At 36.6% G+C, this 72089-nt stretch overlaps 1 protein-coding gene and 1 long non-coding RNA gene across 4 annotated transcripts; one reads left to right on the plus strand and one right to left on the minus strand.

The window, feature by feature from the left end:
- The first annotated feature begins 200 nt into the window (after nt 1-200).
- Nucleotides 201-8530, plus strand: LOC126824362 (uncharacterized). The gene is made up of 8 exons (XM_050553572.1): nt 201-207; nt 787-891; nt 3755-3825; nt 5619-5755; nt 6143-6245; nt 6435-6515; nt 6801-6939; nt 8358-8530. The coding sequence occupies exons 1-8, from the start codon at nt 201-203 to the stop codon at nt 8528-8530; spliced, it is 816 nt and encodes a 271-aa protein (XP_050409529.1).
- A 2464-nt stretch (nt 8531-10994) lies between these two features.
- On the minus strand, nt 10995-17753 carry LOC126823628 (uncharacterized). Of its 3 annotated transcripts, none has more exons than XR_007681233.1 (5): nt 17670-17753; nt 17080-17111; nt 16618-16734; nt 11191-11234; nt 10995-11057 (listed from the first exon to the last, which is right to left on the minus strand). It is a non-coding gene; the product is annotated as an uncharacterized LOC126823628 (long non-coding RNA). The 3 variants fall into 3 exon arrangements; XR_007681235.2 differs by lacking the exon at nt 17670-17753 and adding an exon at nt 17362-17531; XR_007681234.2 differs by lacking the exon at nt 17080-17111 and having other exon boundaries at nt 17670-17734.
- Nucleotides 17754-72089: the final 54336 nt, after the last annotated feature.

Raw genomic sequence — 72089 nt, forward strand, 5'->3', positions numbered from 1 at the left:
GTGGAGTCATGGGAGCGTATCCGTTATCAACTTTTAGATACCAGAATTGAAGAATTCTCTCCCATGACTCTGGTTTGTGATTTCTGTGGACGACAAGAGGAGAACATTATAAAATGCGATGATTGTGGGCCAATGGCTCACTTTTGTAAATCCTGTGTTATCACTCAACACCAGCAAGTGGTATTCCACTCTCCACATATATGGAATGTAAGTATAATGTATTAAGTAAACATGTTATTTTGTTTCAGTCGATTTCCGAGGTATAGTTGGGTCCTATTGAGGGGGTGTAACGAGCGTATTATTTGGCCTAGAAATATGTTTTAAAAATTCTAATCCATTGATAATCCTGCCCTTTAATATAGTAGTATGTTCTATTTTTTTCAGGGCAAGTTTTTTTTACCATTTCCCCTTGATAAAACAGTTTTACGAAGAAAAGACCATGCATGTAGTAATGGTCAATATTTAACTGACATTGTAGCTGTTGACTTAATGGGTAAGAAGTTGCGATTCAACCAAGTTATCCACAAGTATTATTTAAATTTTCAAGATTAAAAATAATATTAAATGTAGCAATGTGTAAGCTTAGCCTACATGAGTATATTGATGGTTTTTGGAACACATTTAATTCTTAGAAAAGCTCCAAATATAATTCAGACAATTATAGTTCTCTATCATAGTTCAGTGATAGTGAATAATTTATGTAAACATTCTGAAATTTCACAGGTGTCTTTGATAACCATGGACAAGAAAATAAAATGATCTTTTTTGTTTATTATATCTTTATAGGTAGAAAGAGTGTGGTAGGAGTACAGTTTTGTTCGTGTGAAATGGAGGCTGTAACGCTTATCAGATACAACCTTTGGCCGGCAACCCCAACATCTCCAAAACTGGCATTTGGCCACAGATCACTAAACATTTGCCCATTGACTTTAATGTTAATTCTCGTCTCTTAGACCGGCTCTAACTTTTTCCCAAATTTTCGTTGGGTAGAACGCTTTCTACCACAGATGGAGCAACATGTGGCAACCTCTTGCCCAAAAGCACGTATGAGGTTCACCATGAAAAACTTGAGATACACAAGCTGGAAGTAGAGACAAGAAAACATGCAATTTTGGACCCTACATTTCAACCTAACCAACCTCTCAACTCTTGTATCCTTCCGCCTCAAAATCATGAATATTCACCAAAACCTGGTAGAAAATGTATTTTCAAACTCTTTTCTTCGATTCTACATTAAAAAGTCAACAAAAATCGCCATGCAAAAGGGGGAAAAAGGGAAAGGGAGAGAAAGACTAAAAATAACTTTCGCCCTACATTCGTGGGTGACGGCGTAGAAATATTTGGTGAGCTGTGTCCTATATATGGGTGAAACTTCAGGTATCACCAAAAAGTCTTTTTTATATGCTTCCCATATGTTCTGGTAACATACCGGTGAAAGGAAATCAAAATCAAAGAATAACTGCAAAAATGATGGCCCTTTAAGTATACATGCCGCTTTATGTACAGTAGTGCATCTCAGGTCCATGGGCCTTTTGTGCTAAAATTTAAAAATCTCTCTTATTAAAGGCAGTATTTGAGTTCTGTGAAAAAATTAGACAAGGTACAAACAAATTACACAGAAAACACTCATAAGCTGGATTTTTTTTCAAAAATATAATTTTTTACTGCCATGTCATGAAAAATGTACAAAATTTACATGTAGCATCTTTCAAAAAACCCAATTATTTTCCACTTTTTAGATAGCCAGGCCGAAAAGGGATATATATTTAGAAACCCTGGCCAATATACAAACAGAAAAATCACAAATCAGTTGCATTGATTGTAATATTAGAGATCTATACTCAAACATGTATCCCCACCCCCTAAATATGTCACTGACTGAATGAATCTAATCTTTGGTTGCAGAAGTAACATCATCAAAGCAATCTGTCTAATAGCTATGTTTTACCATCCCTGGCTAACATATGTACATATAAACTAAAATATGTGCAATAAATATGAATTATGGTTAAAAATAGGCCTTGGTGAAAGAAAAAAATGCCATATTTGGTCTATGGCCACCCCTCTCTAACAAAAGGGTCACAGAATACACAATTTTCACAAATTTGGGAAAATTTCAATGTTTTCAACATCTCAAGGCTCAGAGGCACCATACAAATCTTTATTGCAATTCTTGTGCTGAAGCAAGATGTCTGGACCTTTACATCAATTGCCTGAAAAAATGAAGTCCAAAAAGTAATTATGACAGAGTTGACAAGATGAAGGAGGCCTGAAAAGGAGCAATATTAACATTTAACTGTTCTATAAGTAACATAAATGCAACAATCACCACAAATCCTAGACTTTGATAAGAAAATATTGAACATTAAGCTGACATTTACACATCTACACCAGTTTTATATTAGGGTGTGGTCTCATTGGCCTGACATGTCTCTGAGTTCTAAGTTTGACTTTAAACAAAAAGGCTTAGAAATCTTTGAAATGTACAAAATAGCTATTTATTAGTGAAAAACAACATTCCTAGCTGTAATTCAACCACAAATTCCAATTACTATCATTTAATTGTCAACACAGGTGCAATTAAATCTCTCAAAACACATTAATAAAAAAGGGTGGGGTGGGGCATTTATAGCCTCTCCTAAGGAAATGGCTGAGTTAAAAATGGCTAGAAAGACTGGAATATTGCTTTCTACGTGAAGGAAATGCAAGAATTTAATGTTACAAAGAAGAAAAAAATGCTTGTTCTGGGTAAAACAGTAGCAAAATTGAGCCAACCCCTGTTTTGAACACTTTGTACAAACCCATCTGCTGTACATTATTAACTCAGTTTTACAGATTTTCAATTTTCTGTAGGAAAGCTGGGGCTATTTCTAAACCTATTAGCAATGAAAATCAGGGCATTTTAGACATTTTGACTCATTTGAGTAGTCATGAAAGGATTAATTTTTACATTGAAATGGGGGGAATCCAAAGATTTTCTTTGAATATTCCTGATTTTTAGACAAAATTTGGTGAAATTACAATACTGTTCACTGTATCTGTGCCTTCTGAGGTTGAATAAGCCAAAATTGGGCATTAAAATATTTATCTTACTATTAGAAATTAAATAAAAACTGAAAATTGAGAAATTTGCAGTAAAATCACAATTTTTCTCCAAATTTTGATTTTTTTTTTTTTAAATTTAACTTTTTTTAGTTTTTCAGTAGTCAAAATATTTTATTCATATTTTCTGAGAGTTTAATCTTCATATTTTCAAAACTAAGGCATATCAGTCTCAGCCTGTCACACATAGACAGGCCACAGATCACTAAACATTTGCCCATTGACTTTAATGTTAATTCTCGTCTCTTAGACCGGCTCTAACTATTTCCCAAATTTTCGTTGAGTAGAACGCTTTCTACCACAGATGGAGCAACATGTGGCAACCTCTTGCCCAAAAGCACGTATGAGGTTCACCATGAAAAACTTGAGATACACAAGCTGGAAGTAGAGACAAGAAAACATGCAATTTTGGACCCTACATTTCAACCTAACCAACCTCTCAACTCTTGTATCCTTCCGCCTCAAAATCATGAGTATTCACCAAAACCTGGTAGAAAATGTATTTTCAAACCCTTTTCTTCGATTCTACACCAAAAAGTCAAGAAAAATCGCCATGCAAAAGGGGGAAAAAGGGAAAGGGAGAGAAAGACTAAAAATAGCTTTCGCCCTACATTCGTGGGTGACGGCGTAGAAATATTTGGTGAGCTGTGTCCATTTGACTTCAAGCTGATGGAATTATGCACTGTCCTACAGCTTGAATGTCAAATGCCAACAAAAAGCTTTGTTGAAGCACTGAAATTTTTTAAAACCCCTCAAATTAATTCAGAATTAAGTATTGTGAGTTGGCAAAATATTGTCTTTTTTATATTTATTTGCTTATAACAATATGACAAGACAAGTGATTTCGTCATGAGGTAATGATATTCCACAGAATCAATTTGTAGTCCATTCCAATCAGTATTGATGCTGTAATCTTGCCGTAAAAATACTGGATCCTAGAATCCAATATTTAAGACACAATAAAAATGTCATAATCAGTAGGACTAAACGAGTCGTGTATCTATTAGTAAGTGCAAATTGACTGCACCACAAACAATAACACAAAACAAATCTATATACGGACAAGACACAATACGCAGACATCACAAACAAACGTACATATAAGATTAAGTGAATGGATCAGGGATGTTGCCGTAAGCGTCCACTGTGCAGTACAGTCCCGGGTCTGTAGTGATACAAACTTTACTCAAAATTGAAAAACCCAGAGAAAAACATTGTGTTATAATAGTACGAGTCATGATCTGCCATATGCCACCTGAAATACGAATGTAAGCATATTGAAGTAAAAAATTACCTATACAAGTAACCACATCGATGAAATGTATAAAAAAAAGCCAGGTAGTTTAAAGCTAAATGGTTTTGTCGTTCAATTTGACTGTTCATGTATTTCACCGAACATAATTGGTTAGAAATTACAATAAAATAAAACCAAGTACGAACAATCCAAACCATAAGACAGAATTCGAAGTCCTAAAAAACGTTATAGGCAAAATAGTGTATTCAAGCAAAATAGTGTAATCAGCAAATGGACTGCTCCTCGTGTACAAATTACACGACAAACAGTGGTAACAGGTATTTTTTTTCAAGAAAGGAATATAAATCACTAAACATACATTCATATTATTACATTTTCGTTTATTGTAAGGTTCCAAAGAATAGTCATACGCCCTTTAAACAACTTTGTTTTCAAAATTTAGCTAAATTTGCTATTTGTTTAATATTCTGTATTTCAGGATAGAGATATTTACCGTAGTTTGGTGGGAGACTGCATGATGGAATATATGTATAATAGAAGCAGTCTCAATACTCGACATGCAGTTACCCATGTGACTTTCCTAAAAGAATGTCTAGTTTGTCAGCAGGTAGGTGGGATTTTTATCTAAACCTACTAGATTTTCCCTTTTGAAAAATTCAAATCGATTTGGAGAGTACAATATTTGGATAAAGATAAACCTTACATTATTCTTCTGAATGAACTATGAATTAGAATTGTAACTCAAATTTATGCTTGTATTGTAGAATCCTAGTTGTATAACTTTGGACGCCAATTTTGGATTGGTAAGGAAAGTTTCATCGGGTAATTCGTACGATCAAGAGCCACGACACAAAGGCCCCTTCTTCAGATGTCAGAAGCGTTTTTTAGATTTTGTTGAAGATTACGCAGTTGTGCCTAAGGAATATTTAAGTTCCTTGCCCGCCACCATAGTGTAGAACTATTAAAATTGGACTGTCCTGTATGTCCGACAGTGACTGTGCTTCTAATTGGTGCACATGTTCATTAGGTTAATGTTATGTCTGAGTTCGATAACAAATTTATTTGGCATAATTATCATGAGGTGCATTAGGTTAATGTTATGTCTGAGTTCGATAACAAATTTATTTGGCATAATTATCATGAGGTGCATTACTTCAATATATTCAATAATGAGCTTCATAGCACATATTTTACACCAGTTTCTAGAGTCCTTGTCAGTGCCAAGCATAATGGCATACTACAGAATTGCCTTTGATTCCAGAATTGTTCAAACTTTAAAGCTGGCAATGCTCTACGATCTAACCAAACTAATTCCAAATTAGATATAACTGGTTTGTTTGGTTCTATTTGCAAGCATGATGTTCCCTTGCAGTTTTTAAACATGGATAGAGGGGAAAGGTAATGTGTTTACAATGTAATGTCTTTATTATTCACTCTTCTATTAGATTAATAAGTGCAAACTACAACATGACAATAAATAAACAACAAATAATATCAAATCAGTGGATTTGATGATATATGTGGACTCATAACATATTCAAACTAATTAAAACATCTTAACCACAAGCATATATCCCGTACAAAACTCTTTTAAGTAGGTATGTTCGTCACGTGACTTGACTGTCACGGAAACCGGGCAGGCTGATAATAAATGTGATCAACACAAACGAGGCACTCCGATTCTGATTGATAAATTTAAACCGTGACTTCAAAATGCTCAATACTTTTATTGGATGTAGATGACATGCAGAGATTTGTACCTTTAATATAGTTAACTTTTTTCAGCTTAGCCTATTCCAGTTTTCTAGCAATGGAATTTTCCAGTCTGTCGTCAGAGCAGATTGTTATCAGTTATGATATTGCATGCTCGCTTGAAAAACATTTGAAGGTTGGTAAGAATTAAAATATTATTTTATGACATGGTAATTGATGCATTGTTATTTCATAGATACATGTAATTTGTATCTGATATGTACAAAAACTAACGATCCAGTGGTTCAGAGTAAATCTTATAGTTAGTGTTATATTAGTCAGTATAAAAGATGATTATTAAATAATAAATTCTTCTATTTTACAGAAAAACAATAACGATTTACTTGAGAGGATCATCCTTACTGTACCAGTTTTCCATTCCTTTGCACATAATTTAACTTGCCAGGTAACAACCATAAAGATATATATGTTACTGCTACCATTAAGCTATTGGACTTTGATGTGCGTAAAAAATCTGTAGTTTTAAAAATTTATATAACATCGAAATTTCAGCGTTGGAATTCTTGTAGAGAAAATCAGGACAAGACAGACTTATATAGGGCCTGGGAAATGAGATATAAACTAATTTTTCATTTTTTTGACCTAACCTAACTTATATGTCATGAAAATAACATGCAAAATAATTAGATGTCCCCAGATTTTACAATTGACGCTTTCATCACATTTTCAGTTAAACTTTGGCCAGAGGTTTGTCAAAGAGACAGGGTTAGTGGATGGAGAGGGCATAGAAAGATTTTGGTCCTTTCTCCGACAGGATCTATTAACAGAAGCCATGTTCCACTATTCGGAAAAGGCAGCATTAAAACTAGGTAATTATTTAAACTTCTTGTATTTTTTATATACACTCACTTGCCTCTGAAAGCCAGGATCTTTCGAACCAAATACTGCTCTAGTTGTACTAACTTCCTAATAATGTGCAGAGAGGAAGACCCACGTAAGAAGTGGCATCAGGTGTTATTGAATATCTTCTGTCGGTACAAGATTCATCAATATTGTTGGAAAGACAACTATATCCAGTACCACCATTTTATTTCTTGGGTATTTAAACAATTGACCCGCTGTACAGAATTGTATTTAGCCTAATCCTTTCAAATGCAAGAGTGTTGATATCAATAAAGTACTTTGAGTTCATTTTCTGCCCAGATTAGTTTCTTATAGACGACACGGTGATGTAGGTCAGTGACAAAAGATGACAGTCCACATCAGTCTTGACATCCATTTTTCATTCATTAACAGGTATAAAATTGGATAACAAACTGGAAGAAGCGAAGAACAATGTTAACCAGTGCAAACAGAAATTAGATATTGATCTTCAGCCACTAGGTCAAGGTAGATATGATAATTTTTTGATCGACGCATTGTAGGTTGTCAGTTCTGATTCCAAATGCTGGCCCAGACCAGTGATAAATAATGTTAAATAATGTAAAAGACACATTTTCCAGTTGTATGTGCATATATCCTGACTGATAAAATTACAAGTCGTTTCCTGTACATTTTAAATTTTCCCACACCCTTCTATATGTTAACATATGGAATAATCCTTTCTTTTATAGATTATGAAGATGTAAAACAGTGGATTGAAAATTTGAAAAATCAAGTTAATAGAAGCCACCAAAAAGGTATGAAATTTAAGATAATTATATTTTTATTTTTGATGCCTTTCTCTTACTAATTATTCCACATTTTTCGCCCCTTTAACAGTACATGCCACAATTTGACATTCAGTTAAGACATGGACTTCTTAAACTAATAAAGAATTTCTACTGTGTGTTTTTATATGGCAAATTAGTTGAACTCTCTCATAAATAATTAGATCTACCGCAATGAAAACGGCTGGTATATCTATATATTTTATTTCAGGTAATCAATCTGGTACAAGAGATATGCTTCTGGGGAAATTACGACAATTGTCGATTGAACGCCAACAATTAACTATAATGTTGAAGAGATATGCAGGTAAGTTAATGTAACAAACTAACTTCATATTCTCAATATAAGGGTATTTAGTCACATTTATTCTTCCAGTACCGACTCTAATTCCAGCAATCACCAATGCCCTGCCAACAGAGTGCGTACTTTCTATTATACAAAAAAAAAGAAATACCGTTTGTAACTCCCTGGTGAGGATTAGGCACATCAAACTGAATAAATAATCAAATGGTATTTTGACTTTTTTATGTGGGGTTTTAAATTGATAAATATATGTCCCTTTATTTGTCTTTTACAGATGGTCAGCGCACATGGAAAAGAATTTCTAAGCAACTAGCTAACAACACCACATTATTAAACAAGAGAATTAAGCAGCTTGCGCCATTTAGAAAAATCGAATTTAACGATGTTATTGACATTCACTCAAATCTATTTCATACAGATCTTTATTGTGAAATCACCAAAGAATAACGTTGTATAATTGATGTTTATATACTTCTGGAAAGATCTAATCAAGAGTTAGAAAATACAGAAATGGAGAAACAAAAACTAATTGACAACATTACTTCCCAATGTGTAGAGTTAAATGAAGAAATTGATAGAATAAAAGATACGGGTAATTCGCGATTTAATAATGGAGTGTCGAACTTTCTTCATTATCATATTTTCGTTTTAGAAAATTTAATTAAAGAATGGAATCTGAATTGTGACATTCCAGATAATATAAGCTTACATAAGTTAATACAGAAAGATTTGGCAGTTGATGTCAACAATCTTATTTATGATGATGATCCCATCAATGATTCTGATGTGGAATCTGATGATGATTCTGGTGAAGATGAGGATGGTGATCCCACTGTTGTAGATGAGAGTCCTGATGAAGACTTCTAACTATTCTTGGTTTAGGGGTACTAGTGAGATACTAGGGAGTAAACACAAACGCGTAAACATCCATACAACTCCGACTGGACTAAAATAACAGTGTTAGGATGTATCCATGATGGATCTTCCTGTATCATCAAAATTATACAATACACTATAACTTGTGTGTAAATTCGATATAAGTAGAACAGGGAAAACAAATGAAATTTTAAGTTTTGTGTAGCCCTACTTCCTGGCGAAACTTGAATTCTGATAACTGTTTCTTCTTTTTGAAGGTTCTAGTCAGATGATACAGAACCAGTGTGAGTTCAGACAATAAGGCAAGCTATTGCAATAAAATAATAGACAATATTGGGTGTAGTATTTTTTAATTTAACAAAAACATGCCTATATAATCTCACAAAACATGCGGAATTAACATGCAGAGGCCTCTAGATTCTGTCCCAAATCCGTCACGTAATTTACCGCCCAGAGCATGTAAACCTACCTGTTGACTCAGACCCCCCCCCCCCCTTTCGCCTTCTTCAGGTTGCTTAGTGTTATAGTCACTGCTCTAAGATTGCCAAAAATCAATAATAAACATAATATGACATGAACTTTTTGCAATTTTGTCTTGAATCACCGCTCTGGGACTCGGGGAGGCAAAACTAGACGTTCGAAATAAAAAAACGTTCTCCAACGTAACTCCATTTTGGGATAGTCACGTGTCAGATTGTGGCCTTAGTCGACTTGATTGGGGCATATGATCCTAGATAATAATATCAAACAGTATTTAATCGAATTATCATTGTTGCTAGAATCGCAGATATTTCTCCTTTCAATAGGTATCTGTACACATTCTATTAAAATTTTAAGCCCCTATAACCACCGGAAGAGTACTTCCGTGGCCAAATGTCATTTGAGTACCCCCTAGAAAAAATGCATAACTCAGCTCCTATGTGCAGTTGGTCAATAACATTTGACAGGTCGATGGTAGGGGTCCGTAGTGAGGTACCCACCAACAATGGGCGTGATCGGTCTAGATGTTCGACCATTTTGGCATTGTTAAGTGTCAGATCAGGACCTTAGTTGACTTGGAGGGGATATATGATCGTAGTAGGTAATAATATCAAACAATATGCAAAAAAGCCGTATTTTATCGACTTAACATTGCCCATGGAATTGCAGATATTTCTCCTTTTAATAGGTATCTGTATTATACACATTCTATTAAAGTTTCAAGGCCCTATAAAATTAAGACTTTAAGATCCTACAACCAGCGAAGTAGTACCGCCGCGGCCAAATGCCATTTTTTGCCATGTTCGACTATAAGCTTAGAAAACATGGTTCCATGTGTCGAAGGATCTCCAAATTTTGAAAGAATGTGTATAATCCTAATAATACCTATTAGATAGTAAAGCGTCGATAGACTGCTGTTCCAGGAACAATAATAATATTCCGGTAAAAAATACATCTTTTAAGGAAAAAGTCTGGTGGGCGGTAGTCGGAGTTGTAGCGAAAAATCATTGTTCCTGCAATTGCATCTGCTTGAAATTTTCAGGCAACCTTGGCATCCACGTGAAAGGTTATTAGCCTAGTCATGACACCCTTGGTTCTATCATAGCATAGCGCATGCGCAAAGGGCAAAAGTCGCTAGAGGCTAAATAGGACCCTAACCTTCGGGGCATATTCGTTCCCAAGGTCAAAGGTCAGAAAAAAGGTCAAGTGTCATTTTAAAGCTAGATGAATTGTCCATAAAGGGTTGAAGATAATAATTGCTTTGTAAGTCGACATGGTTTATCCTTTCATTGTCTCAATGAATGACATCAAATATGAAGGAATAACTTTTCAAAACTGTAGTGTCTTGGTTCGACATTGGCCCTTACGTATAATTTTGAAATATGTCGTGGACTATCCCGAGGCCACATGTATTGGTCTGATTCAGATAAAACTGATGTATTGAGAACAGGGCAAATCAATTGAGCTAATCCACATCAAATACGAAAAAAAAACCTTTAAAAACTTTAGCCGCTATCAAATCCCCAAAGTTTTCGGAAATATAAACAATACTTAACAGTAGCAATAGCTTCATCTCTTTCTGGTATTATTGATAAATGTTCTTGAGCTCTTTCTTGCTCTTTGAAAGAAAAAAAGAAAACAAAGTTGAAGATAATATTTACGGTAGTAAATAAATGAATAGTCACGCCTGGGTTACGAAAACAGACACACTAGTATAGACGATTGCACATAAACAATACGAAAATTAGTACCTTCAATCTCTTTATCTGGATTTGCTTGTTCGACATTATCATCACTGAAATTAATGTATAAGCAAAGGTAAAACATTGATTGGATTTGCTAAGTAACCGATTGTACCCAAAAAAGTTATAAACAAGCCAACAGTGAGGCTGATGTCCCCCGCCGAAATCCCCAAATAAATAGATGACACATATTAATTAATCGCACATCTATTTTTTTCCAAAGTATCAAGCAATCCAACTGATTATCAACTATACACTAAGTTTCATCACTCTCTATCAGATAGAATCAAAGTTATCTTGTCCCAAAGCAGGAAATTGCTTATCTCTGCTTAGCTTTAGCTCGATATGTTAATCATTGAACTCAGTCAAAACGAACATCTACATCAAGTTTAAACATTCTACCTCAATTAGAAGAAGACTTGTTATGTTCCAATGTCTTGACCAATCAAAATGTTTATTGCTCGGTAGCCTAAGCATCATCATCGACCTTAGTCAAGGTATTGATGTAATGAAATTATACACCAAGTTTCATCACCCTCACTTAATTGGAACTAAAGTTATCGTGTCCCAAAGCATCAACCAATCAAATTGCTTATCTCTGCTTACCCTAAGCAGAAAATGCTTATCTTCACACTCCATCAAGGCATTGACCTAATAAACACCTACACCAAGTTTGAACATTCTAGCTCAATTAGAAGGAGGGTTATTGTGTTCCAAAGTCTCGGCCAATCAAATTGCTTATCGCTCTGCTTACCCTGAGCAGAAAATGCTCATCATCGAACTTAGTCAAGGTATTGATGTAATGCAACTATACACCAAGTTTCATCACTCTCACTTAATTGGAACTAAAGTAATCGTGTCCCAAAGCATCAACCAATCAAATTGCTTATATCTGCTTATCCTAAGCAGAAAATGCTTATCTTCACACTCCATCAAGGCATTGACCTAATAAACACCTACACCAAGTTTGAACATTCTAGCTCAATCAGAAGGAGGGTTATTGTGTTCCAAAGTCTCGGCCAATCAAATTGCTTATCGCTCTGCTTACCCTGAGCAGAAAATGCTCATTATCGAACTTAGTCAAGGTATTGATGTAATGAAACTATACACCAAGTTTCATCTCTCTCACTTAATTAGAACTAAAGTTATCGTGTCCCAAAGCATCTACCAATCAAATTGCTTATCTCTGCTTACCCTAAGCAGAAAATGCTCATCTTCGAACTCCATCAAGGCATTGACCTAATAAACACCTACATCAAGTTTGAACATTTTAGGTCAATTAGAAGGAGAGTTATTGTGTCCCAAAAAGTGTGACGGACAGACAGCCGGGCGGACGGACAGGCGGACAGACAGACAGACGGACGAACCCATTTTAATAGTCCCCTGCGGGGGACAAATATATTTTGTACAGCCTGAAAGATATGCTCCAGACTATTAATTATTTTAAAGAGTAATCTCTTTCCATGGAAATATGACGATAATTATTCATCTGACATTTGCCTTATTAGTAACTGACACGTAAGGGTTATCGACTGAGACAGAGGGGTTCAAGTTAGATGAACACCGAGCTGGTGTTCAATTGCGCGAGCTCGGGTGTTCATCTAACTTGACCCCGAGGGTCGAAGGTCGATAACTAGCTTACACACTGGATTCTTTGTTTGTGTAAGAAGTTGAATGAGTGAATGGAAATGGACGGATACGAGATAGACGCAAGTTTATCACAGGCCCTTTCAGAACAAAGGGTCCAGTGTGTAAATCTAGTTACCGTGAAAATCAAGATTAAATTACCGAAAACAGAATGCTTCTCAATATTTCAATACAATTTAATTATTAATGATTTAGATACCAGCAGGAAGAGCAGCTAAAGCCGAGCCGGGTAGCCCACAACCCGCCATACGTGTTTTGACGTAGGGTTTGGTAGCTCGCAGATCAGCCTCAAGAAACCGGGTCAAAATTCTTTATGTGCAGGATCAACAGTCTACGGCAAGTCTGCGAACTCCTACGGTGCCGAACACACGCAAGCGACGCGTAAGTCTTGTGCACTGGTTTAGCTCATAACCCGCCGTAGGGGCTACTAGTACTACGGATAGTCTACGGGGAAATTTGATTAAATTCGTGCGTGCCAAAACAGGATGGCGAGCCGTGAGCTAGACTTTAGTGGGCTTATCCTATCTTTAACATTGACGATTGATAAAGGGGGGGGGGCAAATCAAACTAATTTGAATTAACAATAGATCATATGTACCTGACAATTTTGATCTCATCCACACCAATTAACATTTTCAGCTTTTTGGCACCATACTGGGATGGTGGCTGTAACACCCCTATTTCTCTAGGAAGTCCACTTATCTTTAAGGTGCCATCCTTTAAACTCTTGTATGGCATATAAGACCCTTCCTTACCTATTGCTTTAGCTTCAACAAATTAAATAAGATAGAAGGTGATTAATTTTTTCATTCTTTGTTGCCGATACACTATTTTGACGGTTGTAGATATTTTATTATTCTTTTGAGAGGGCTTCTGCCAGAGAAACTACGATCTCATATCATTAGAGTCCTTTTAAACACATTTTATTCAAATTAGCAGTGCGCAATAAAACAGATTAACATACAGGCCATTTATTTATAATTTCCCTAGTCAAAATTAGACTGTCCTTTTGTTTCTCCTTTTCTAGTTGCTTTGTTCTATAAACATATTCCTAAAGACCACTAATCTAGTTACAGACAATATGTTATTGCGAAATAATTCTTTTTACCATTAAAATTCGAACATTAAAGAGAACACTAGACTTTTAAAAAATTCATTGATTATCTTTTTTAGATCCACGTATCCAGTTTTAATTTCCAAGTATATAAGATGAAATAGAAGGTAAAAAACAACAATGTAATTTTTAAAACTCACAATATAGATTATTCAGGTGGTCCTGTGCTGCTTTACGATCGGGTATTAAATGCTTATTAATATTATGGTAATCACCAGCTCCTGAAAGCAAAAGCAACAAGTACGTCAGAGATATATGCTAAGACAAAACAATATTTTTTTATTTATTTATGGTGCAAGGGAGCATATACATCTGCAGCCATTTAACAAAACATGATTAGTAATAATTGTTACATACCTATAGAACAAAAAGAATAGAAATTATCCATAACATCTGGCCTGGACGTGAAAAACTCCAGTGGTTTTCCACGTCCAAACATGATCTAGATTATTCCCGACACAAACCAGATCTACACCCACATCGAATAAATCGGTAATCTGAAGATAAAAAGATTTTATTTTATCATCGATTTTCCACAGATGTAGTACGGGGCAATTATATGTTTTAAAGATATACTTTTTATTTTCCAACATAATTATCATACTGCAGCGTGGCGCATTGACATTTTTGCACGTTCCAAACCTTGTAACAGACAAGAGACACATAAATTAAGAACCATACCTACTGCAACATATCATGTATTAAGGCACATGAGTATATAACTTTGTAACTATCTTCAAACAACAAGCGCTTGCCATGCAAGAGACCCCTACATTTTAAAGTGAAAATCATCAGAGTAGGTCCTGCCATGGTCCCTACACTTCACGTCAAATCTGATAAAAAAAATCGTTCAAAACACCTAGCCGCTCTCGATTTTATATTTACAAGAAATTGCCCGACGGACAGAAAGGCCAACGGGAATGAAATGAAATGGGGTTTAACGTTCTACTGTTCAACTCCGACTGGGCTAATGAAGACGGGCATACGCCATACAGTGTGCTATGAGGGAAATGTTGCCCGGGCAACGGAACTATGTCCTAATCCTATATCGAATTCCAACAGCCAAGGGATCTTTTACGTAAACGCCAATGTATACACGGGACCTCGGTTTTTCGTCCCATTCGATAGACAGGTGTCCTGCAACACTGACAGGGGGAATCATGCGGGAGAAAAGAGGTCAACGGAGAAGGATAAAAATGCTCAAATGGCCCAATGTTACACAATAGGTGATTTTCGTACAACCAGAGGCAATAGTAGAGTCTCTATAAAATTGAGAACGGGCGTCCTCACAGGGGTGACAACATAAAAATGTGGGCGTGTAAAAACAAATTTACCAAGGAGAAAATCTTCTGTAACGTTTTTTTTGGGTCAACAACAGTGGGAAGCTGTTGGGCTCTATCTCTGTAGTTTTGTTTTTCTACATCCCCCAACAGCTTACACTGCGCTGCCCAGTCATTGATGTTTAGTAAGTTATCTGCAAAACAAACAATAAAATGAAACAATCTAAAAGTACACCTTCCAATGATTTATATATGGGCGAAGAGGCCGATATGTTCTATCCCCTGCCAAAAATATTCTTGTTCCTAGCTGTATACAAACAACTTTCAAAGCGTTAAAAATCAGAAAGACCTGCAGAATCAAAAATATGTATCCTGCATCCGGTCTGTAACGGACTATATCGTGCTTTGGTTTGTAAATCACTAAAAACTTATATTGTGAGCATAAGCGGGTATGTAAACGGGTATGTAACTGCGCGATTTACGATCGAAAAGGTCTGAATTCCGACAGGTTTCAAAACAATCCCTGAAAATATCCGCCAATAACCTGACCATATTAAATGTTGGCGTATAAAAACAGAGAGGTTTAAGAGAGAGAGATAAATGGGGTTTAACGTCCACTTGACATAAACTAGGTCATTTCGGGACTAACATTTGGTTTCAGACATTTAACGTCTTTAGCAGTGGGAGGAAACCGGAGGACCCGGAGAAAACCCACGAGGTTGGACAGGCGACCCTCCTCCTTGTCACATACAACCAGGGATTCGAAACTATGCCAGTTGACTCAATGACAGACTTTATGATACAGCGCGCGCACGCTAACCATTCAGCCATCCAACCCCCCTCAGAGAGGTTTAAAATAAAAGAATTATTTCCCCCTTATTTTGCCTTCACTAAACCCCAATGTTGCATATTTGCAACAACATTAAAAACGATTCTAAAGTAAAAATAATTCTATGAAATACGGAACAATTTAGTATTGTAGTTACGCCCTAATATGTACCCATAAAAATAAGATATATGACAAGTTCAGCATTCACCTGGTATTTGTACAGTAAGGGTCCAAAGATGAGGCAGTGACACAGCCGCCATATTGAGAGGCCTAGTATACATAGTGACTGATAGATGGAAACACTGTATGTTGCAGCTATGCAACACTGGGTTATAAGGGTTGCAATGGATATTAGGAAAAAAATGTGTTGTCAATTTGAGTTTCTGCACTTACCAACCAGATATATGTTGTATATATGCAACATGGGGCGCTACAGGGTTAAGAGGAAAAAGGCACTCGTGCGCGCAAGTCAAGGGAATGGTAACTTCACCCCAGGCCCAGGGTGACATGTGTAAATACCATAAATCACGTTTTTAAAAGATTTTCAGGATATTTAAAGAACTTACCAATATAGTTTGGAGTGGAAGCCCGGTTCGTAGTGTGGCCTCACTATGTAGGTGACTATGGGCCTTAGCCCTTGATGTCATGCCCTTCTCATACATCTCATTCAATATTGATGCTATCTAAAAAAAAAAAAAAAAGATATTAAGACAATACATTAATGACACTGTCAGAAAACATTGTTGGGGACTTGTATTATAAAGCTTAAAACAGGAATCGGATATGAAGTATTTACGCCCGTGAACCATACTCCTGATTAGGGATAGGATTAGCGCTAGCCCTGTTTACATCTCGTGACCTTTGACCAATTTGAAGTTGGCCTTATCAAATAGATCTAAACATTCGGTATTGGTTAGCTCACCTGCAGATTTCGTCAAGGTCACGAAATGTAAACAGGGTTAGCGCGGACCCAACAACTCACTCGTTTTGAAATTAATATTTAAACATTATGCAAGAGCTACATTTACCTAGAATTGTACTTGTCGGTGTTTCTTTAGGCCTAAATGTTAGCTAAATTATTTATTAGACATTAACACTATTAATTAATAATAATATAGTGAGAACTGCCAGCTCTTTATCTAATCTCCCAATTTTCCCATACATAATGCATAACATAATTTATAAAGTATATTTAATAATATAATAATATTATAGTTTTCTTTCAAACGAGTCCCTGTAAAATTAAATAATTCAGGAGTTATAAAACGGCTCTTCAAAACCCTAACCCTGCTATTAGTGCTAATGCCTACCGAGAGAGAGAAACGGGGTTTAACGTCCACTCGACACAAACTAGGTGAACTAGGTCATTTCGGGACTAACATATGGTTTAATTTTATTTCAATAATTCGCTTGTGTGTAGGGGTCTTTAGCAGTGGGAGGAAACCGGAGGACCCGGAGAAAACCCACGAGATAGACAGGCGACCCCGTACAACCGGGGATTCGAAACCACGCCAGTTGACTCAATGACAGGCTTTAATTTATGATACCGGTACAGCGCGCGCGTGCTAATCATTCGGCCATCCAACCCCCCCGGTTTATAAATAAGCTCGGGCCTAACCCTTTCACTCGGCAAACCCCAGCAGATTCCAGTACCGGAATCCTTCGAGGTTTGCCGAGAGACCCTTTTTTTCTAGTTCAAGGTCAGTTTTTAATTCAAAACGAGGTAGAAGGGCGCACTCGATACCGTCCTGTGATCGACTAACCGGCACGGCAGTGTTGTCGATTTGATAAAATGCAAACTCGGGGTAGGCTAATATTTAAAAAATGTAACAGGCCTACGCATTCAGAATCTGGTAATCCCAGTCCAAGACTAAGAGTCTATCCAGCCCCACTATTGCTCGGCATTGTGGTAAAGGGCTGCGCTAAATCTGGAAATAAAATCAAGACTAGCCTGCCTAGCCTTTTAGTTACTAATACTTAGTAGGCCTAGATCATTCGCGACCTAGTCAAGTCTATTCCATTCTATTTTAGAATCTTGATCTGTGAAAAGTATTTAGAATCTTACCTCTGGTTGTTGTGTCGTCGACGACATCGTTAATGACAATGTAAATTCTTATAGTTCTAGAATCTGGTCCAAAATGTCGGATCGCGCCTAATACTAACAGCCTACGTCATTAGACTTTGATGACGTCATTCGTCAACACGAAATCTGATTGGCTAATGTGTATGTACATAAGGCTATGGTATTATTATTCTACCCTACTCAATAGACCAACCTCAATCATATATATTATTATATTATAATATAACGCCTATTCAACCGGGTGGAACTGAATCATAGAGGCTTATTGAATAGGGTATACCTCAGTTGCATCGGGTGGATACAGTGCGCGCGTGCTAACCATTCGGCCATCCACCCCCCTCCACATATATGAAGACATACATTACTACAATGTATAATACTATGACAAAACATAATAAAACGTTTATGAAGGTGAGTTTCAATTGACAAATCCTGACATATAATATTCAATAAACTATTGTGGGTTCTTGGGGAAATGTTGAATACTTTCCTAACCTGTTTTCTCCAGGCTACATAAAAACTCTCTAATGACTTTTGTGAGAAATCCCATAGTTGGCTCCCATACATGGGCATACAATAAGTTTTGAATAATTTATGAGAATGTAAAATTTCTTAATGTTACATTACTTTCAACAGTAAAATTATTTATACATTGACGTAAATGTTCATGTTTTGACGAACTATGAAGCAGATTTCCTAAATGGGATTCAGTTGGTGTAATATTATGATCATATTTACATTTACCACTATTACACACATGATTGATACCAAACTCAATGTCTTCCTTTAACTTAATCATATCATTTTCATTATACGATACACTGCTAAAAAGTTGCTTATATTTACAGCTAAATAATGAGGCTATATTATCGGCTCCCATCTGCCCATCGACACTTTGTGGAAGCGAGTTACTGGACCCATTAATCCTCTTAATTTCGCCCCGAAAGTCTTGCATATTGCTATTGATAAGATTTTCAGCCATTTTGTTCGAACGGGTTTGATTCTCTTGTTTTCGAGCTAATCTAATGGAATAATGATACCTTGCCCGAGTCATTCTTCTGATGACGGCGAGCAGTCCTGATTGCGTACAATTATTCTCTTTCCACAACCAGTGCTAGAACATGGCAGTATTCTTCACATTCTTGACCTGATCGTCCCACCCAGGAATAACCGCCTTTGACGAGAGTATCATCGTCGAAACGTTGCATGTTAATTGTTATTACATAAATAGTGTTGTATGTAACACAACGGAGGACATAGTTTCAAATTTGGTGGGAAGCATTATGGTCATGAGAGCATGAATCTTATTGATTTTCAGGATTTCCCTACTTTTCCGTTACGGAGTTCTTACCCTTTTCCGAAAACATTGTGGGCTCGATCGAGGCTAAAGTTTTTTTAAATCGATGTCTTTCAAATTTGGTGTGCAGCATTGGGATCATGAGAGGATGAACCGCATCGATTTGTCATAAAAGAAATGAAAGTGTCGATAAAAATTTGCTTTGCTTTGGGGTAGTTCCGATTCTTTCTGAGAAGTGGCGGAAAAAATCTTAAAATTCTAATCCGATGTAGATTGCTGATGAGTGAAAACTAAAACCGCGTGGGGGATACTTTAAATTAATCAACTAGCTGAAGATCCGGATCATGTCATTGAGTAATAATTGTCATTGATTAATGATTAGTTGATTGATAGTTGCCAATGAAATATATGAAGGTTTCCCCAAGTCATTATTTACTCCGAATAATTAATCCAAGCGGTGATTATTTGATATTTCATTTCGTCTTTAAAAAATTATATTTCGATAGTTGAATCCCTTTTGCTGTGGCTTCATATGGTATGTAAAATATACAAGCTTGCCTAATTGGATATTATTGTTTCAAATTCTATTATCACCATGGGTCGGAAACGTGAGAACAACGAAAGAGTCGAATAGTGACGGTTTTCGAGTGAGAAAACGGTCCGTAATTTGTTCCATTATACCACCGCCAAAATGCTCTAAGTCAGATTCTAATACTATTACGGTACCTAAAAATAACAGTAGACCTATTGTACACGCAAAGCCTTGATTTATTTCAGTCGTGTGACGAAGATAACAGAACACACGTTTATCTGTGGCGGCTTCTTTGATTATCAAGAAACTAAACTTGGTTACCAAATCAACAATCTTAATCGCCTGTGCTAAGTAATTGGTTAACAGAAGTTATAATATCGGGGGAAATGTTAAACGAAAAAATAATAAATTTGTGGCGTGGTTGCTATGTAGGATGCCTCGTGGCCGAAACTTTTCCCTACTAAAAGTTGTACTCGACACGTTGGTAAGGTTTTCGTTGTTCACCCGAGTCACTCGAGTCGACACCAGACCGTTCGCGTTTTGAATCGAGTTGGTCACATGACTGACTCGAGTCGCATCACGTGACTAACCCGTTTACTCCCCGTTGAGCGGAGAGTAAAAGGGTTTGTCACGACACAAAATGGCGTCCTATACGCAAAAAAGCCTGTCTCTCGATCACATACTGACGTCGTAACTGTTTTGATGTCATGTGACTACTCGGACCGTTCGGGATGATTCACCCGGGTAAACTCGGCAATGGAGTCGACTCGAGTGACGCGAGTAAATGACGAAAACCTTACCGTTGAATGTGCACGCTTCGGTGACGTAACTCTAATTGATTTCAGACGAGTGTCGGGCTCTCTTTGTGTCTATAAATAGCCACAGCACGTAAAATTCTCAACACTTGTAATAACTATTACAGACGTAGAAAATCTATTGTTGATGATTCTGAATAGCAGTAATATTTAGTTTTGTGGTTATTACTGCAGCTTTAGAAATTACGCTCGTTTTATTTTTTAAATTGCTTTATCATTAACTAGACCGTAAGGAGTGGCATCTTTTGGTTTAGTACAAATAATATCTCTGAATAACGCGGGTTGGGCAGGAAAATGATACTAGCAGTAGTTTCATTTTACTTTTACAAGGTTCTTAAAACAATTGTTGTGTCGCCCACCGGGCGTTATTTGTAAATTCAATTTCTTGTTCTAGCTTTCTGTCATGTTTCGTAAAAAAGTAGTCTTGATTATCCCGGCCTGTCAATCAGACGGAGAATGGTCGGTAGACTGGTTAAGTGAGACTAATTTCAAAACAAGGGCACGTAACCTATTTTTTGCTCAAAAGTGTCTGGATGTCATGGACGACACTCCGAACCATTTTTCAGTGTATTATTTATAAATGGTTAAATGGTCATATCTTATTAAGTACAACATAACCGTTTATTTAGTGACTATAATTGTGCGAAACTGATTTAAAGCTTAGTATATATATATATACAAGTATTGTGGTGTAATTGTCGAGATATTTATTTATGGTGGGGCATGAGATTTTGTTTTAGAACATACCGACATCTTTAACTTGCTTTTTCTCAACTACCTTTTCTGACTTGTGCAACTTCAACACCAAAATTATGAAGTTAAACAAACTAATAAAGACCTGATCATACCATAACAATCCCAACACATATTTAGTGCTTTAAGCGACATTAATTTTGACAGACAAATTAATGTGTCAGTATCCATTTTATAGTATCCCAAGAAAAATAGATAAGTTTCACTTTTGAAACACCATCTAATCATGTCATCAACCCCCAGGTTAAATATGCTAATAGTTTTATACGCGGATTATCCTTGTAGAAATTTCAAATAGGAACTGGAATACTAATAGAATACTACTGTATATAGAAAAGACGAATCTTGCAAATTATTTAATCATTTAAAAAATACTTCCTCAACAAGAATATACCACAAATGACGCCAGTTACATTTGTATTATTATTACGGCATATGTATAGTGCGCCCTTTCCTATAACGTGTTCAGGTACACTTTATAAAGTGACAATGTACCCCCCTCCCCCTAAAAAAACAAACAAACAAAAAAACCCCAGAAAAACAACAAGGTCATGCACATGTTAAAAGTTGTATACTGAGTCAGTGTAGATTATTCCATATAACAGACGCTTGAAAGCTAAAAGAGCGCTGACCATAAAAAAACTAGTAGTCCATGGGCTGGAGGAGCTCACCTTGCACCCCCCCCCCCCCTTAGAATCTACAAAGTGATGTTTTTCTGGAAGGTTATTATGTATATTTAAATATATTCTATATGTTACCACGCGAAAAATTGGGTCTCACTAACTTTTCTAGGTAGTTTATATGTAACTGTCACCACAAAGCCTGCGAAAAAAAAAAATTGGGGTAGGGGAAATTAAAATGACCATAGCTCCAAGTAGAATAGGTGTATAATAATGGTTGACCCCTCAAAATGTGTCTGTGGGTTTTATGCAAATGAGATTACTTAGGTCAACAGGTCACCGATTTCGGAGGTTGCTTGAAATTGGGCACTACTTTGTGAATCCCACTAAAAACAAATGATAACATGCAATTTTCTTATTATAATACTTGGAATTCTTTATTATAGATAGGATTGACAATTACAAATCACCCATGTTTAATTATTTTAGTACAAAATCATTTTGAGACAAAGAGAAAAAGGGCTTATTTACGAAGTCACCAAAACGACTGCATATCAGTACAATATTCTCTAAAACTGCCCCAACAAAGTTTTTGTTCACCGATTCTGAAGTTTTGTACTCATGCTGCTAAATAGGTCAAGAAAGGGCAAATATCTTTCAGACTTAGTAATATACCCGATGATACAATGTTATCTACATGACAACACCAAATCAAAATTGCGTTTATCAATATTTACAACTGAATTAACCATGATTTGCCGGAGTATACATAGAAAAGACCCATGATATCTTTGTGTATCTTAGTCATCATCACTGTCACTACTTGAAATCTCTTCGTTTTCACTATCATCTGAGTCAGTCTCGCTATCATCCTGACCTTCATCATCATCATCGCATTCCATTTTCTCAAGTATATCTGCCAATTTGGGTGGGATTACATCCCCGGCGCTCCATTTCGGTTCGATTTGGCCATTACGCTTCACCCACCCATGTTCATCTGTTGCCCCGGGAATTATTGGCTTCGGGATGTGTGCTCTCTTCCAAATGCCGACCTGGTAGTGAACTCTTCTGATGTGTTTGTTGAGGCATGATCTTGGGGGTGGAAGAGATGACAGGTCTACTTTTCTTTCAAGCTTTATTTCCACTCCTGTTTGTCCCCCGCACTTCGAAGCAAGCATTTCATATCGGACCTCGTTCACTGCTGATGCTTTAGTCGTTTTATTGTACATCTTGCATTTGAGGGGTCAACCATTATTATACACCTATTCTACTTGGAGCTATGGTCATTTTAATTTCCCCTACCCCAATTTTTTTTCGCACGCTTTGTGGTGACAGTTACATATAAACCACCTAGAAAAGTTAGTGAGACCCAATTTTTCGCGTGGTAACATATAGAATATTTAAATATACATAATAACCTTCCAGAAAAACATCAATTTGTAGATTCTAAGGGGGGGGGGGTGCAAGGTGAGCCCCTCCAGCCCATGGACTATAGTTGAACAGTTTTGGTTTTTGAAAGTAGTTTATTTGATGTACGTAATGTTCGGTATCAAAGTGGCGTCAACAGGTTACCACACTGGAAAAGCTTTTATCAGATTCCTGGGACATTCCGCTTATTCGTAAAGAAAGAGACACTTTAGAAAGTCATCGGTGAAATTTCTTACATTTTATCAGAGTTAAGTGAATTATGCGAGGCGGAAGTGAAATCGAAACGTATTAAGAACGATATGACATTGTTGAAGAATATCATTGTAATATTTTGAAATGAAAATGAAATGAAATGGGGTTTAACGTCCTACTGTTCTGTTCCTATACTGGGCTAATGAAGACGGGAAGTCTCATCATATTTACATGACTTTCTATCGGATCGTGGTTCTCAATCATCTTCTAAAAGTAAAAATCCTCTAAATCATCTGTCTCAAGAAAAGCCTATCTATATTGGTAGAAGCTGCAGAATGTAAAGCTAAGTTGAAATACGTTCAGATTGAGTCTCGCAGGAAAGCGGGACTCAAAAAGCTGCGAATAGAAAAATAATTATATGTCAATGAAGCTAAAGTAAATGCAATCGTCAAACACAGATATGGATTACCAGGTCATATCCTCGACTGATCATTACAATCTACAGAAGCACCATATATTAACCTTTTAATTCCCGCTTCGACTTTATTTTGAAGCTGTAGACAAATCGTCATTATCACACACTACACATGTTTCACCTTCTCACTTTAATACTCAACCAATCGCATCATCGTCAACAAACATGGTTCCGGATAACCCTCCTCCGGTCAATTATCCGTACAGATCTAATGTTAACGATTCGCAAAGTGACTTATTAGCTTTATCGAAATTACTGAACAGTCGCATTTAAACCGTTTGCCACCCCGTGCCCAGTGTGTTCAATGGAGTTCCATTGAAGTATCTGGGTTGGAAATGTGCGTTCAAAACATTGATAGAAAACAGAAATATTCCAGTCTCGCAACGAATGCGTTATCGTTGGAAATATTTAAATGGACCAGCCAGAGATGCAGTTGGAAGTCACTTCTTATTAAACACCGACGGTGCTTTTCAAGATGCGAAAAATCTCATTGAAAAAAGATTTGGTCATTCATTCGTTATAGCAAACGGCTTTCTTAACAAGTTAGATTCATGGCCCAAAATTCCGCCTAGGGATTTACTAATTTTTTAAAGACAACGTGAAATTGCCATGTCAACCATTGATAGCTTGCAAATATTAAATGACATTCACGAAAATAAGAAACTATTGAGTAAAATTCCTGAATGGTTAGTTTCGCGTTGGGCCTGAATTGTTTATGACTGGCAAGAAGAAAAGAATTTGTTTCCTTCTTTCCGTTAGATTTATTGCCAAAGAAGCAGATATAGCGTGTGATCCACATAACTCATATATTTAAAGGTTGCTGAAGTTGGGCTATTAATCGGATTGGATTGCACACGGGCATTACCACCGCTCGAAGTAATTCCACCAGTTGTCCCTTTGCATAGCGTACAGGCTTAGGTTGGGGGAATAGTTGGTGCCATTGATCCCAGTCTGTCCGATATTGATTCTATTGGTGTTAGTCACAGGACACTTGCATACCCTGTACCTTATGCTACGACTAATTTTCCTACATCGTATCATGTTCACATTTCACTACGTTCAGAAGTGAATGAAATCATTGACCTAAACAATCTTCAGAAAATGTTTGAGATAGACTTCGTAGAAAACAAATCTGACCAGACTGTGTATTCGCGAGAAGAGGAGAAGTTTCTTGATTTGCTGTCAGATAAGATTCACGTGACGGCCGATGGACATTGCGAAATGCCGTTACCCTTTAAAAATAATGAGCCTGTGTTACCGAACAATAAAGCTTTCGCTTTAAATCGCTTAAGTTAGCTTTAGAATCGCCCGAAGAATAATCCACAACACTTACAGGACTACGTCAGTTTTATGACAAATCTTATTGATAAAGGATACGCAGAATTTGTCCCGGATACAAAAGAGCCAGACGACCGTTTGAATATTTGGTATATTCCCTACCTTGCTGTGTACATCCCTAATAAGCATGGACAGGTCCGAGTTGTGTTTGGATGGAACGCTGACTTTCGAGGTCACTCATTAATGACTATTTAATGAAAGGCCCGGATCTTACTCGTTTCAGACTGAGGGTATAGTTTTTATGTGCGACATTGAAAAAAATGTTCTACAAGTTTCGAGTTAATGTAGAACATCGTGACTATATATGATTTTTGTGGAGGAATAATGGGGATTATGATACTGTGCCTTTGGAATTCCGCATGACTGTCCATTTGTTTGGCGCCGGTTCCGATCCCTCCCCAGGATGTTTCAATTTCGGACTGGAACAATCGGCGAATGATCATCAGTTGGAGTTCGGTGTTGCCATTTCAGATTTTATTCGCCACGATTTATACGTCAGTAGATTCGGAGAAGGAAGCGATAGATTCAATCGATAATAGTCGGATGTTGTTATCTAAAATGTGGGTTACGGTTACACAAGTTCATTTCAAACTATAAAACAGTAATAGAATCTATACCACTTGAAGATCGAGCTAAAGGCATCAAGCACCTTGACCTTTTTGTTGAAGAACTTTCGATAGAACGTGCCCTCGGCGTTCAGTGGTGCGTCGAATCGGATGTTTCAGTTACATATACGCCGTGGCATCCTTTCGACGGTTAGTTCCATTTACGATCCGTTAGGGTTTGTCGCTCCTTTCCTATTAATTGGAAAACAGATTCTGCAGGAAATGTGTCGCAGTAATGTTTGTGTGTGTGTGTGTGTGTGTGTGTGGGGGGGGGGGGGGGTGATAGGCCAAATACCCAACTCTTCCCAGGTATAACTAAAATTTCCAACAAAGCTATTGGATTATTCCATTAAAGGTGTATTATGTAAGATTTAGATAAAGAGCTGGCCGTTCCTGTTATAATATTTCGAAAATAGACAATGAAAACTAATTATATTGAAAATTTCAGCCCATTTACTTTATCCTGAGTGAAGGTATGGGTGTTGGAAGATGTAGCGCAGATTGTTTATTATCGTAGCAACGTTACTTGTTAATAGACACTGTTTATATCTCCGACATCAATTTTAAATGTCATGGTCTATAACAGCTTCTTGACCATTGCGATGATCTTAATCTGAACAAGATGACCAGTCATCACCATCCCGATCCCTTGCACTTGTTTGGAAGGCATAAGGAAAAACAACTTCATGGAATATCAATGAGGCTAGTCAGAAGATTCATACTCTGATCACTGTAGCTCGGCAAGGCAGGGTGGCTACCCTCTCAAGGTTTGTACAACAATCTTTGCCTACCTCAATCAGCTTCTGTATGTTAAACAGTAAGCTTATATGTCAGAAAATAAAATACTATAATGGGTTGATGTTTAAACAAAGTTTCAAAAAGATTTTTGAATGGATGATGAAATATGCCCCGGAAACGAAATCGAGACGGGAGGACGGTCATCAGAAAATAAAATAATAGGTTGATAAATGTAAACGTGTTTGAACAGTTTCTGAGATACAGGTATGTTCTAGAATATTAATTCAAATGTGTAGTAAAAATTCAAAAAATATTCAACAAAGAACTTTATGTCCATCGACAGACAAAAATGATTAAATCCGAGATCACCTTTTTTTTAAAACCATATTTTTATTCAGGTTGACTGAATGGGATTGGGAAACAGGCTTAGCCTATGTAAAACCCCTTTCCCTAAATAATTTGTATATACATATATATTATTAATACAAAAAGGGTGTATATACATAGTTAAAATGGCAAACACATACATATTATATAGATATAATAAAATGGGTGAAAATGTACAGTATATATAGTAGTTAATAATTATACAAGAATCTTTTAATAATAATCATCATTAGAGAGACTATACATACATAAAAGAGAAGATAAAATATTATTTGATCGAGATGAGATTAGAATCTGTTTGATATATCTATAAATTTATGGACCTGATTAAAAATATTAGAATTAACATCAAGACTCTAGGCTCTGGAGCCGAATAAAAGACAGTTTATATTTTTAAAATCCTGTTGTAATTTGTCTATGGTTTCTGTTCGTGCAATTGAATGTAAGGAACATCGCAGGAGGTAATGATCGGGATCTTCAAATATATGACCGCAGAGGCACGCGGGACTGTCGGCAATATGTCGTAGGAATTTGTGACCCTGCAGGTCAGAGCATCGAAGTCGTAATTTACAATGGATTATTTGAGGTTTCCGCTGACCGTTATAATAAAACTAAGGAACTTTGATATCAGATTTCTATAGATGATCGGAGAAAATTTTCAGAGATCTAGAATTCCTCGCAGGGGTACTGAGTTTATTCCACTCCCTTATACTGGATGGGATAAATGATTTAGCAAAAATTTCAGTACGACAGCGAGTTTCTTTTAATTTGTCTTCGTTACGAAGGGAATATTTGTTTGCAGGTTCTAGATTTATGAGATTCTTAAAATAAGGAGGGGTTAGGTTATTGATGATTTTGTAAAGTAGTTTTAATTTATGTCGATTTCGTCTTTCTTTGAGTGAAATAAACCCAGTTTCTGCGTAGAGGGAAGCATGGCTAGTACCCAATCGATCAGCTGAGGAATACGTGTTGCATCTATACGGTTGCTGTGCTGATTTAATAGTCGCTAATGTTTGATTAATTATGGTGGCGACAGCGAATCTGAACACATTTAATATACTTTTATCTTTATTAATAATGCTTGATGGACAATCTAATCTGCAGGTTGATTATATGTTTTTGATGCAGAAAAGAAGTTAAGCCCCTTTTAATTTCAGTTAAAGTATGGGCTTTGCTAATTCTAAAGAAAGGACAGAAGATCAGTTCGCATATTAAAAAAGAAATCCTGAATTGAGTAAAATGTATCCGTCTAACATGTTACATTGCTAATTTTTATTATTCTGTTTACACAGTTTGCACTAATTGAAAAAAGATTTTTCAATTTAATTGTAAGTAGTGGTAAGCCGAACATTTTTTTATATGTTGTGCTGGGATGTTCTCGCTGTGCTGTACGCCTTTGATGTTGTGTTTTGCCCAGACTAAAATTGAGAATAATTGTGCTAAAACCCATAGTCTATTTTTTTTTATAGAAGAGGAAGAGTTGTTTTATTTATGTATTACATATATAACAATAACATCTAAAAAAAACCAAATTGCATGATAAATTGTTTAAATTGTATGCATTAAAATATACTAAATCGTTTAAAATCGAAAATAAGAAAACAATAAGTAGTTAAAAACATATATTAAATAACTTATTAAATATTAACCATTGAATGGCACTGGATAAAAACAAAACACATACATTTATGCCAACACAGTATTTTGCGCAGTTTGATCAAAGGGATAGTCTGGGGATTGGCTTCGGGAGCGCTTTGCTGACCATCTCATCAGTAGAAGGTGTGATCCTGAATGGGCCTCACAGATTTTTATCTGTGGGGCTATCTCAAAGATAGTGTGTAAACGATGCACGCGTCATTCAGCCAATGATTGACGCCGCGTGCGTCAGACCGGGGTGGCGTCCCTACTGTGCTGCTACGGCGACGGAAAATAATCTCCGATCGTATCAAGATCGCAATAAGCGTGATAAAAGCATGGTGGAAACACCAGAAACTGTGCTGTGGTCTCCATCGTCGCCAATGACCGCCGAGTCACGGCGTTTGTTTTGAGCATGTACAAAACAAACGCCAAGGTTCTGCGATCATACCTGGAAGGTTGTGAGAAAGCGACTTTTTTCAAGTTTGTAATTTTTGGGGACATTTTCTCGCGTTGGATTCACGTTTTCCGGCGACCCTGTGCATTTTCTGGTCGTCGTACGGTCGCAGCAGTGTAGTAAGGACGCCAACTCGGTCTGACGGGGGCATTAAAGGCAGTCATCTTTTACACAGATATTAGAGAAGACTCGTAATTCTCTGTGAAACAGATTGGTATAATGCAACTGCGCAGTAAATGAATTGAAAATGGCCATTTATTAATATATTCTATTAATAAATGACAAGGTACAAAAATGTATAAATATGACTAATGATTATTGAACAATTTCTAATACAATTTGAATAAAAACAATATAAATTATCTTATACTGTAACGATCAAAGATGGGGATCAAAAAACCGCCACAACATTGCTGTAACTTTGCTCAAATATCGTTACAAACAATATCCCACACCCAAGATAATATCATATGGAAAACAGCTACAAGGAGGGGTGATAATTTTACTTTCGATCGAGGACCCCTTAGAAACATGAGGCCTACTGTACTGATTATTGAACCCAAAAATTTTTGGATTCGGAGACACCCAACCCCCCTGTACATGCCCCCTGAAAGTTCCTACCCCTATTTTCGCACCCAGAATGCTGTTTTGGGCGTAAAGGTTCTCAGAAATATGTCAAAGGTGGCTTGTATGTTGTCATTTTGTAGATTTTTAATGATGCCGAGTCAGATTTTTCACTTCAAAATTATTTTCAACCATTCAATATGGCGGAAATTCAAAATGGCGGCCAATATGGCCCCCATTTTTTTTATGAGCTCTAGGCATATACCATATATATGGCTTGTGCATGTCTTTTAATAAATTTTCGATGCTACAAAGTCTGAATGGGAACTTCTTTATTTTTAACTTTAACATAACTTCTAATTATAACTTCTGAATAGGAAATACTTTTGACCGTCCAATATGGCGAAAATTCAAGATGGTGCATACAAACATGGTCGTCGCCATTTTGTGCAGTGTGAAGACACACCGGAATAAATGTCTTGTGAAACAGACTTAAGAAATGCGGAACGGCACTGAAACAACAAATGCCCGGTAAAAGGATATAAAATCATCTGGTTTTATTCAACCTATGATTCATTGAACTTTCTGAAAACATCATAGCAGTTTTCTAATTGCCTCATTGAAATCATCCATGCTGACATCCGCTTTACAGCTCACATTATTTAGGTATATTTTCAGATTTTTCACATAAGTGTCTGTAGCTAGAGTTTTGTAATCTTTTTTAAGGCGGAAAATGTCACTTGTCTTTGGCACAAAAGCGCGGTATCTCTTGCATATCGCACCTCCAGATACATCCGTTTATTCTTATCATTAGAATCTATACTACCGTCGCTCACGTACTCATCACGTGCTTCCATGTTGCTAGTATTTCCGGGATCTTTCCACCTTTAGCAACCAGCTTTTTATATTCCACAAATGAACCACTGGGCCGTTTTTCAATAAGATCTGCTGACTTCGCTTTGACCTGGCAGGCAGAAGCACTTGCTAGCTGCTTAGTTCCTCTCCTTCCAAGTTCGTAGTTTATGAAGCCTACACTTCTTTCAGCGTTCAGATTATGTATAGGAGCATTCTCTAGTTTCACTGCATCCATGCGTGCAAGGGCATGCGGCGATGTTTCATCGTAGTTGCCAAATCCGAAAATGTCTCCTTTCTGTTTCTCGAATGCTTCTGCTAATTTCGGTAATAACATACCAATTACATTTTCAACTTGAGAAATGTCTGCAAGGCAAGATTCGATGGCTTGACAAACATCATTGTCATATTTCGAGGCGTTGAATCTTTCTTCCGATACAAACTTGAAAGCTGATACATTTACATTCAACAGGGCAATTGGTTCAGTTGTAGCTAAATCCACATGTAGTTGTTTGAATGCAGGAATGAGTTTCGTGTAAGTAGTTGATGTTGTTAGTGACAAAAATGGCTCCACCAAATGTAATCCAAGAAGAGCACCCGTGACGTACAGTATCTTCAGGAAATCTAACTCCATAAAGCATCGCACTATGCACGCTAACTGATTAGTTACATGTTCAAATTTCTCTTAAAAAGTCTGATACATCATCGAGATAATAATAATAATATAATAATAATCCTCTATTTATATAGCGCGATAATACTAAAAACTAAAGTTTCTATTGCGCTCTTCAAGTTTTCTCGCTTGAACTACGGAAACGCTTCTGTAAACAGAAACATCTTTAGCTGAGATTTAAATACATCTAGGGAGTCAATGGTTCTAATGTTGTAAGGTAGCGAATTCCATAAGAGAGGAGCAGAGAACGAGAAAGATCTTTTTGCTATTTCAAGATTCACTGATGGTTGATAGAGAAATTGTTTATCTGCGGATCTAAGGGTTCTTGTGGATTTATATGGGGTAATCAGATCTTTGATATATTTTGGTGATTGATCATGTAACGCCTTGAAAGTCAACAGTAATATTTTGAACTTGATTCGTTGTTGAACTGGGAGCCAATGTAGATTTTTCAGAATCGGGGTGATGTGGTCTGATTTTTTTGTACTTGTCAAAACTCTGGCGGCAGCGTTTTGAATTCGTTGAAGGTGTTGAATTTGATAATTCGGAAGATGATAGACGGCAACGGCGCAGGTGAGTGTAAGTCGGTTGAATCTCTCATCCTTGAGGCTTACTGACTTGTTCTTCTTCGGGGCTATGTGTGAGTCAAATTCATTGGACTTGTTCCATGGCTTATGGTCGAAATCATGGTTAATAAGCCTGGTTATACAATCTAAAGCCTGTTCAGTCACACTAGTTAAGTTTGTAGTAGCATTTACCAAGAAGCTGGAGTATATTTTATCACGTCCTATGGTATCCTCGATATCCGCCCACTGTTTAGTGACGACGCGATTAAACATAAGGGACGGGTGAACGTTACAAAACAGGTGAGCTGGATTATGTTTGGAATCCACTTTCTCTGCTACAATTTCCTCGACATTAAAATTGTGAGACGTCTGGTCTGTTACAATGAAGTCAATTTTCTCAAACAGCACTTTGGTTTCAACTCCACTAGCTGCTGAAAGTATGTCTAGCACAGCAATTTTGAGATCGGCTAAATTAGCTCTCGTCTCACTAGCAATTGTAAAAGTAGGCAGTGGTCTGTAATTCTGGTTTATGGTGAAGCCCTGAACAGAGAAAGAACCCGCTCCCTGCTTCTTGGATCCATCGTCACAGTAGGTGACAACCGCCTTGCCATCGGAGTCCATGATTTCTCTGACTATTTCATCCAATGGCAAGGCCTCGATGCTTTTACCAACTTGCCGTACGTTACTCGACTGTGGTAATGTATCAAGATCTATAGTCTCTTCAGACTCTTGTGTGCATTTTCCAATGCCGACCGAAGAGCATATTGGCTACTGCAACGACTGATGCTTCCGCTTGTGTTTGACATATGGTATGAGCTTTTGAGCTTGTCCATAGTTTCATACACTTCAGGGCGGATCTTTCTGATGCTAAGTCTGATATGTTGGTATCGTCTGGGCATATTATCACCTTTAAAGCGAATCTGTCTCGGATCCAATTTGCGTCGTTTTTTATTAGAAGATGTAGGCTCATCTTGATTTAGTGGCTCATAATTGATATCACTTTGGGATAATTCCACATCATCTTCATCTGGAAGAGTACTAAAGTCTACTGCTAACTCAGATTGTTTTTCTGCTTCTACTTTAGCTCTCATTTTCTCCAAGGACTGCATATCATGATGTCGTCTTTCCATTGTCTTCGCCCATTGTTTGTCGACGAAACTTTCGCAAAACATTTTTCGCTGATCTTGTAGGAATTCCCATTCGTTTTCGGTCATCCTGACACCATACACTACTTCTAAACGCTTTCTAACATCCTCATCCTCACAAAATATATCAAATAGACTTTCATTGTCTCTGTTAAATCGTTCAGCTCGCTCAACATACTTCTGATTTCGCCTTTCCTTCCTAGTCTGGATCAACTTTGTAAACTCATTATACAGTTTTAAGATATTTTTCTTAATCGACTTGGTTGTCACCGTGTAGATGTTACAGAAAATCCAATGTTCTTGTAAAATTTATGATAGAATAGATGCGGCAGAGTCCTTACTTCTCTGATCTTGTCCAGCTCTAGTCGGTCTAAGTAGGTACATCATATTCTCGATGACCATCGATTTGGTTGGCAATATTCCACTTGAAAAGCCTGCAGTTTCCACATACTGGATGTCTGCCAGATCTTTCCTGGCTAAAGATCGAGTTGATGTTTTTGATAAGCTATACATGTCGGAGGTTACACATAGGACGACCTCACTAGTACACTACGATAACATCTGAAAGTACACAAATGTTACGTGAATCGTGCATGGGATGGCACAACTGCGGTGCGTACAGCTAGTTAATCTAATTACATGATAGACACAGAGACACAAACATACAGACATTACATGGACATCATATTAGCATTTTAAGCACTAAATTTGAGGGTTTTTTCAAGTTATCATCTGATTATGTATGAGTTTGTACAAAATGACGGTCATGTTTGTATCCACCATCTTGAATTTCCGCAAAATTGGATGGTCGAAACTATTTTGCAAGATCCGATTCAGACTTTGCAGCAACGAAAACCTTTAAAAAGACATATTACAAGCCATATATACGACATAAGCAAAGAGCTCGAGCAAAATGGAGGCCATTTTGGACGCCATTTTGAATTTCCGCCATTTTGGATTATCGAAAATAATTATAAAGTCAATAATCAGACTCAGCATCATTAAAAACCTGTAAAAAGACACCATAAAAGCCACCTTTGACATATTTCTGAAGACAGTCAAGCCCAAAACAGCATTCTGGGGGCAAAAATAGGGGGATGAACTTTCAGGGGGGTTAGAGGGGTCCGATCTCCCAATTTTTTTTACACATGACGAGTACATCATACCACACAATTTGAATGGGTCCTCGTGTAGCAGGTCGAAAATTTTTGATTTAACACCCCCCCCCCCCAATACAACGTCATAGTTTTAATCACCCTAAAATTAAATGGACTCTTCCATTAAAAGTCAACAATGATTGGATAATTGCTCGATAGTTTCCGCTGCTAGTCAAAGGCTGAAGAAAATTTGGATCAAAAGACAAGTCTTTTCCGATAATTCTGACAGTGAACCGTGAAGGTTTTCGGTATGTTCTGAGAAGGATTTGACAGACTGTTAGGTGGACTGTGTACCCAAAAATACTTTACAAAGGAACTCTTGGGCTATAAATTATTTCAAGTCTTAGAGTGTGTGGAGAAATAATCGAAATGTGGGCGAAAAGAAAGATATCTTTGACATGGATAACCAATCTAAGTATGCCGATCCGTACGCCGTCTACTTCGGTGCTAAATGCTACAAACGGTCAATAAAAAATTTACTTGTAAAAAGAATAAGAATTTATTTCTGTGTTCTTTGTATTATTTCCATCATCAACGTCATCAGCGGTTGATATGAATCGAATACATGATGACAGGTTGATATTTCAAAGCGCTGTTTTGGTTTGGCTATACCCCGTCAAATATTTTACAAATGACACCTCCATAATCATTCGAGTAATTAACATACCTTTTCCTATTCTTGGGTATAAAACATAGATGTGGAGAGTACAAGAATAGGTTGAGAATATCCATGACGAACTGACGAAGAATGGCTGTCATAAGAAGCGACAAGTGAATACACGGTAAGACGAGTAGATAATATGCTCAGTAGACTGTCCACATTGACCATCAGTTTTACCTTGAGATTCTATTTGGCCCATGTATAGCCTCTCCCTCGGTACATGATAGACATATAGACAGAGCAAAATGTATCACATCGCTACACCCCTGTTCGAATATAGTGCTAGTGTTCCATCAATTATGTTAGCTATTTTACGTTCTAGAAGGTAACCAATCTTTCTGAATCGCTCCCGACAATAAGCCGTAAAACTTAATCTTATAGGTTGTACAGGTCAAGAAAGAAATCATACAATTCAGCTCATTTCATTTTATGTTCAAGTTATCCACGAGCGTCAAAACATAATACCCGACTGCTTGGGTCACATGTTGAACCGACTGAATGAGACAATTAATTTGAGCCTGCGTTAGTCTGTGCAGGCTGGTTTTACAATTTCCCAACAATTGTTGTTCAAAGCTTCGCTCATCACTTCTTGTTAAATTTGTGCAATGGCTAATACCACTTACACCTGATATTTGGCCTTCTTGGACATAATCAAGCTGTATGAAGAGTTGTCATTATTTGAGATAGAAACATCCGTTGAATTCTTCATTTGTTAGGCATATTATAATGGGCTGATTACGGTGTTTGGGTTTATCAAGTAAATCGTCATGTTTTCTAACACTGTTCTTTCAAATGTTCCTGAAGATTTTGCATTAGATCCTACCACCTCCGAAATTATTTTAAATATATAGCGATTGGTACCATGGCGGCACCACAATTAAGTAATTTAACAATGGGATTTCTTGAGCGAAAATTATACTCAATTGTAGAAATTGAACATGGCGTGGATTACCGATTATAATTAGAAAATCAGTTGAAACGATTCCTAGACGATGTATTTGGAATGAACGAATTGGCAACACTGCAGATTTGCACCACATAATGAATGATTTAGACCTAAATATCAAATTCACAATTGAAACGAACGATCTGCAAATCGCATTCTTGGACGTTCTAGTGAAACGAGGGGGAGAGCTCCTCATAACGGATATGTATTCTAAAGAAACAGATACCAAAAAACTATTTCTCTTATAAACCATGTCATCCACGCCATACAAAAAATAATATACCCTTTTCCTTGGCTACAAAAAAATGCACAATTGTGATAAATGAAGACCTGCGGATTGTCAGATTAGGTGAGCTAAGAGGAAATTTATTGAAGCAGCATTACCCCCTCGAGGTATTAGAAGTTGGGATAAATAAGGCTTTGGCAATTGATATCCAAATATTGAGGACTACTAAAGTAAAATACAGTTCGGATAATATTATTACCTTTGTCTCTACCCATAACCCCCAACATCCCAACTTCTTTAAAGCAATACATGTTAGCAGAGCAATCCTTGCATCAAACGACAACCTCAGAATGAAATTTGACAATGTACAATTCATTAAATCACAAAGACAGCCACCGAATCTGAAACGTCTCTTAACCAAAGCAAAATTCAATTCATCTATCACAAGGACCGGTTTTTATGTATCTAAATGCTCGGATCTTCGATGTAAATGTTGCGACCATATAACGCCAAATAACAAATGAAGAGCCCCGGGGAAGAACGATCTAAGTCACTTTTTCAACGAACCTCAGTTAATGGCGCCATTTGATAGCAAATTGTATAAGCTTTCGGTGGAACAATCAATTTCAGGTAAAAACGATCGGAGTCACATCGAACCAAGGCCCTTCTGAAATGGCCTCCCGGACAAATGCAAGTCCATCGTATTTATTTGACCTTGATTTGACTAAAAAGTGGAAGTCAGTTGTTGTACTGTTAATTATGATTGATAATTAAACCCACTCGTTCTGTTCCCATCAAGCATTCTCGTCCAAAAGTCTGTTTTGCCTTTTATACCAAAAGACAAAAATGCGACTTAGATCGTTCTTCCCCTGGACCCTTCAAATATAATTTTCATAAATTTACTTTTAGCGTCAACGACAATATGAATTGTGACACAAAAAATGTCATATATGTCTTGCAAGGGTGTCAAAATTTCTACATCGGGGAAACGGGCACACATCTACGGGATAGAATATGGGCCCGCAACCATCGACGGGATTGCAATATTGAATATGGGCCCTTAATTGTAAATAGACACATCTTTAGATGTGGGAAACACCTACAAGTTAATTTTATAATAATGTTTCCTTTATATAAAATGAAAGTCGATGACATGGCGAAAAGAACATTAATGGAGAACCATTTTATTAAAAAAATACGTTCCTCGACATAATGGCCAATAAGCAAAAATTGACCATTAATTTCATTAATTGATTTTCATAATCTATCCCTTTATTATCTTTCATTCATTGTTTCTAAATTGTATTGTACCCATATACAGCAGATTAACACACGTGTATACATGTTTACTGCTCGTTACCTATATACTATGTAACCATAGACAATGGTAACTATAGCCAATTAAATCCACAGTGTTACTATGTAAATATGTATAAATATACTATGGCGTCCATCTATATGTAATGACATTATTTATAAATAGTCCCAAGCTATTTCACACACATGGTTGTCATTCTTGCTTGATAAAGACGTCACCAGAAATAAAATTCATTTGAGAGATGGTAACTAAATTTGGAAAGTATAATGCTCGGGTAATATTCAAGAATGGGCAAATGTAAACAATTTCTCGTTTACAGAGGAACAAGCCAACAGTGAGGCTGATGTCCCCGCCAAAATCCCAAAATAAATAGATGACACCTTCATTAATCGCTCTTTATTTTTTTCAAAAGTATCAAGGAATCAAACAAATTATCACCTAACACTAAGTTTCATCACCCTCTATCAGACAGAATCAAAGTTATTTTGCCCCAAAGCATCGACCAATGAAATTGCTTAGCTTTAGCTCGAAATGTTAATTATTGAACCCAGTCAAGACATTCACCTAATGAACATCTACATCAAGTTTAAACATTCTACCTCAATTAAAAGCAGAGTTGTTATGTTCAAAAGTCTTGACCAATCAAATTGCTTATCGATCCTTAGCCTAAGCAGAAAATTCTCATCAACAAACTTAGTCATGGTAGTGATATAATGAATCTATACTCAGAGTTTCATCACTCTCACTTAATTAAAACCAAAGTTATCGGGCCCCAAAGCATCAAGCAATCAGATTGCTTATCTCTGCTGACCGTAAGCAGACAAGTTTTTTTATCATCGAACTCCATCAAGGCATTCACCTAATGAACGCCTACACCAAGTATGAACATTCTACCTCAATTAAAAGCAGAGTTATTATGTTCAAAAGTCTTGACCAATCAAATTGCTTATCGATCCTTGGCCTAAGCAGAAAATTCTCATCAACAAACTTAGTCAAGGTATTGATATAATGAATCTATACTCAAGAGTTTCATCACTCTCACGTAATTAAAACCAAAGTTATCGTGTACGAAAGCATCAACCAATCAGATTACTTATCTCTGCTGACCGTAAGCAGACAATGTTTATCATCGAACTCCATCAAGGCATTCACCTAATGAACGCCTACACCAAGTATGAACATTCTACCTCAATTAGAAGGAGAGTTGTGTCCCAAAGTCTCGACCAATCAAATTGCTTATCGCCCTGCTTAACCATAAGCAGAAAATGCTTATTTATGGAACTTACTGAAGGTATTGATGAGATAAAACTATACACCAAGTGTCCCCACTCTAGCTCAATTAGAAGGAGGGTTAATGTGTTCCAAAGTCTCAGCCAATCAAATTGCTTATCGCTCTGCTTACCCGGAGAAGAAAATGCTCATTATCGAACTTAGTCAAGGTATTGATGTAATGAAACTATACACCAAATTTCATCACTCTCACGTAATTAGAACTCAAGTTATCGTGGCCCAAAGCATCAATCAATCAAATTGCTTATCTCTGCTTACCCTAAGCAGAAAATGCTGATCTTCGAACTCCGTCAAGGCATTGACCTAATAAACACCTACACCAAGTTTGAACAGACGGAGGACAGACAGACGGGCGAACCCATTTTAATAGTCCCCTGCTTTCTTCGAAAGGCGGGGGACAATTATAAATATTTTAATAGCCTAATCAAACCCACAGATGGGCGTTTATCTTGATTTATGATACCTAAAAATAATAACGTATTGCAAAATAATGCTGTTAGGATAACACTAGATATTGTATAAAGACGAACAAAAGATATAATTCTATATCAAGCTGGATGAGAGCCAGTTATGACAATATTTCATTAATTTTCTATAAAAGCTACCCATGGACATTTTAGATAGATTGATTAAATGATTTATTAAAACTATTTTTATATCAGTCGATAATATATACTACCGTTTTCATCCTGTAAATCACACCGAAGGAGCTTAATCGTTTTATCTTGAAAATAATAATCTCTGAAGTTTATTTTAAAGGACCGTCTCACTACCCTTTGGTTCGGCCTGTTTGTTTTGTTGGGGTTTTTTTGTAGTCGCCGATATTGATAATATGCATTGTATTCTTAAAAATTAATTTGTTTATCATGGCATAATAAATACAGATTTAAATGGGCGACTCCAGGAGGTCTGTTAATTTCCTGTTGACGCGTAATATATTTTTACAACATATCGATTTTACAGGCTGTTCTGTTCAGGCTTCCGATTTAACAAACGACTTCAAACATCTCGATTGTCAAGTAACAGTGCTACGATAATTAACGATGTTTCGATTTCCCATTTGAAGGTTTGGCGAAGATATGACTGATATCATTTAATTCACTCAATATGTCAACCAATAATTTATTCAGCATTAAAAGCCAAAACAATAGACTTGCAATAGGCAGACTTGGCCTTTACACTTATCTTTAGATTTGTTTATCTGCTGTTATTGTTATACAAAATTTTTTTATTTTAATAAGAATCACCATTAATAAAAGCGCATAATAAGTTATTCACTATGTAATTGCCGATTATTATTATTATTATTGTTCGATTTATATAGCGCTTCATTACACGTGAAGTGTTTCTAAGCGCATATCACAAACATATACTTCAAACACACAGAAACAATCAAAATCAGGAGAACATAATTAAACACAGCTGCCTGTTAGTCGCTATTATTCAAAGGTTTATATCAACAAATCAACCGGCTAATCTCTATATTGAACTCAGTCGAGGTATTACCTGATGAACACCTACACCAAGTAGTTTAAAAGAATCAACTTCATTAACAAAAATTAAACAATCAAAAACTAAACAGATAAATCAAATTCAAACGAAACAAAGAAAATGAAAAGCGCAGTTCATTACCATTCTACATTAACAAAATAAAGGAAATCAACTTGTGAAAATTTTTTCAAAAAAATAAGAGCAAAATAACACTAATGTTAATACTTTTTTAACGACCCTACTGAATGAATGTTGGGCTTAACAAAATGATCATGAAATGGCCCAATATAGTAATGATGAATAACATTATAGTAATGATGAATAACATTATAGTATACCTGGCAATACAATGATGAATAACATTATACATGGCAATACACAATAACAATAATAATTATTTATTAATGAAATAGCCCCTTTTGGCTATTTAAATAGGTGTTATTATCGAAATCTACTTTGAGAAAAGAACTCTGATCGCTATACTGAAAAAATAGAAAACTGATCTAACAATACGCGGTTCTAATCCGTTTCATACATAGATCTATAAACACGTTTTGAGCTTCATCAAAATTGTGACCTTTAGTGGTCCACAACCTTGATATTAAATACTTTAACACTATTTGCGTACAGGGAGCGGCTATTTTCTCCGGCAGTTTCGGTCCTATTTTTTTTTTTTTTTTTACCAAATTCCGATATTCGAGCTCAACCATCATTATGGCGTAACGGCCATTATATTTGAACCTTTTTTTTTTTGTATTTTTAAATCGGATAACAATTGTGATCTGTAGAGGTACCACAAGCTAAAAACGCGATTTTTCTGGAAGTTAAGGTCCGATATGTGCGAATATCGAAAGGAACCGAGACCATTGGGTTATAAACATACATTTCAAGTTTCATCAAAATCAGATAAAAATGGTGACCTCTAGAGTGTCCACAAGCTAAAAACGCAATCAGGGGCCATAATCCACGAAGTTACGGCCCGATACAATGTAATATCGAAAGGAACCGTGATCTTTTGGAGATAAACCCATATTTCAAGTTTCGTCAAAATCGGGACCTGTAGACGACTGTCCCCAAACAAATTGTGGAAGGACGGACACGGGGTGTTTAAAAGAAGGTTCAACAAGCCAACAGTGAGGCTGATGTCCCCCGCCGAAATCATAAAATAAATAGATGACACATATTAATTAATAGCACATTTATTTTTTTCAAAAGTATCAAGCAATCAAACTGATTATCAACCATACACTAAGTTTCACCTCTCTCTATCAAATAATCAAAGTTATCTTGTGCCAAAGCATCGACCAATGAAATTGCTTAGCTTTAGCTCGAAATGTTAATCATGCCAAGACATTAACCTACCTAATGAACATCTACAACAAGTTTAAACATTCTACCTGAATTAAAAGCAGAGTTGTTATGTTCCAAAGTCTTGACCAATCAAACTGCTTATCAGAAAATTCGAATCATCGAAATTAGTCATGGTAATGATATATTGAATCTATACAAGTTTCATCCCTTAATTAAAGTTATTGTGCCCCAAAGCATCAACCAATCAGATTGCTTATCTCTGCTCATCTACGAACTCCATAAAGGCATTCATCTAATGAACGCCTACTTCAAGTTTGAACATTCTACCTCAATTAGAAACAGAGTAATTATTTTCCAATGTCTCGAACAATCAAATTGCTTATCGCTCTGCTTACCCTGAGCAGAAGATGCTCATTATCGAAATTAGTCAAGTTATTGGTGTGATAGAACTATACACCAGGTGTCAACACTCTCACATAATTTGAACTAAAGTTATCGTGTCCCAAAGCATCAACCAATCAAATTGCTTATCGCTCTGCTTACCCTGAGCAGAAAAATACTCATTATCGAACTTAGTCAAAGTATTGTTGAGCAGAAAATGCTCATTATCGAACTTAGTCAAAGTATTGATGTAATGAAACTATACACCAAATTTCATCACTCTCACTTAAAGGAGCTAAATCGCTTATATTTGGGACTTACATATTGACACAAATAGGTCGCAACGTATATAATAATGTAATATGAATGTAAATATACTGATTTACATTCAATCGTTTCCGTTTTTACTCTAATTTCAAAGCAGTTATGTTCGGCGAAATACGCCAGAAGTCTCAATCCAATGGCAATCTCTAGCGTCTGGTTATTCCAGTCTACACCGATAGTATTTAATGCGCATGCTCTCCAGATAAGAATATGGGGTGACCGTTTGACAAGACTTGTGGAATATGTCTAACCTCGTTCTTCGAGTCAGTTGTTACAATTTGCGCTGAAATGTATTATGGTAGACGATTCGTGTACCAATCGTAAAATGTTTATTTTGTCTTAAATATTGGGATACCAGAAGCCCATCTTTTTCCGGTAAGATCACAACACTAATGTTGATTAAAATTGACAAATAATTCGTGTTTTCATTGTCGAAGGTTTTGGATGATATTGAGTTAGAGACTTAACTACTTTAATTAGAACTAAAGTTATCGTGTCCCAAAGCATCAACCAATCAAATTGCTTATCCCTGCTTACCCTAAGCAGAAAATGCTTATCTTCGAAGTCCACCAAGGCATTGACCTAATAAACATCTATACTAAGTTTGAATGTTCTAGCTCAATTAGAAGGAGGGTTATTGTGTTCCAAAGTCTGGGCCAATCAAATTGCTTATCGCCCTGCTTACCCTGAACAGAAAATGCTCATTATCGAACTTAGTCAAGGTATTGATGTAATGCAACTATACACCAAGTTCCATCACTCTCACTTAATTGGAACTAAAGTAATCGTGTCCCAAAGCATCAACCAATCAAATTGCTTATATCTGCTTATCCTAAGCAGAAAATGCTCATCCTCGAACTCCATAAAGGCATTGACCTAATAAACACCTACACCCAATTCGAACATTCTAGCTCAATTAGAAGTAGAGTTATTGTGTCCCAAAAAGTATGACGGACAGAAAGGACAAACCCATTTTAATAGTCCCCTGTTTTCTTCGAAAGGCGGGGGACAAATTAGATATTCAATCCGCAACCCTGCATCATATACCCGGGCTATATGGCGCCAAACATATTGGGTTGTTTACGAGACAAATGAAATGGGGGTTTATCGTCCTACTGTAAATTAAACAATATCTCATAAAATATGTATGTACATAAATCAAAATGAGTATCATAGACAATATAATTAAAAATAAATCCTTAATGTAAAAAATAGTTAAAATGATAAATACAGGTTAAATATACACGTATACACAAAACAACTCCATTCTGTTTCCGTTGGATCCGTAGGAATTTGATCAATATCTTAAGAGAGGCTTGATGTGATGACGTCTGTTAGTGCCTGCAAGATCCCGAGACCGTTGTAAGCGGCCATACATGAAATGAGTAATTGGAGGCCTAAAATCTTGATATGGTAAAAAGAAAAATGGTGATAGATCAGCTAAATCTGCTTGATCATTCGTAAGATCTGCTACCAGTAGCTGTTCAGACTACTTATTGCTAATTACTTGATTACAGAACTAAGAATCAGTAAAGATGACGTGCTATAATATATTGACGACTGGACGTCTAAAGAACGACCTGAAACTCAGCTGTAATTATCGAAGCAGCAGGGGAAAGCTGAACAATCTGTGTAAATAGGAGCATAATCACCACACTTAGACTGTAACTCTCTAAATAGAGACTGGAACCGCGGAGCCAGTATCTATCTTTTTGTTAGATCTAAGCCGATCTTTAGAAAAGATATAACCCACGGTGGCGACCTAAACAAAGGGGTATTCGCAATACTGTCATGGCTGATACCAGCTTTCAACAAAAGGGCTTGAATGTGATACCAAATGATGGAACTGATTTAGGTTTGAGGGAGGATAATTGTTCGTGATACAGTCTATATGTGAAGCTATTATGAAATATGACTGCCAGAGATACAATTTACGCAGCATACTGCGATGCAAGTTGATTACGATTGTCGTGCAATGAGAGCTCATGCACCTCGACGTATAAACTAATGCTCCTAAACTGATTCTAAATACTTGGTTGTGCATGGTGATGTCGTGGAATGAGAGCTCATGCACCTCAACGTATAAACTAATGCTCCTAAACTGAGTCTAAATACTTGGTTGTGTATGGTGTCAAGTTATTTGCGATAAGACTCGTTGGCCGGGCTGTATACAAAGCACCCGTAATCGAGTTACGATCTTACTAAAGCTCGATATAATCTGACTAGAACCCTGCGATCTGTTCACCAGTCAGTGTTTTATAAGACTCTCAATGTGTTGGGAGCTTTCAGACTTTCTTCCCGAGGCTTTCTATATGTGGTATAAATGATAATTTCTGATCAAATACCACCAAAGCTAACAATTCCATTGCATCTATAACTGGAATGGGATTGTCATCCAGTTTGTAGGCTCCGGATCAGGATGTAAACCTATTCTTTGACCAAAATGCATAAAGTCTTCATGGAATCGAAATCATTGTCTGTTTCCATTGTTGAATAGAATACAAACAAAGCGACAATTGGCTTGTCGATCTGGAAATCATCGACGTGTATCGTATTCATAACAAAACGTATGTTAGATAATATACTGCCCCGAGAGACTCCCATTATCTGGGTAAACGGAACAGAAAATTGATCCAGGCGTAGCTTAAACCACATATCCTCTAAAAATTTGAAAATAAAGATAGGCAAGCGACCTCACAAACCAAGGTTATGGAGGACACGCGCAATTCTACGCGGTGTCGTATTCTTTCCACAGGTCAATGAAAATGGCGAAATCATGTTTCTATCTTACGAGATAACCAAGGACGTTCCTTCGAGACTGCAATTCAGTTATTGGCTTATTAGACTAAAGGTACCAAACAAGCCTTCGATTGATCAATCTCTCCGTGGTTATGCAGCTAGTTAAATAGATTGCACGAAAATAGGTAGGAATCGTAGGTAAAAAGATATAAATGTTCCAGAATTTGATACTGAATTTCATCTGTACCAGTTGCCGCGAGCTCTCATTAATGAATCACGATGCTCAGCAACGGGATACTTAATGTAATTTTCATCATTATGATTTACGTGTCCTCCCTTTCTCCTGATTACTTTTAATTGTCCGAAAAACATCGGTAGAGAAATTAGATGATGATTTAAATGAGAATCTATTCGCCAGAGAATAAGCAATGTTGTTACGGGAGAAATCGTCAACATTAAGATAGTTAAAGCGGCATTAGGTAAGATTAGATAAAGAGCTGATAGGGTTCTTGCCATAATAGTTAAAAAATAGATAAGGAAATGGGATTATGTCGAAAATTTCAGTCAAATTACTGTACTCTGAGCCTAATTCTCGGCGACACATTTATAGTCTAGCCTCAATTGTTATTGCTACCGTTGTTACGATAATGAACACAGTCTCGATTATCCAGTTTTACAGTAACCACATTAACGGCAAAACGTATTTAAATCTACTTCATATCGAATACATGCGATGGCACTGAGAGTTGAGTATGGTCTTGGTACGTTAATTAATGTCTCATTAGTAATTTATATAACATTTAAGGTCCAAAGAAAGGCCTGCAATGGACAGATTTAGCATTTGCATAAACGCTGTTTATAACTAATTAAGCACTGTTTCTACCCTTTATTCTACGAATCTTATCCCATACTGACTTAGATGTGATACAGGAATTGATCCTTGAGACATGAAGACATTTTTGCTTAAATATGGAGGGAACGTCCCGTAATAAAATAAATATTTCTCGTAAAAGCCTGGTTATGTTTCTTCGTAATGCTCAGCGAGATGTCTTCCGCTTCTTTAATTCAATTGCTTACCCGTTCGTAAAGTATGTATAACATACATGTACATTAGCAAAACCCATTGATAGTCAAGATTGTTATGGAAATAATTGGCTTGTAGAATAATTTAGTGATAGATTGCTGCAACACCTATGATTTACCGGAAACAAGTAAATGTATGAAAGTACAACATGTATACAGAAACAATATAACCTCAAAGTTATAGATTCGGAACACTCATCGTTATTATAACCCAATATTATAAATGATGCCCAGCTCTAATACAATGGAAATGTTTTTGAAATAGTCCATTCATATATATAATAACCAGTAATGAATACTGTTGATTAGGTTTTAGGACGGTTACCATGGAGAGTCGTATTATTAAGTTCATTAAATAAATATATGCCTACTCACCGGAGCAATTTACTACACTTTTCTTCATAAAGAATATCGAACTATTAAAAAGCTATATCTGTAATTAGTTCGTCATAATTACATGTAAACAATTGAAGTATTCGAGAGACGATCTAATTTTTTGGAAATTGATCAAGTATATTTCCTGTTTTTAGATGACGAGTTTGCTTATAACGTGAATAGAGAATTTCTTGATACGGGGGGCGAAATAGAGCTATGAATTAATTAGTTTTATTCGGACATAGTGTATTGACCTCTACTTTTTCTCGACAAACTTTTTTCAACATTGAATACCATGAATTTAGCGGTTCAAGTTATTGGAAATCGTTGAAAATCAATAGATATTGATGTGTCGTGGCCTTAAACAGGGTCCACAACCTTCGTATTACATACTTTTATACAATTTGCGTACAAAGAACGGCCGTTTTGTCGGATGATAACTTTGGTGTGTAGAGTATCCACAAGATTTCTCGAAGAGACCAAGGGCCTTAACTCAGGCAGTACTTTTGGAAATTCATGTTGAGAAACGCTGTGTATGAATTTAAAGTCAATCGAATATTAATTTTAGCCTCTAGAGCATCCACAGGACTTGTCAAAGAGGTCAAGGGCCATAACTCGGTCAGTAATTATCGGAAATCGTTATAGTGCACCAACAGATCTTCTTTTGGTATTGGTTTAGTGATCCGGGCACAGAACTCTGATATGGTCATATGTTCAAAGTACTGGAGCTTCTACTGTTCGGTTATCTTTTTCCAGTGGTGGTTGTTGTCAATTCTGTTACTTCTACGCCAGTCTTTACGGCCCACTGGAAATAAGGACACTCCCTCTCGCACAGGGTTGGTGTCATCTTTCTTGCTCCGTTCAATTCCCCGCCAACCTCACCAACTCAGCTCTTCCCCTCTTGAGTCCTGCTAAGCGAGACTTAATGTGGTGAAGTTTATTTGTTACGCAAGACCCGAGGACCCTTGCCACCGACTATAAGTAAATGCATTTATTAAGAATTTAGGATGGGAAGATTTAAAGCAGACTTGGCAGCTATGCCTGCTTGATCGTTCCCTTTTATATCCATATGACTGTCTTTGCTGATGAAAACATATAATAGTAGCAGACTATACAGGCATGTTCCTAATAGGTGATCAAACTGTTTATTATTATTTATTAGTAAAGATGACAGAGAACTGGAAAAGATTATGTTTTATTTGTTACGAGGCTTGAATGAACTTGGAGAATGGCTTGGGGTTCTGCTGTAAATATAGAAGCAGCAGAAGGAAGTCGAACTTATGATGCACCACGTAAGAGCAAAATCGGGTCTTTTCTGGATTCTAATATTATGTAGACATTTATACACATGACAAGCTCATACTCAATTCTCTAGGTCATCGGGTGGCTGAGATGTTGAGTGAATTATACAATATCTGCCATACCATCGTCAGAGGTTAAAATGGACAATTCTTTTATAATCATAGACTATTTGGACTACATCTGATCAACGAGAGTATCGCTATCGCTGCAATATACGTCCACATTCCTGCTTTGATTCATATGGTACTTTTTAAAATCAAGTGGGTGTGACACCAAAATAAAAAGGTGCTATTTTTACGATATTAGGAATAAATATGCCAAGTTCCAAGATGATCCATTCAGTTCAGAATTCCAGCCTGAAGACAAAAAACGCAAAAATGGAGCGTGGCTCTGCTCCTGGGGGTTGGACATGGGCCAATTTAAATAGGTATAACCCGATGATGGATCATAATGAATTGGGTCAAAATATGTTAATAATTGCAATCTGTAGATTATTTACAGACAAAATATTAACAAAAAGTGGGTGTGGCACCGCCAAAGGGTGACGGACCATGTACCAAAACCAATAGTTGCCGTCCTTGGGGTATACGGATTAATTATACTAAGTTAATCCATTCAGAATTGTGGCCTTCAGACGGTAAACACAAAAAATGGGCGTGGCTCTGCCCTGGGGTCGGGACCACACTAATCCGCAGTGAATATTCGCTAGGTCGCGACAATCAATGATAAGGATGACATCGATGCGACTTAATGAGCCACAAATATTAACTTTTTTCCTCCGACAAATTAAATTCTAAAACATTTTTTTTTATGTATTATAAAATAAATAAAGATGTTTGACGTATTTGTAGGTAAAAATTATTTCCTAAAAGGCTCCATTCTGCCCAAACCAGTAAGGTCTTATGTAAACAATGCAAGCGCCATTGAGCCAATGATTGACGCCGCGTGATGAGACGTCACGTGTTGAAGGTAGGCATCTTTTACAGAGATATTAGAAGACTTTCGTAATCCTCTGTGAAACAGATTCGGTTGGGACATGCACCAAAATACTTATACTTATATCAAGTCCCAAGAAAATCCATTAAAATGTGTAGCCTGTAGGTAACACACACAGACACACATTATGAATGTGGACGTATAAAAATTCAAACGTCCACAACTTCGCTAAGAATAAAGTAATATGATTCAAATTTCCATATTTTAAATTATCATTATCTATTTTTAAACTATTATAGGAAGACCGAACAGCTCTATATCTAAATCTGGAATAATGCATCTTAATAATTTGGTTTAAAATTTTGCATCGATTGAGGGAAAAATTCTAACTTTATACAAATTAATTTTGGAAAAACATAATTAGTTATTATCAAATACAAGCTATATTTTTGCAATCAGTTCCACAGAAATAATGCGAAGGCCTTCTTCAAACACTGTGTAAGATAAACGGCCATTATAAGTGATCAGGCATTCCATTTTACGTAGCGTCACGTCACACGACATCAATCATTGGCGTCGATAGCGCGTGCATTGTTTACAAAGAACATAGTAACCGAAACTGGTCTGGGCAGAATGGTGCGTTTTACTCATTTTACGCCTTAGGATTTTTTTTATCTCGATATACGTCAAACACCTTTTTATATTTTTTCTGTGCTAATGAAGACGGGCATACGCCATATAGAGTGCTATGAGGGGAAATTTGCCCGGACAGCGGCGCTACGGCCTACTCTTATATTGAATTCCAACTGGGATATTTTACGTGCACGCCAATCTGTACACGGGACCTCGTGTTTTACGTCCCATCCGAATACTAGACAGGTGTCATTGTCAGACCCTCCGTCCTGCATCAGTGATAAGGGGAAACCAACACCGTGAACGAACCCGCGACCTCCACCCGAGGATCTACAGAGTTGATTTTGAGCTTGTCATGTAAACAAAGGTCTAATTAATAATTTCTATAACATCTGAAGTCTAAATAAAGGCTTGCAATAGGCATATTTAGCTCTTGCATAATGTATGTTTAATATTTATTATGAGTTAATTAACTCGCACCGATGTCATCCTGATCAGTTTTATAGTTTTGTTATAAAACGGCTTTGACATATTTGTTATAAAACGGTTTTAATGTCGTTAGGTAATGGTGTAGGCGTTTGTTCCCTGAATTTGGCGAGTACTTTCTGCTTGGCCTAAGCATCTGGAACCCACTAACTCTGCTTTTAATAGGGTTGAATGTTCAAACCTGGTGTAGATGTGTGTTATGTGAATGTCATAATACTTTTTTGAATTTATATAGCGCAAAAATCCCGTTTGTAAAGTATGGGAGAATGTCGCTGCCAATATTAAATGCTCTGCTAAAATGTCTTTTCAATTGATTATATACTCTTAAAAAAAAGTAGGGGATATTGAAATGCAAATACCTTTGCAGGTTGTCATATGATAGTCATGGACACTTGACATGCTTTGAGAGTATGTTCACAGTAAAGAACTTATCGCCTCAACAGAGCCACTGAGCTGCACATGCGACACGCAATAGCGCCATACACGTAGGAGGGGTTCATTGTAAAATTTGACACTTCGAAGAAGGGTTGATGAAAACTGCCGCTTGCTGGTTTATCCTAACCATGTTTGCTTTCCTATCGGTTCTTGCATAAGATTTACTGTTTAGCGTATCTTTGCTTTAGTGTGTTACGTTTAATTTGATCGGGAGACGTGTTCGTCGACGTCAACCTCAACGGACAACACTGCAAGAGGAGTGGGTCAGATTGCCCCAAATCGTGATTGGACGGTTCATTAGTAGCATGCCACGACGAATTGCTGAATGTCTGGGGATTAGTGGAGCAAATACTCATTATTAAGACAAAACACAAAAAACCCCATTTTCACTTTTGACAGTGTATGTCTTTGCGAGTGAAATGGGGCCATCAGTTAAGCCGCCCATATGAACTGTTTATGTTAATGTGTAGGCATTTGGCCTATTATTAACATACACGGGTTACCTCTAATAAAAACAGCAGTGCATTTCCGCAGTTTTGTATTGTTTCTGAATATCCCCTACTTTGTTTGAAGAGTACATGTTATATGTAAAATGTACATAGTCCTTATACCGGTAACGATCAAGTCAAAATACCTCCAAGGCCGAAATTAAATATAAAACGTCAAATGGAATGTGTCAAATGACAAATGCCTTACTGGAAAATGCTGTTTTCGACTTGTCAACATTTTACCTTTTTCTCATTACATTTTACATTTGCGCTCTGCCGCATCCCATTTGTCCTTAACCCTTTCTAAATAGCATCTTACGCACAGCACTATCTTGATATTATGCAAATGTAAGACATCACGTGACTTATTAACATAAACGGCAACGACGCTGAGATCGCCATCCCCCAAATCAGCAATAGGATGTTTACAATATGGAGGACTGATAGCCAATAACACCCTTACATGATTAATATAATAATTTGTAGATGTAAATATAATCTTAGAATGAGAACTGCAATCTTTGTTGCTGAACTGTGCTGTGGCCCCGCTGATCTTTGAATGGTTAATATGATATCATTAATATAAGTATTGGTCTGGTGTTATGTATGAATACAAGCTGACAAAAGACGGGTATTTTCAAGCTAAAAACTTACTGCATAATTCTTGCCCATAATTTTCAAAACGGAAACGACATTGAAAAACATACGTGTCGGTGTGGATTGCATACGGTGTTACTATTATAAGACATGAAAGACCCCTAGGTGTATTGGTAATAATACAATGTACGAGAGAAAATAATTAGCCACGTCCGTCGTCCTGAATAAAGGAAAAGTGATATCAGGTTTTCTGGAAATTAATTATACTTTTCTAAGACCCGACTACTATGTATAGTGAATTGAGATTTGGTTACTTCTTAGAATGTCACCTCGATGCAATGACCACCAGCAAATACTTCTTAAACAAAGAAAACAATATGTCGAGTTTCTCGGAATTTTTCACCCAACATTTCCGAGTTTTCGGTAAAACATTGAGTTACAACCTAACACTCGGAACTGTTTTAATTCAGAGAAAGATGTATTCTGTGAACTCTGGGGTTTTAGGTATGCCGCTCTTTTGCCTGAAGCTGAGAAAGTTAGTTTAAATTTTAAAGCTTGAAATGTAAAAAAAGTAATATAAATACTTATCAATTCTTCTTCTTTTCAAAAGTAAGGTATATACTGCATGGTGAAATTGTCAAAATATATATTACTGATCAGTATCACTATAATTTCTAAATAATCGCGTTTCTGTTCCTCTGAGAGTTCTAAAGGCAATCGAATGATGTTTCCATGGCATTTCCAATTGCCATAATACAATGTCTGACGCCATTAGATCCTGACTATTTTTTGTGAGAAAATTGTTCTTTATTCGCATTTAAAAGGATAATCTCAGATATATTTTAGGGATTAAAACTCTTTGATCTTTAAGACACATTAAGAATGTATCCGCGAGAGCACCATGCAGTTGGTGACAGGGGTCATGTCAGCGATTTCGGTCATATATCCCATGTGGGATGGGTTAGGGCCCAAATGCACGCAAAAGCAATATTTGGCTGATTGGACCCCTCCTTATCATCGGGAATGGGGTTTGAAGTTTTATCCTCAGAAAAACAGCAAAAATCGATTTTTTAGAGGTTGAACTTTGAGAGGCTGCCTCAAGTCACCCAATCAAGATAAAATAACCTAAACGGGATATAATACAGTCAATGTTGTTCTCTAACAGAACATATTAGTTAAAGTTCGAAATCTGCACAGTGGTCCATATTCAGACTGGATGCCAAACCCAATCCTAGGAACCATAGATTTGATACCCAACTTTGAGCGGATGTAGCGCCCTCTTTGCAGGGTTTCGGGAGAAATATGGTCCCCGGGGAGAAAAAGCATGACCACTAGAATCATATTCAAGAAAAAAATCCATTGCAGCCCAATGTTGTGGATCACGGTAAACGATCAAAAAATAGAGAAAAAAGACGAAAATTTAAGAAAAACAGCGAATTTGATATATCTGTCATAGTGTATTTCTCAATATTATCATTGTAAAAGGCTATAAAACTGTAAAGAATATCACACCAACCATAATACTGATCACTGATCAGATTTGTCGTAAAAAAAAAAGTACTAGATACTCTATAAAACAGTAGTGGGCGTGGCACCTTCATTTGCTTATGATATAACTGATGTGTAAGAAAAAAATAAAAACAAGTTCGAGTGGGCATTAACCTGGCGTAACAAACGTATTAGGTAGTTTTCTTTACTTGATACATCCATCGACATCAATATCGAAGTTTTGCTGCTGCCTCTCACTGGAAGTCGGTCCGTGCACATTGAATCCCAGTGAGAGGCTACCGCTATGCTTCTGACCAATGCATCAGTTTATTGCAATTATCCGCATACAAGCAAATATGGCAACAAGACAGTCAAAAGGGCGATACAGACATAAAATCGTGTGACTATAGGGGAACATTAGTACAATATGGCTATGCTGATCGGGGACTAGCTTGGACAGCAAAAACAATGCGGAAACGCATGCTCTACCGTAGTCTCATTGATCCATGGTAAACTCATCCTAAGAAAAATCACAATGTAAAATTTGACAGTGAGAACATGGCGCAAAAGAACAAAAGTTTATCTTATAATATCACAGTGAAAGCATTATGCTATGGGCACCGCGTCTCAAGGGTACCCGTGAGTCTATAGAGCTAGGACAGCGAGAACAATGTGGATACCCACTGCCCTATACTAGACTCATCCTAACAAAAATCACAATGCAAAATTTGACAGGGAGAACATGGCAAAAAGAACAAAAAATTATCTTATAGATAAACTTTTGTTCTTTTGTGACACCGCGTATTGCGGGTATCCGGGAGTCTAGCTAGGACAACGAAAACAATTTGGATTCCACCGTAGTCTCACTGCCCTCTGACTAGACTCATTAGCAAAATAAAATTTAGGGGCGGCAGCACTGAGGAAAGAAAATAGGTTAGAGATCATACTATTGAATTTTATACAGTGTCCATGACACAAGGTCATGTCGGCAACGGAAAATAGTGGACACAAGACCCATGATAACTCACAGAAATTTTCAGAATCTTGTCAATATGATAGGATAAATGCATTTTTTTCTTTTTCAGTTAAAGAATCGAAGGAGGTAAATTGTGACTGGATCTTATTCAAACAAATTTCTGTCATGACTTGAGACAGAATACCAGTAGTCACAGACATAATTTTACGAATTCACAGGAAAGTTGGACTGATCAGGCTCGATCAGTACCGGGATGTGTCCGTTGCATAGTCTAAATTATTTTTCAGTGTCACTATTGTATATTGAAGTAACCTGAGTGTGGCTGAGCGACATTAGAAATATTTCTATCTGGGAGGATCACGTTTGGTTATCATATTCTGAGTTATTCATCAATATCTTTGATAATCTTCTGACGAAGCTGATAACGTGTTTGTGCGTCATCAGCGGCTTTGGCTTCTTCATTGTCATCCAGTAGGTTCATCTGGACATTCAGTCGGCCCGACTTTTGTAACGCAGATAGTCGAGAGAAATACGCGGCAATCTGGCGAGCCGATATCCAGTCACTGTTCGGAAACGAGGCCTTTAGGCGTTTACTGACAGCAGCTGGATCTTCCTTTTTTCCAGTGTCTACTCCTTTTAGAAACTCTTCTACTAGGCGTTTTTTTAACATTGACAGAGTATACCTGTCGCTTTGGCGCAATCTTCAGAGCCCAACCGGCAGAAACTGGCTCCAATAAACTTTCACGAGATCCAGGCTGAGTGCTCAGACCAGCAACAGTCCTTTTCTATGTTAATCCACATACACGAGTTCCCCATTTTCTAGCAATTTTGTCAAATTTAGTGTCCATCACAGCTATCATTGAGTGTTTGCCCACAGACATGTCGCGTGAGCAGTGCTTCCGTAGTAAACGACATAGTACAGCCCTCCTCGTTGCAGCAGAATGTTACTGAGCTAGAACTATCCAACTGTCTAATTGAGTCAGTTACCACGAGAGGTTCGGTATATTGCGTCACAGTAAAACTGGTTTTTCCCTGTGACTTGCCCTTTTTGAATAGTTTGTCGTAGAGAAAAAACGTACCATGACCTATATTGTACGCTTTCCAGGCTCGCACGCCTTTCTCCTCATAGAGAAAGTTATTATAAGAGGTTATACCAGGCCACGCCACAGGATCATCCATGGCAGACTCATCTACGGTCATGACAGTCACATAACAGCCACGCACTCCATTGTGTGACCTGCATGCTTCTAACATGTCCTGAGCTGTAGTCACATCATGTCCCTCGTTGATGTAACGCTGCGAGGCAATTTTTCTGTCATATATCTTTCCCAGCCTGTGCCTCACTGAAATCATACCGTGTCACTTTGATGTTGTGGCGCTCAGACAGGCCTGGCAAAGCTAGAATAGTGGACGCAGAATGGTAACATCCGGCATTGTCCGAACGAATATTCAGAGTTCTGATAAACGGCAATCTAGTTTTCAGCTTATACAATGTTGCTTCTACTATGGATATTACACTGTACCAGTTTTGAGTGCACTTTTCAATAAGATGTACGAAGCAGTGAATCTCGTAATCATCCGGTAGTCTAGGCCTGGTCACGCAGAAACATGCCATGAAATTCCCTTTTTGCCGTACCAGTCTTGCTGAGATTCTCTAAATCTAGTTGGAAGGAATTTCATGGCCCAGTCCATAGTTAAAAGTCCCTCATCTGGACGTAAGTCATCTAATATCTTCTCTTTTCCACGTTCTTGATTTATTTTGCGGACGATATGCGATCTCAAATTTGATACGCTCTTTCTAGCTTGTTCAAAATCGTACCAAATTTCGTCTCTTCGAGAAGGATACTTATATTTTACAGGTGGGTCGTCGAAAGCAGAAGCAATTCTATCCAGATTCTTACGAAATGAGTCACAATTTGAGCACGATACATCGTGATCTGTGCTGCAGTTTGGCTTTTCACAAAGAGAATATTTGAGACAGTGATCTGGACACGGAGATTCAATGGCCAAATGCAACTTGAAGTCCGTTTTGAGGTACAATTGAGACTGCTTCAAGGCAGAAGTTACATCTTGTTGCCACAGGGATGGCATGCCACACTCAACAAGTAATTTAGTCGTATTCTGAAGAATTTCAAATCCGTTTGCCCCCTCTTCAGCAATATTATCCAGGCCAGCTAATGACACCTTTTTGAGGCCGCACAAACACTGATTATATTGTATAGTGTGGATCTTTTTAGCGGCTGAAAATTTGTTTCAGCACAGTATTGGGTATATAAATCAATTATCCTTGAAGATATGACAGTCCTGACGACATTCGGTATCTCAAATTTTTCTCCATGACTCAATTTCATTGTCTTTGTACCGAAAGCCACGTCCTGTACAAATTCAGGGCGGGAAATAAAGTCTAAAAGATGGTCTACATTTGCGTCATCAAGGCGACATCGATGGATAGGCTGGATGTCCATGGGTAGGGCCTCACCAGTCTCCCGTGCATGTTTACGTGCCTCATCTATCCGGTAAACAGTAAGACCCGGCACCATATGCATAAGTTCTGTTTTCGTGTATATACTAGCGAATATTGACAAGATCTGTCTTTTGACAAACCACTGTTCTGCCGTATTATAACACTGAATCAATGTATCCAACAGTTCGTCAATATTCCTTTGTGACACTGGCGCTTTCCCTAACTCGTTTTCTATCACCAGTTTCATCAGTTTATCCTCTTGAGATGGAGCGAGGAGATGCAACGACAAAGAAAATGCCTCAGAGACTTTCTGTTTATAGTACCTCACTGTAGATTTTGAAGCACTTTCAAGTGGGGTGGTCAGCGTCAACTTTACAGGATGATATCTACCTGCTTCTAGAAACCTGTTTAAAACAGCTAATTCACTTTGTGGTGCTGGTGTTTGGGCCCATGTTTTGTCAGTGACTGGTATACTTGAATCCGCGTCACTTGAAGAAGGAATAGCTAAGTGCAGAAAGGTAGAATCCTCTGGGCTGTCTAGGGGTGTTTGTGGACTGTCTTGAGGTGTTTGCGAAGGCCCAGCGACAGGAGATGGCGGAGAAAATTCTTCCAGCGAAGTGCTTTGTATTGTAGTTGCAGGGGTCGAATGTACTGGTAGCAATATTGGGTGATCGTCAGCTTCCACTAATGGGTCTGGATCAGGATCGGATTTTGGTTTCACCAGTGTCTTATGTTGATCCCAGCAAGCACGACATGTACCTGATCCTACTGGCACAATTACGTTCCACTTCTTATGTATTTCAATCGACATCAACAGTTTTACATGGCCACATATCTTCCGTTTCTTGTTGTCGCGTGGATGTTCTGGATATTTACACAGTCTGGATGGCTGCCAGCTCAGACCCAACTTGTATCTATGAGCTGGGCATATAGTTTTTGAGCAGTCAAACTTTTGAAATTCAAAATGTCAAACTCTAGCCAGAATGAGTTTCCATTCAGTTTGAAGATCATGTTTGGGAAGGTGTAATCGTCCTAAATGACCTGTAATGTCCTTTTTACAACTGCCTAGCGTTACTATAGTCCTTTCACTTGGATATGCGCTACATAACCCACACTCCATGGATGGGCATAGGGCCGAAAAGGCGCGTTTTAGGCCCAAATTTGACATGTTATTAGAAATTTCGATTTTCCGAAAGGAGAGGCTCTCGCATGACTGGAGTCCAAACTTCACTGATCAGCACGCGTCTTGTAGGCACTGATGACACCGCTTTTAATACTCAGGAAATGCGAGAGATGGAATGAAGCTGAAATAAACGGCCTGAAATAGGAAATCAACAGGGAAGGAATATATCATAAAGATCCGATTTTCACATGTTTCCGGACGCCACTGCTCACCACACTATTGCGTTGCATCCAATTTTATTTTTTATTTTGATAAAGCATGCTATGAACTTCACAACGACTGTATGAGAAAATATGACATACCTGCAAAAGGGGTGCTACAAGGATTTTTGGGAAAGCTGTATTTTGAGTCTTACAAGATATGCCATTTTCACTGAGCTCTGAAACCCCCATAAGACAACATTTGATAAAAATGATGCCCATGTTAGAAAGTCGGAAAGATGGCCTTTGCAATGAGAGCATGACAACTACCCAACATAACATACTTTATGAACAGCGATATTTCAAATATTTGCTATTTTCAATGAAAATTCAATGAAAAAATAGCTATTTTCGAGTGAAAAACTACTGTTCCAGCTGTAGGCCCAGGGTAGGTTTTGGGCTATGGGACATCACCATATTTAGAGCAATGCTTAGGTGGTCCAATAATCAGAGTATGGTTAAAAATTTCAAACCTGGTACTTTGGCGTTTTTTTTCGAATTTTGCATGGTTTTCTCGTGGATTTATTCTTAATCAATCCTAGTCCTGTATATGATATAGACAAATTCGACACATTTTGGGGATTAAGTTTCAACGCACATTTAATTTTGATATCCTTTGAAATCTGGGAATTCCCGTTTAAGTTAAGATCGTATTATTATTACCTCTATAAATTCAGGACTGAGTGGAGTGGTTTATATATATATATATATATATATATATATATAAATAAAATTCAAGTATTAGAGAAAAAACCCTAAAATTAAAATTTTGGCTAGTAGCCTACTTTCATCGTTATCAAACGAATCGTCAGGCCATTTTAATGCGTTACTATGCTGTTACAATAACGTTACGTCATAACAGAGGACAATGACCATGTGAAATATAAAACTTAAAACGAAATAACATTAATTAAATATCAAACATAATTAAAATAATCACCCCTTCGCATTCAAAATTGGTTTTATTTAGCGATAAAGTTGCTTTCTTTTGTTTCCAAGAGATCATTATCACTAATATTGAGTTTGTACAAAGGAAATATCTTGAATTGACCTTTACCACAAATATCCAAATGTTCGCTCACCGGCAAAACTCTATTTCTTGCGAGTTTTATATTAGAACGATGTTGGTTAATTCGTAAATTCAACTGATCAGTAGTTTTTCCAATGTACTTGCCATTACAACCATTACATATTAATAAGTAAATTACATACTTCGATTTGCAATTCATATTTTGTTTAACATAGAATTTAATATCTTTAGTAATTTGGACAATTCTAATATATCGGAACATGTCATACATCGTAGGTCCCCACACTTGGATACACGGGGTACCGAAATATCAGAATCAAACTTTGATGATGTTAATATTCTTCTAAGATTTTGAGGTTGTTTTAGACTATTTATGATTTTTGAATTCTTTAGGATGTATTTTAATTTACGACTATTGTTCTTTAAAATATCCAACCGCCCCTTTACAATGGACAACCCTCTTTCTTGAGAAGGATTAAATGTTGTCACAAGTGTTATGTTATTAGAATCGTTGTCTTTTATTTTGGGTTTTCTGAGATCACCAATGTTAAGTATTGATGTGTATCAGTGGTTTTATAGAATAAGTCGGTTCTTATTTCTCCAGTGGATAAGAGCCTTACTGACACATCTAGAAAGTTGAGACTGGTTGTACTTTTTCGATCGTGAAATTTAAACTTTTGTTCATCGAATTAAGCAGGGATTGGAGTTGAATAAGGAGTTTTGGATTATTTGGCAATATTATGAAGCAATCATCCAGAAATCTCCTCCATGCTGCTTCAATGAATAATTGTGTTTCACGACCAAAATTCTGTCCAATTTCAGAATACCACAAGGAAAAGTATTAATAATTTAAGCAAAAATCCTAATATTATAATAAAACAAGCAGATAAGGGAGGGGCTATCGTTCTCATCAATAAGTCATTTTATCATAATAAGATTTGTGAACTTCTTAATAATGAAGAATATTACAAACTTACTACTGACATTATAGAACGAAAAGTTAAGAGAAAGGTAATTAATTTCACGATAGCAAACAAAGCGCTATTAACGTCAAAAGAAATAAGTTACCTCACAAATTATGATCCCCAACATGCAAATTTCTATGGTCTGCCTAAAGTACATAAAAGTACCCTTATCCAGAAAGCTGTATCTACACAAAACAAAGCTATCATAACCATTTTAGATCCAGCTGATTGAAAGTTTAGACCCGTAGTAGGGGGGGCTAATAGTAGTACACAACGATTGAGCAACTTTGTAGATATTGTCCTAAAACCTTTTTGTACCAACGTGAAAAGCTTTTTACGAGATGACGTAGACTTTTTGTGCAAACTACCAGAATCTGTTGACGCTAACAGCATTTTAGTCAGTTTTGATGTTGAAAATTTATACAGTAACATCGAACAAGATCTTGGATTAAAGGCTGTAGATTACTGGATAGATAAGCTGAATACAGAATGCCCAATAAGATTTCCAAAATCATTTGTTGTAGAAGCACTTCAAATTGTGCTCTCAAATAATATATTTTATTTTGCTGGGCAATTTTATGATCAAATCAAAGGGGTAGCTATCGGCACTAAAGTTGGCCCAACATATGCAACGCTTACTCTTGGCTATTTGGAAGAATTGTTGTATTCTGAAATTGGACAGAATTTTGGACTGGGAAACACAATTATTCATTGAAGCAGCATGGAGGAGATTTCTGGATGATTGCTTCATAATATTGCCAAATAATCCAAAACTCCTTATTCAACTCCATTCCCTGCTTAATTCGATGAACAAAAGTTTAAATTTCACGATCGAAAAAAGTACAACCAGTCTCAACTTTCTAGATGTGTCAGTAAGGCTCTTATCCACTGGAGAAATAAGAACCGACTTATTTTATAAAACCACTGATACACATCAATACTTAGACTTTCGTTCATGTCATCCAGCGCATACCAAAAGGAATATTCCTTATAATTTTGCAAGACGGATATGTACGATTGTATCTTCGGAAGAGGATAAATCAAAACGTCTGAAAGAGCTAAGGGAATTCCTTACAAAACAACATTATCCTTTAAACTTGATAAATATTGGTATAGAAAACGCCTCTAAACTTAACATTGGTGATCTCAGAAAACCCAAAATAAAAGACAACGATTCTAATAATATAACACTTGTGACAACATTTAATCCTTCTCAAGAAAGAGGGTTGCCCATTGTAAAGGGGCGGTTGGATATTTTAAAGAACAATAGTCGTAAATTAAAATACATCCTAAATAATTCAAAAATTATAAATAGTCTAAAACAACCTCAAAATCTTAGAAGAATATTAACATCATCAAAGTTTGATTCTGATATTTCGGTACCCCGTGTATCCAAGTGTGGGGACCTACGATGTATGACATGTTCCGATATATTAGAATTGTCCAAATTACTAAAGATATTAAATTCTATGTTAAACAAAATATGAATTGCAAATCGAAGTATGTAATTTACTTATTAATATGTAATGGTTGTAATGGCAAGTACATTGGAAAAACTACTGATCAGTTGAATTTACGAATTAACCAACATCGTTCTAATATAAAACTCGCAAGAAATAGAGTTTTGCCGGTGAGCAAACATTTGGATATTTGTGGTAAAGGTCAATTCAAGATATTTCCTTTGTACAAACTCAATATTAGTGATAATGATCTCTTGGAAACAAAAGAAAGCAACTTTATCGCTAAATATAACCCAATTTTGAATGCGTTGGGGTGATTATTTTAATTATGTTTGATATTTAATTAATGTTATTTCGTTTTAAGTTTTATATTTCACATAGTCATTGTCCTCTGTTGTGACGTAACGTTATTGTAACAGCATAGTAACGCATTAAAATGGCCTGACGATTCGTTTGATAACGATGAAAGTACTAGCCAAAATTTTAATTTTAGTGTTTTTTCTCTAATACTTGAATTTTACTTATATGATTAACTGAGAGTTAGATCGTTTTATATAATTTTTTCTTATATATATATATATAAACCTTTGATCTTTTGAATGACATTTCAAAATGCCATAATGCAAATGTTTGACTTCTTCATCCGCTCACCTCAAAATATTTGTAATTGTTTGCAATTATTTATCGCCTACATGAATATGGCAATGGAAACAATGGCTAATAAATTTAAACTGGCCTTTAAAGTGCACGTGACAATTGATTTAATCAAGAATACAGCTTTTATGCGCCCACACTTTTATGTGGACGAAAATTATCATCGCCCATGTCCGTCCATAATTTGTTTGTGGACACTCTTCAGGTCACAATTTTTATTCGACTTTAATGAAGCTTACAATGTATGTTTATATCCCAAAGATCTCGGTTCATGTTGGTAATGACATTATGTTGGTCCGTAACTTCCAGGATTGTGGCCCCTTATTGTACGAAAATCGCCTTTTTAGCTTGTATTCTGTCCATCGCTTGCAATATATGGGCGTATCTTGCATGGCAACCGCTTGTGATTATTATTTTATAGAAGAAATTATCTAAATGTTGCCGTCGAATATATATATATATATGAAAAGTTAAAGATAACTACTCTTAGGTATTAAATACACAAAAATATAAAAGTTTTTGAAAAAAGAACTACATGATTTGTTGATTACTAGCACTTTCGCTTATTATATCAAGCTTTTCAGGTAAACAACATTTAGTTAATACAACAATATATATATATATATTAATTACATCTACTATTATTACAGTAAGATTGTCTGGCCAATTTCAACAAAATGTCAATAACACAATATCGGTTCTATGTCGATTGGAAGTATCAATAGCTATCAATTCTGTTTGTAGGTAATGGACCCCATTAGTATGATTTACTATATTAAAGATAGATCAAAAGGTCCCGAAGCTGTCAGACTTATTGTGATATCGTGACGTACTTTGTAAGTGAACTTACAGTCAGTGGATTAAAACATTTCGTCATTAGGTAACAACACCACCAACCAACTGTTAATGTACTACGGTGCAGTGGTAACAACAATGCACTTTAAATAATGTCATTACTCATGAAGAATGTTCTATATCAATTGTCATTTCTATGAAATTAAAATACCACAATGCAAAAGTAAACTGGCAGTAGTGACACAAACTGATTTGAGACTCGTCACCAAGAAATATTGTTATTAATTTATGCAGTCCACATATACTATATTATTGTCATATTAAAGGAGCTAAATCGCTAATATTTGGAAACTAGAAATGGACACAAATGGGTCGCAACGGATATAATAATGTGATATGAATGTATAAAAACTGATTTACATTCAATCGTTTTCGTTTTTACTCTAATTTCAAATCAGTTATGTTCGGCGAAATACGCCAGAATTCTCAATCGAATGGCAATCTCTAGCGCCTGGTTTTTCTGTCTACACCGATAGTATTTATTGCTCATGCTCTCCAGATAAGAATATGGCGCTACCGTTTGACATTACTTGTACAATATGTCTAGCCTCGTTCTTAGAGTCCCTTGTTACAAATGGCGCTGAAACGCATTATGGTACACGATTCGTGTACCAATGGTAAAATGTTTATTTTGTTTTAAATATTGGATAAATAAAATAAAACCAAGTACGAACAATCCAAACCATAAGACAGAATTCGAAGTCCTAAAAAACGTTATAGGCAAAATAGTGTATTCAAGAAAAATAGTGTAATCAGCAAATGGACTGCTCCTCGTGTACAAATTACACGACAAACAGTGGTAACAGGTGTCCGGAAGAGTAAGCTTACCCTGCCTGGCGCCACAGCTGCAATCAAACTATTAGGCGAAATGTCGGTAAAATAGCGTGATTGGCCAATGAACTATCGGTATGCAAAATGCACGCGATGAACTGTGTTAACGATGTAGTAGATATTATCAGGGAGATAGTAATAGTATACGTGTCAATTAAATATATCTAGAATAATAGCCGAGAGAGACACGTTATATATACCAATCAAATCAATATGACGGCCATAAAACTTTTAAAAGGTTTTAATGAGTTTAGTGCGCAAGTATCCTTGTAGTTGAAGCTTAGATGACAAATGCCTCGATCTACTTAAAAAATCAGAATAAAAGGAACAAGCTCTCGCGTAACGAATTAGCTGAGACACAAACACTCCATAAGCTGGTGATATTGGAATGTTACTACTAATAAATGGAAAGTTAACATTCGGAAAGTCAAAGTCCTCACGTTTATCGTACAATTTAACACTCAGTTTATGGCAATTGTCAAAATCGAGACGCAGATCCAAGTAGGAAGCGTAATTGTCACTGTCAGTGGTGTTTTTAATTTCGAGCTCATCAGGATATATGAATTCTACATAATCACTAAATTTAGGATTATTAAGTGATAAAACGTCATCGATATATCGATAAGTGAAATTAAAAAGTCCGACTGATCGTTTATTAGTTTTTACGAGCGTCTGTATGTAATCGGCTTCGTACGAATAGAGAAACAGATCAGCAAGCAAAGGTGCACAGTTGGTGCCCATGGGAATGCCAACCACTTGCTGATATATTTCCCCTCCAAATTCAACAAAGATGTTGTCAATTAAAAAATCCAACATCTGAATTATCTTGATGGCCGTGAATTTGTTTTTGGAATCACTGTGATTCTTAACGAAATATGTGGAATTGTAATTTACAACTAAATATTGATATCTCGCAGTACCTGATTTAGACGAAAAGACACTGTGAATAATGTCTTTCAACCGATAACAGAAGCCCATCTTTACCCGGTAAGACCACAACACCAATGTTAATTTAAATTGACAAATAATTCGTGTTTTCAATGTAGAAGATTTGGATGATATTGAGTTAGAGACTTAGATACTTTAAATCTTACAAACCTACAAATTTCCCAAATACAACGTTTGAAAACTATTATTCATAAATTGGTAGGCCACCAAAATAAAGCTTTTATACAGTAAGTGACGTGAGAATTAATCAAGACTAGTGCAAGTACTGTTAGAATTTCTAAATTAATATAAATTAATTCAACGATTAGCGGGTGATTAATGACAGCCAATTAATCTGGCTGGCGTGGACTTATTGCTCTATTGTAACAGGACTTTTTTTAATAATAAGCTTTTAGATGTAATCTTTGATTACAATCAACATCTATACCAAAAATCTCTTGTTTAAACTAACATGTTTTAATAAAAGGGTTAACATAATAAATTAATAATAGACTTAAAAGTTATTTCTTCTTGATTACTCTGGTCCTTTATTCCGTCTTTGAAGTTAAAATCGATAAAATCTAATTGAAATGTATCTTGGATTCTTCGCTAACATACAGTACCAGCCTAGGGTAATAATTTCCAGTTCTAACAAATTTATGTTGTTGTTGTTTCAGACAGATGTTCAATGTATAAATGGAAATTTTGATTCTACTTCGATTACCCAAATTATAACAGCAGAAGGCTCCTTTAAAATTACATCTGCAATATTACAACAAATATAATTGGAACCGGGTCAATGGGGCGACATTGGAATGGTTCAGTGGCATCTCCTTTTCTTTTCTACGTTTCCTTGAATAAGTTAGATATCAACATACTACTGAAGACTATATGTATTTAGAAGATACTCCCTGTTTATACGAGGGTAAACATTTTGACTTGAGTTAGCCTACATATTGATGTGTAACATACGTTCACATATAATTACTGGTTACCTTAATCATGGCATATACGCCCATTTGTTTGAATATAACAAAAATTCAAACGCATTTTCTGTCAAATGCCAAAAATCATGAAAATCAGATACTAGATGGTCAACACATGCCGACAATTTTCAAAGATTTGTTACAATTATTTAAGGTCACGAATCCCGAATGTTATCCGGACAAAGCATCATGCCATAGACTAATCGGATGAATAATGTATATCCTAAATTCTTTTTTTAGATGTACATGTATATTCATACATGTCGATAATAAGTTCACAAGTTGACCTATTTGGTAAACGTATAATCCGTTACATTTACAACAAGATCTTAATCACCAGCCCGCGCCCTTTCACTTGTTTGGAAGGTATAAGGAAAACAACTTCTTGGAATATCAATGGGACTAGTCAGAAGATTCACACTCTGAGCACTGTAATAGGATGATGTGTGTGCAAAGTTTCAAAAAGATATTTTGAACGGTTTATGAGAAATGTTCCTGAAACAAAATTGTTAAAAAAATAAGTCAAATTTGTTTCCTTGGAAACATACAAAAATGATTGAATTCCAAATTAGCAAATGGCACATTAACTGCTTTAATAGGTTGATGTCTGTACAAAGTTTCATGAAGATATCTTGAATAGTTTATGAGATATGCTCTGGAAACAAAATTGAACACCAAACAACTACATCAAATTTGTCTCCAAAATCTATAAATCCCAGAAATTCCTAAATAGCAAAAAGCGCAACTACTGGAATGGGTTGATGTGTGTACAATGTTTCAAATTGATATCTTGAACGGTTTATGAGGTATGCTTCGGAAACAAAATTATACACCCAAAATATAAATCCCAGATATTCCTAAATAGCTATGCTTCAGAAACAAAGTTATACATCCAAAAACTAAGTCAAATTTTTTTCCACAAAAAATATAAATCCCAGATTTTCCTACATGGCTCATCAAGTTAACTAGTAATCGAGAAATCGTTTAATATCGTTAATATTATAATGAGTTTAATCCGAAAACCGCGTGAATGCCAGCTCAGAGGATGAAAGTCGGATATGCGTCTTTTCGGTAACAAAACTTGAAAATATGATAATGAAAGTACTTCTGGTAAATTCAGTGGGGGCTAAAACATAGAATTCGACACTTAGATCGAGTTTCTATCGTATAGCGAAGCCAAAATCTCATATTTCGGAAGGGGACATTTTTAATTCAAAATGGCGGCCGAAAATGGGGTCTCGAAATTAATACTGAAAGCATTTTCGTTAAGAATCCCCGCGGCAAAACTAATAGAACTTCGTTCAAATCTACTGTTGATGTTAAATAAGACAAAGGTAACCCTGATATAGTCTCACTCGGGCATTTTAAATTTTTGTTCTCGAGCGATACCGCCGGCTTCCAGGGCTTTTAATCGACGATTTTATGGCTCCAGGGCCGGCTTAACGAACCCCAGACATCATAGATTATAGATTTTGTAGCCCTCCTTGCCGGTCAAAAGTGTGCCCTTAACATTTGATACAGTTTGGCATAGCCCAAGACAGGGCTCATAGCTATGGTAGTTTAGATTTTTGATTTTCGACGAAATATTAGGTGCCAAATTTTGAAAATTTAAATTTACAACAAACGTTTTTATTTTGGAATATTTTTTGATGCTATTTTGATTTAAAGGGGAAAAAGGTGTAAAAATGAGCTATTTACAACTCATTCAGGCTTTTCATATTTTAAAATATTCCTTCGTAATTATCATAAACATGTAACATTAATTCATACGAAGAAAATGTATGTCAAAATTAGTTTGTAATTTGAGCAGTTGCCGAGAAATATTCAATTTTGCATAAGTCACTTTTTACACTATTATGCCTGTAAAAGAATCAATTAATATTCGATTTTCAGTTTTCTTTCACCATTTGATGCCTAATGCCACTTATGACTAGGTCAAAAAATTTTAACACTTTCACTGTCACCGGAAATGACGTCATTTGAGCAAAAACTGAATTTTTAGCCTTCAAAACACATATTTTATTCAATTGAGTCGTATTTGGTTAAAATTATGATATTTGATTGCAATCAACAAATATATATAATGAAACAATCCGATCACACAGATACCACAAAATGGTTTCTAACTTGTACGGTAATAGAGAAATAGACGATTTTCACGGTTATTGGTCCATGAAAGTGTCAATTTTTATTTGAATTTCATAAAACTTTCACCATGTGATGACATATGCCATTTGTGATTTCATAGAACTAATTTAACATTTTCATTATCACCGGAAGTAATGTCATTTTGACAAAAACTGTATTTTTAGCCTTCAAAACAAATATTCTTTGAAGTGAGTTATATTTATTATTCGTTTAACATTATATTTGATTCAAATGGACATATAGATTGAGTCAATAGGATCATATAGATGTCCAAAAATTGCTTCTAGCATCTTCCCTTGTCAAGAAATAACCAATTTTGTCAGGATAATTTTTAAGATTTTTTTCGCATTTTAATTTCCCATTAGAAAGCCAGCTAACTTAGCGGTAAGTTAGTAACAAATTTTGTCAGGATCGCTTTTTTATACGCCCACATTTTCATGTGGACGTATATTGTCGTCGCCCCTGTCCGTCCGTCCACAATTTGTTTGTGGACTTTCTACAGGTCACAATTCTTGTCCGATTTTGACAAAACTTGAAATATAGGTTTATCCCCAAAAGATCTCGGCTGCTTTCGATATTGGCATGTATCGGATCGAAACTTCATGGATTATGGCCCCTGTTTGTACGAAAAATCATGTTTTTAGCTTGTGGACCCTATAGAGGTCACAATTTTTATCCGATTTTGTTGAAACTTGACATGTAAATTTATAACCCAAAGATCTCAGTTCCTTTCGATATTCGTGCATATCGGACCGTAACTTCCTGAATTATGGCCCCTGATTGTACGAAAATTCGCGCTTTTAGCTTGTGGACCCTATAGAGGTCATAATTTTTATCTGATTTAAAAAATCGTATTATTATATCACCATTACACCCTAAGGGAGGTTGAGTTCGAATTTCGGGAAAATCAGACCAAAATTGCCGCCAATTGTACGCGAATAGTGTAAAAATATGGTAAATCAAAATTGTGGACCCTGTATGGGTCACAATTTTAATTCAATTTTGATGAAACTTGAAATGCATGTTTATAAACTCAAGATCTTGGTTCCTTTCGATATTGTCGCATATCGGATCGTAACTTCATGAATTATGGCCCTTGATTGTAGGAAAAATCATTTTCTTTTTAGCTTGTTCTCTATCCATCTCTCAAAAATGTGGGCGTATCCTGCCTGGCAGCCGCTGGTTTGACATATATGTAACAAACGTATAAATGGAATTGATAATGCTGGATTTGGTTGATTCTACGTCCATTTTATAACACACGTGTGCAATTGGTACCGGAAGTGACTTAAGTTTAAGGGTAACGTGGCACCACTGAAACCCGCCATTACTGCATTGCAGTTCTAGTCAGATATTGTAATGCATCACTGTGAAATGTTGTTGTAAATGTTCTTGGGGTGGATGGCATTACCTTGGGCAATCTCAGAAAATGTTTAATGGTACTAATCTTAAGTTCCAAGACGGTTCAAACAGACAAAGGCGTAACTGTCCTAAATCGGGGGGCCCACCTGCCCTGTAAGTTTTGTGAAAATATATAGGCATATTTGCCCTTCTCTCCCCGGTCCTTTCTTTTGTCGAGGGTCACGGTGGGTAAGACGTTGGGTCGCTAGCCTGGAGGTCGATTGTTCGATCCCTGCATTGGCCATAAAGTTCAGCCATATTTTCCGGCGTGGTTCCCCTTTGTCAGTGATGTAGGACGGAGGGCCTGACAAGGACAGCTGTCTAGTCGTTCGGATGGGACGAAAAACATAGGTCCCGGGTACACATTGGCGTGCACGTAAAAGATCACTTGACAGCTGGAATTCGATATAAGAGTAGGCCGTAGTGCCGCTGTCCGGGCAACATTTATTCCCGTCTTCATTAGCCCAGTTCGGAGAAGAACAATAGGACGTTAAGCCCCATTTCATTTCATTTTTCCTTTCTTTTGTCAGTTCGAGTTTAATGATGCCATTTTGAAAAATCACTGAATATATTAGGTATAGATGATATCCCTTACAAATCATATTCTATTCGGTTCGGGGTGGCTAACACTGTGTCACTGTGTGGTAGAACTGGTTAATCAATCACGTTCCAAATAGAATTTTAACACAGACATCTCTGCTACGATAGATGCGTTATGAAGACTTCAAGAAAGGGAAGTGATGAACGCAAATTGAAAACATGAGTTATCCTTCTATATAACTGACTGAAGCAACGAGTGATAACAGATACACGGGCGAATTTCTGTTCACTAATAATTCCTTCGAAGACCAAACAATAATTGACTGTCACTTAAAGAAGTCCGTGCAGTACCATGTATTTTTTATTAAGTATAGAATGAATAAAAACAAGGAAATGTACGGACTACATAATTAGAATTTTGTCTGTATCTTTACCTTGTCGTAATCAAGTTTTCTAAAGTTTCAGATGTAAGATTTCGAATTTGGATTGTTGGTTCGTCGTTGATAAAGGAAGCTTCGTCTGAGTCGTACTTCTGTGTGATGGCAGGAAAAGAAAGGAATGGTCTTCAATTTTTATATGTCCGACGTCCAGGGACAGAGCCACGTCCGCATGTTGTATTTGTTTGAAATCTACAGGATGCATTCCTTAACGAATCATCTTGAAACTTTGCATACTTATTCCTTGCCCCCAAGAATCACCACTATTGTTTTTGGTGCATGCCCAACCCCCATTGTACAGGCGTTCACAGGTACTGACACGCGACCGTTTAGCAGTAAAAGGTTGTCCAATAAAATTTAATGGGGACTGTAAAAGTCAATAGGCACGATCCGGACATACTGGCGGGTGTATAACGAGACATAAATTCTGAGCTGAAATACGAAAGGTCTTGCTGGGTTAGCTGCGGAGTCTAAAAGCGTTAAGATAATGAGAAATGGTACTCTGTTAGTGGAATGTGCTAAAGAATCATATGCTTCATCAATATTAAAATCAACGACATTTGCCAACATTCCAATCAAAGTTGCACCGCATAACTCCCTTAATTCTTAACGAGGTGTTATTCGGTCTCATGATTTAGAAGGAAGCAGTGAGGAAGAGCTGCTTGAAAATATCACCTTACGTCAAACGTATTTCTATCAGACGTAATGATAATATTAAAACCTACACTACATTCGCCTCACAGGGTGTTACTTACGTCAAACGTAGTGCTATCAGACGTAATAATATTATTCAAACCAACACCACATCCTGGCCTTTGATAAATCAGATCTTCCTAGGACGCAAGCAAGCTAGTTTTCTTGTCATTTCAGTTACCCCTTATATCCTTTGCGTTGTTTTAATTGTCAACTCTGGTCTAAAAATGTGTGTAAGGGAAAAGCAATGTGTGCTCGATACGGACAAGATGGTCACGAAAGTACATCTTGTCAGCCCGATCATAATTGTCCGATATGGAAAAAAGACATGTTCAGCAGGTGAAAACGGAAACAAATATATCTTATCCAGAAGCAAGGAAGTTGGTGATAAATTGGCACTGCAGTATCCTACAAAAATTGTATCTCTGTTTAATCATATTTCATATAACAAAAATTTAGACAATATCATGAACATGTATATCTGCTAAAACCTAAAGTTATTCCACCATTCGGTATTCGCATTCAACCCCTTTTGTGTGAGGCTGGCATCAGTCATGGCAGTATTGTGAATACCCCAGTCTTTACCACCCGGCCATGGGCTATATCTCTCCTAAAGATAGATTTAGATCTAACAAAAACAAAAAGACAGATACTAGTTCCACGGTGTTTCAGTTACTCTATTGGGAATTACTGTTTAAATATGGTGATTATTCTCCTATTTATACAGATGGTTCCAAAGATGGTGATCAGGTGTCTAAAATCATTTCCGTTAGACTTCTACCTGCTGCTTCCATATTTACTCCTGAGCTTCACGTCACATTTCAGGCTATGGAGTTCATTCAATACTTTTATTCTCCTATTTATACAGATGGTTCCAAAGATGGTGATCAGGTGTCTAAAATCATTTCCGTTAGACTTCTACCTGCTGCTTCCATATTTACTCCTGAGCTTCACGTCACATTTCAGGCTATGGAGTTCATTCAATACTTCTACTTTAAATCAGGCCATATTTACTGAAATTAATATTTCGGGTTGAGCTTTTTTGAAACTATTCCAATACTAGATATAACAATCAAGTATATCAAGTGAAAAATGACTATGAAAAGGCAGGTAATTCACAGATGTAAAAATTAAAAAAGCAATCATTTCATTAATTGCTTTATTTTACTGCCTGTTTTGAACAAAATCTAATCTGCTATGTACTTGTAACAAAACTTGTAATGTTCATCTTGTTTTCTTGGGAGTACAGAAATGTATTTTAAAAGAGTATCCGTGAAAAATAAAACGTCTTCGGCTTTAAAAGTTATCGTTTTTATACGCCCACATATTATCGTCGCCCTTGTCCGTGGACAGTCTACAGGTCACAATTTTTATACGATTTTGACGAAACTTGATATATAGGTTTATCTCCCAAAGATCTCGTTTCCCGTTACACACTTTGTTTGTGGACAGTCTACAGGTCATAA

This window comes from Patella vulgata, chromosome 6, assembly GCF_932274485.2.
Source record: "Patella vulgata chromosome 6, xgPatVulg1.2, whole genome shotgun sequence".
Classification (NCBI taxonomy): domain Eukaryota; kingdom Metazoa; phylum Mollusca; class Gastropoda; family Patellidae; genus Patella; species Patella vulgata.

Coding starts and splice junctions, on each gene's coding strand:
- LOC126824362 (XM_050553572.1), top strand. Junction 6,246..6,434: donor CGCTTGAAAAACATTTGAAG/GTTGGTAAGAAT, acceptor TCTATTTTACAG/AAAAACAATAACGATTTACT. Junction 6,940..8,357: donor AAAGGCAGCATTAAAACTAG/GTAATTATTTAA, acceptor TGTCTTTTACAG/ATGGTCAGCGCACATGGAAA.